The sequence below is a fragment of the Lepidochelys kempii genome, chromosome 4 (genome assembly GCF_965140265.1).
Source record: "Lepidochelys kempii isolate rLepKem1 chromosome 4, rLepKem1.hap2, whole genome shotgun sequence".
In the NCBI taxonomy this organism is placed as follows: domain Eukaryota; kingdom Metazoa; phylum Chordata; order Testudines; family Cheloniidae; genus Lepidochelys; species Lepidochelys kempii.
In genome coordinates, this window is record NC_133259.1 from 33842790 (window position 1) to 33905807 (window position 63018).

Genomic DNA, 63018 nt, shown 5'->3' on the forward strand with positions numbered 1-63018 from the left:
TGATCGTCTAGTCTGACCTCCTGCACAACGCAGGCCAAAGAATCTCATCCACCTACTCCTGTAATAAACCCCTAACCTATGTCTGAGCTACTGAAGTCCTCAAATCATGGTTTAAGGACTTCAAGGTGTAGAGAATCCTCCAGCAAATGACCTGAGCCCCACGCTGCAGAGGAAGGTGAAAAACCCCCAAGGCCTCTGCCAATCTGCCCTGGAGGAAAATTCCTTCCCGACCCCAAATATGGCGATCAGCTAAACCCTGAGCATGTGAGCAAGACTCACCAGCCAGACACCCAGGAAAGAATTCTCTGTAGTAACTCAGATCCCACCCCATCTAACATCCCATCACAGGCCATTGGGCATATATATCGCTAATAGTCAAAGATCCCATAATACCATCGCCTCCATAAACTTATCAAGCTTAGTCTTGAAGCTAGATATGTCTTTTGACCCCACTGCTCCCCTTGGAAGGCTGTTCCAGAACTTCACTCCTCTGATGGTTAGAAACCTTGTCTAATTTCAAGTCTAAACTTCCTGATGGCCAGTTTATAACCATTTGTTCTTGTGTCCACATTGGTACTGATCTTAAATAATTCTTCTCCCTCCATGGTATTTATCCCTCTGATATATTTATAGAGAGCAATCATATCTCCCTCAGCCTTCTTTTGGTTAGGCTAAACTATCCAAGCTCTTTGAGTCTCCTTTCATAAGACAGGATTTCCATTCCTCGGATCATCCTAGTAGCCCTTCGCTGTACCTGTTCCAGTTTGAATTCATCTTTCTTAAACAAGGGAGACCAGAACTGCACACAGTATTCCAGATGAGGTCTCACCAGTGCCTTGATTCATGGTACTAACACCTCCTTATCTCTACTGGAAATACCTCACCTGATGCATCCCAAGACCGCATTAGCTTTTTTCACGGCCATATCACATTGGCGGCTCATAGGCATCCTGTGATCAACCAATACTCCGAGGTCCTTCTCCTCTGTTACTTCCAAGTGATGCGTTCCCAGTTTATAACAAAAAATCAATAGGACTACTCATGTGAAAATGGTTGCGGGTCCTGGTGTCATGAGATAGTAGTTTTGCATGTGTTGAAACCTGAAGCCAGGAAAAATTTGATATTTTGTTGAGTGTCTTTGAACCCGGAACTTTAAGAGAAACATAGATGGCCCAAACCCTGCAAGGTTTTAAGGAAAGATCTAAAGGAGGATAACATAGTGACTTTGCAGTTTTTTTACTTGGCGCTCTTCCCAGACATAAAGGGGTGAGAGGGGAGAAAGCACAAAGGATTTTGGGGGAACGTTGAACTAATGCATAATAAAAGCTGGTATCACTGTCAGAGTGGAGGCAGGTGTCATGTTTAAGGTATGAGTGGTAAGGTAGGATTAGGGGAGAAGAATGTTAAAAGTGAAAGCAAATGAAATATTTGCATTGGGAGAAAGCAAAGTCAAACTTTTCTAAAAATTCTTAGATGATGCATGAGCCAGAAAGGAATACCACTCACACTCCCAGAGCTTGTGGTTCTGTGGAGCTAAGCAGACCAGCATAAAAATATAATAGTAAATATTTGTTTGTTCTCAAAGTGGCTTGGGTGACACTAGATACGCACATGGTTTACCTTCTTCTGCCTTAGAAGAGTTTAAATTGGGAGGTTGACATCAGCAGAGTGTAAAGCTGAAGTAAGTGAGCAGAGAAATAGGCCTGGTGGCAGCTGGTCTGTTTGAGTTAAGAAACTGCTATTTTAACAGTCACTTTTCCTGTGTAGAACTGGGATTTTAAATTAGTTTTAAAATGCTTAAATTTACATGTTTTGCATAGTTTTGTCTGATGTTAAAGTGAATTTTAATGCTTGTAAGAGGTGTAGTGGTTGACATGTCTTGTGCTGCTGGAAACTAAAGTTCTGTTTCACCCTTGAACAGGTCCAGCACAGGCAACAGCAGAAAGAGCTACCCTGCCCCTATGCCTCAGACCTATTCAGAAGGCATTCTCCAAAGTTGAGGAAGGAGTTTAACTCCATGTTCAGTGCCTCTTTTGCTGTTACCTCCAACAGGAGTGTCCATGGTAGTGATTTGTAGATAGAAATGCCTGTCCATACGAAACTGCACTGAGATCACCCAGCACATTTCACACAGATCATCACACAGCCATCATGTAATTCTGTGCTGGATAGGTTCTTAGTACTGTGCTTAAAATTATAGCAGCTGAGTACCTTTCAGTAATTAACCTACCTGGGGCTGATTTACACTGGTGGAAAAAAGGTTCTAAGTTTCATGTTAGAGTCTGCCTGTCTCCAATTTTGCCTTATCTCTGTTGACTTGCATCAGTGATGCGGCACACAGCAGTGAAAGGATTGATCTAGCACAGAATAACCCATTTAAACTCCCAACACTTGACCACCTGAAATGTGCTGAAAGGGGCATGGTTTTCATTGGTCCTTTTCAAGAGCCTAAAACTGCCATTCCCTAGATGCAACATTTAGAGGTAGAGCACTTACCGAACCCAGGCAAATGGTTTTTGTTGAAAATTGCAGCATTAATTTCAGGTTTTTGCTGAAAATTGTTAGTGGCATGACTCAAAAGGCCCACACTGAATATTGATTTTGAGTCTTGTAGGAGGACTCTGCATACGAGAAAAGAAAGTCTAACAAATGTAGTTCTCTTTCTACAGAATGGATGAATGTACACTGTGAAGTTAAGGCTTTACATACGTATAACCGGCATAGAAAGCTGCATTACACCACCCAATGTTTTACTATTAAGAAGAACTACTGCTGGGTACCCTTTAGTTCAAGTCAGCAGTATCCACATGGGGCAGTTATAGGTTTCTGTGCTCTCTGCCGTTCGCATCCTGATCATCCGCACTATGGTGCAGTGTAGATGTAGCCTCAGATTGTGGCAGAAAATGTAATCAAATAAGCCTTCCTACACAAGAGTACAACTGTGTGGTAATCTGCACTAAGCACTGGAATCTGCCAGTCTACATATTGTAAACAGAGACACTGGGCTAGAGCTGATTAATCCGGTTGGTCAGACTGGGTAATTTCTAACAATATGACAGCATATTGTTAAATGTGCCATTCACATTTCTGTTATGAAATTTTGTTTTGAGTACATAGGGCAAAGAGAGACAATAGGAGCTTCTAAAAGAGCTAATCCCAGCTGAATAACTGAGGACAGAATAACTTGGAAAAATATAAAAATGAAGGAAAAACAGGAAAGGAACTGAAGTGTGCATATAATACTATGTTTAAGGACCTGTCTACACTTAAAATGCTGCAACTGTGCCACTGTAGCACTTCAGTGAAGACATTACCTAAGATGACAGGAGGTAATCCACCTTTCCAAGAGGCAGTAGCTAGGTTGATGGGCACATTTTCCTGTTGATCTAGTGCTGTCTACACCAGGGTGTTGGTTGGTTTAACTGCATCACTCAGGAGTGTAGATTTTTCACATCCCTGAGCAATGTAGTTATACTGACCTAATTTCCTAGTGTATACCAGGCCTTAAATGGGCTTCAGCATGACTGCACTAGCTTTTCCAAATGTAAAGAACATCTGGACCCTACTGCAAAATATATTTGGAAACAATTCTGCATAGCAATGACTTTGATATTATGAATTTTTCTTCTGTTAAGAAAAAACTGGTTTTTGTTTTACACCTTGTCTGGTTTTGCTGCTATTTGCCTAAGGTAGGTGCTAGTTCTCCATTTGTAACATCAGCCCCAGTATAGCCAAGGGCATGATTCTGCACCACTAGAGTCATTCAGAGTAGCATCAGGCCCCAAATGCAATGTCACACTTTTGGAATAAGTAGTAGTAGATGAATTTAAGAGGCACTATTTTTTCATGCTAGGGTCCTACTGGATATTGTCATCCCCAAGTGTTCAGAAATCATTAGACACCAAAAATCATGAGACTTTTAAAAAAGAAGTGTTCCTTTTATCTGCCATCTGGTTTCTGAACCATTTGGGTGCAGTTCAGTCGTGTTTTCAAGCTTTGCTCCACAGCCCAGATGACTAGAAACTTTTTTGGTTTTGTTTGTTTGTTTTACGTGAGAATCTTGGCTTTCATTTAATGATTGGATTCTGTGTACTGAGGATGTGAGAAATATATCAAATGTCACCAGACTCTCAATTAAAAAAATCACAAGAATTGGCAACACAAAGACCAGACATGACCCTAAGTCATAAAGTTTGGATACAGACCCAGACTTTCCCAAAGTTTGGAAGTATTTAGGGGTGGTGCTTTGATTTGAACTTATCTGTAATGAAGAACAGGAAAAGAAAAATAAAGAAAATTCAATACCAGTGTAAGGGCAGAACTGGTTCACTGTAGCAGTGGAGCTCAAATTTTCCAGGTTCTGTATCTAAATCAAATGGGAACATGTGTATTCCAAAAAGAATAAGGCAAAACAGATGCAGTTATCCACCATCTACTCTATTCCTTCTCCCCCCAGTCAGACTTCTACCCTTCAGCAGTACAATCATCCACACAGTTCCCCTCTGACCTTCCTTCTTGGAAGACCCAAAACACATTGCAGTTCAGTTCCTCTTCTCCCAGTCATAGCTCTCTACATGGCAGATCTTGGCAGCAGCTCTAGCAGCAAACATCAGGGCTAGATAAGCACTGTGACCTGAAGGGGAATGGGAAAGATTATTGTGCTAAATGAGGACTTTTTGCCCCCACTGAATTCTTTAGGCTGTTTGGTGAAGCCTCTGGGGGTCTGGCAGAGAAATAGATTTGCAAGCCGGCCTCCTTCTGGTGCAATTTTGCAAAGCTACTCTAAGAGCTTGTGTACATAAGGAAATTGATTGGAGTAGGTATTGCAGAATAAGATACCCAGCAATAGCTATTCTGAAATAGCTCTCTCTGTGCACAATACTCTGGAACAAAAGTGATTGTATTCCAGAATAATTACTCTGCTTTGGAAGTGCACTAATTATTCTTATTTTTATTCGAGAATAGGGTGTCCACGCAGGAAGCTATTCTGAAATAGTTTATTCCACAAAAGCTATTTTTATTAATTTCCCCATGTAGACCAGTCCTAATCTAGTGTATCCACCCCAGGTTTTGAGAAAGGAGGACATGTGCACCACATACCATACATTAGCGATTTATTTAAAGAGGAAGTATGATCTATTGGTTAGAAAACAGAACAGTTTTTCAGCTGGGCCTATCAGACTAACATGGCTGGCATAGGGGGCTGCAACCCAGAGATGCAGTCTAGGAGTAGTTGTACTGCATGATTACACCTAGAGCAGGGGTGGGCAATAATTTTCACAGGGAGGCCGCTCCACGTATTTTGGTAAGTCGTCATGGGCCGCACATTTCTACTATATTAATGGAGGAGGTGCAGGGTCTGGGAGGGAGTTTGGGTGCAGGAGGGAGCTCCGTGCTGGTGCAGAGTGTTGGGGTGCGGGAGAGGGTGAGGGCTCTGGGAGGGAGTTTGGTGCAGGAGGGGGCTCTGGGCTGGGGCAAGGGATTGCGGTGCAGGTGAGGGGTTCAGGGTCTGGGAGGGAGTTTGTATGCAGGAGGGGGTTCTGACCTGGGACAGGGGGTTGGGATGCAGTAGTTGGTGCAAGGTGCAGGCTGTGGCCAGGAGGCACTTACTACAGGGGGCTCCCAGCCAGCACCTCAGCAGGGCTCGAGCAGGCTGCCTGTCAGCCGTGGCCCCACATCGCTCCCGGAAGCGGCTGCGGCTGGCTGCTGCTGGCACTTCTTTGTGTGCCCCTTGGGGGGAGGGGAGAGTGGGTCTCCGTGCGCGGCCTGTGCCCGCAAGCACCACCCCCACAGCTCCCATTGGCTGGAAACCGGAGCTGCCTCCCCCCCCCCCCACCAGGGGCATGCAGAGACATGCCAGCAGCAGCCGGCCACTTCTAGGAGCAGCCTGAGCGCCCCGCTGCGCCACTGGACTTTTAACGGCCCAGAGGTCGCCAGGGGGCAGCCAAAGAGCCTGGCAGGCCAGACAGAAACATTAGACAGGCTAGATTTTTCCCACCCCTGACCTAGAGTGATCTGCCAGAAGCCAGGCCTCCAGAGGGACTAAAAGGGGTCTAATGCATGGGTCATTCAGTAACCGTGACATTAGGGGTATGTCTACACTACAAGCACTGCAGCTGCATCACTGTAGTGTAGGCATTTAATCCATCAATGGAAGGGTTTTTTCCATTGCTGTAGTAACTCCACCCCCTCAAGAGGTGGTAGTGGAATTCTTCCATTGTCCTACCTGCATCTACAGCGGGGATTATGTTGAGCATTACTGTGTCGCACAGGGCATGAAATGTCCCTTCCCTTTTCTTTCCAATTAGCTTATCCCTCTTAAGTAACCCTAACCCCCAACCGCCCCCCCCCCAAAAAAATTGAGGAACTAACGTGATGTTTGCTGCCATCACACTGTTCATTCTGCTTGTGTGCTTTATCCTTCCTGTATCTTCTGTCTGTCTTTTCTCTAGATTGCAAGCTCTTACTTCTATATTTGGCACTGGTATGACTGCTGCTGGAATACTGTGAAGAAGAAGCGAGAGACAAAAAAGCATCCTTTAAAAAGTGAAAGTTAAATCCCAGTGAGGAAAATAGAAAGGAACATAAACTCGGGCAAATGAAGTGAAAACATATAATAAAGAAGACCAAAAATTAGTTTGAAGAACAGCTAGCCAAAGACTCAAAGTCATAGCAAATATTTTTTTTAAGTACATCAGAAGCAGGAAGCCTCCTAAACAACCAGTGGGCCCACTGGACGATTGAGATGCTAAAGGAGCACTTAAGGACGAGAAGGCCATTGTGGAGCAACTAAATGAATTCTTTGCATCTGTCTTCGTGGCTGAGGACGTGAGAGAAATTCCCAAACCCGAGCCATTCTTTTTAGGTGACAGATATGAGGAACTGTCCCAGATTGAGGTGACGTTAGAGGAGGTTTTGGAACAAATTGATAAATTAAACAGTAATAAGTCACTAGAACCAGATGGTATTCACCCAAGAGTTCTGAAGGAACTCAAATGTGAAATTGCAGAACTACCAGCTGTAATTTGTAATAATTTAAATCAGCTATCCTCCACTTATTTGGTACAGAAACTAATGTGGGGCCAATTTTAACAAGGGCTCCAGAGGTGATCCCGGTAACTACAGGCCAATAAGCCTGACTAGAGTACCGGGCAAACTGGTTGAAACTATAGTAAAGAACAAGACACTTAGATGAACATAAGTTGTTGGGAAAGAGGCAAAATGTTTTTTGTAAAGGGAAATCATGCCTCACTAATCTACTAGAATTCTTTGAGGGGGTCAACAAGCATGTGGACAAGAGGGATCCAGTGAATATAGTGTATTTAGATTTTCAGAAAATCTTTGACAAGGTGTCTCACCAAAGGCTCTTAAACAAAGTAAACTGTCATGGGATAAGAGAGAAGGCCCTTTCATGGATTGGTAACTGATTAAAAGTTAGGAAACAGAGGGTAGGAATAAATGGTCAGTTTTCAGAAGGGAGAGAGGTAAATAGTGGTGTCCCCCAAGGGTCTGTACTGGGACCAGTCCTATTCAACATATTAATAAATGATCTGGGAAAAGGGGTAAACAGTGAGGTGGCAAAATTTGCACGATACAAAACTATTCAAGATAGTTAAGTCCCAAGCAGACTGCAAAGAGCTACAAAAAGGATCTCACAAACTTGGGTGACTGGACAACAAAATGGCAGATGAAATTCAATGTTGATAAATGCAAAGTAATGCACATTGGAAAACATAATCTCAACTATACATATAAAATGATGGGTCTAAATTAGCTGTTACCACTCAAGAAAGAGATCTCGGAGTCATTGTGGATAGTTCTCTGAAAACATCTACTCAACGTGCAGTGGCAGTTAAAAACGCAAACAGAATGTTGGGAATCATTAAGAAAGGGATAGATAATAAGATCGAAAAATATCATATTGCCTCTATATAAATCCATGGTACGCCCACATCTTGAATACCGCATCAGATGTGGTCGTCCTATTTCAAAAAAGGTATATTGGAATTGGAAAAGGTTCAGAAAAGGGCAACAAAAATGATGAGGGGTATGGAACGGCTTCCATATGAGGAAAGATTAATGAGACTGGGACTTTTCACCTTGGAAAAGAAATGACTAAGGGGAGATATGATAGAGGTCTATAAAATCATGACTGATGTGGAGAAAGTAAATAAGGAAGTGTTATTTTCTCCTTCTCATAACACAAGAACTAGGGCCCACCAAATTAAATTAATAGGCAGCAGGTTTAAAGCAAACAAAAGGAAGTATTTTTCACACAATGCACAGTCAATCTGTGGAACTCCTTGCCAGAGGATGTTGTGAATGCCAAGACTATAACAGGGTTCAAAAAAGAACTAGATAAGTTCATGGAGGATAAATCCATCAATGGCTATTAGCCAGGATGGGCAGGGATGGTGTCCCTAGCCTCTGTTTGCCTAAAGTTGGGAATGGGCAACAGGGGATGGATCTCTTGATGAGTACCTGTTCTGTTCATTCCCCTGGGGCACCTGGCGTTGACCACTATTGGAAGACAGGTTACTGGCCTAGATGGACCTTTGGTCTGACCCAGTATGGATTGGATGCTTTTCTAAAAGATTTGCTCTCCAAATTACTTTGGGGGAATTCTATGGCCTGTGTTATATAGGAGGTCAGACTAGATGATCATAATGGTCCCTTCTGGCCTTGGAAACTACAAATCTATGAACCAAATTTATTTTTAAAATGATTATGATTTGACAAATACAACTTTTCTATGTAAACAAGACCTCAATTTAGGTCTAAGGTGTTAAAACCATATGCAGTAATACCTGCTATTTATAATATACAACACAAAATGCTACACACAGTATGTACCTGTTCTACGTAATCTATAAATTTATGTGCAACAAAAGTTGTGCACTAATAAATTTCTATTACCATCACATACATGATCCATACTGTCTGAACTGTGGTTCCTTTAGGAACTATGACCTCGTATTTCTGCTTGTGTTTTATAATCTATTGTGTTTGAAGTTAAACTTTCTTTGTATTGACTGTATTAAAACAAATAACAGAATTCACTTTGTATCAATTACATAAAAAGTTGTTTACGTACTCATGTACTACAAAGTAAAATTGTGTGGGAAAAGAAATCAACAATGAACAGTCATGGCATATGACAAATAACTCTACTTGCTGCTTAGTTGAGTTCCTTGCAATAGAGCACAGATCATATTTTAACTCAGAAATTGTTTAGTGAATCACCTATTCTCCTGTTCAAAACTGTGCAGACTTATTGCGCGGAGGCCTGTAACTCTAAATTGGCCCCAGTTAACAGAAGTCCAATTCACCCTGTTATATAAAATTGTTCATAAAAGTCTGCACCAAATAGACTGGCACAAACTGGATTTATTACATGATTAAAAGAACTATGGTAAGTGGTCTACAAGACTCCTGGGAAAGTCGTGGGCTGGCATGACAATGAGCTGAAAGATTGTAGAAATTGGAGGAAGGGGACTGGTGGACTGGAGGAAGCAAGATTCATCATAATGGCTGGCAGCCCCTCTGTCTGCTGGGATCCACAATGACACTGTTGGGCCTTCATCATACTGATCCTGGAAGATGTCCTGACCAGACAGGGACAGAAAGTGGGAACCAGATGGTATCACCACTTTCATTTGTTTCTCCTTTTTCTTGTCACTCTCCTTTTACCTTCTATCTAAGGGTATGTCTACATTTTGAATTGGAGGTGTAATTCCCATCTTGAGGAGACATACCTGTGCTAGCTCTAGGAGGGGCTAGCCACTCCAACTATAATCCCAGCCAAAATGCTGAATACATCCCTGGGTGCACCCTCTGCTGCTGTGCTATATTTTTACAATGCTAGTTCCACCAGAGTTAGTGCAGGTATGCCTCCTCAGACTGGAAAGTACACCCTCAGCTCAAAGTGTAGATGTACCTTAAGAGTCTGGCTTAGCCACAAAGACAACTCCACCTTTTCAAACAATGCTGTGAGCCTGTGAGTAGAAAGACAGCTAAAATCAGAAGCTGCATTTTCTCTTGTGGGGAGAGGTGTAAGAGAAAACAGGACTGGACTCCAACAACAACTGTTTCGGACCATCTAAATAATAGGTAATACCATTTAAAAGACTGTCAGAGTTTTCTCTGTATAAAAGACTATGTACAGCTAAAAGGAAAGGGAATAAGGAACATTGTTAAAGACGAAAGCTTTATTCAATACTTTACATTTCAAACCTTGTAACTGATTTTTGTTTTTCTCTGTCTAATCAAAAGTTTAAAATATTAATGGTGCTTGTTACAATGGAAGTTGCCATCAATACCTTGACATACAAGCCTGGATCATATATAACTGTTTAATGTTGTAAAGTGAGGAAGGGTTTCATTAAAATATTATCCTTTGCTGGTCCGTAGACACTGACGCCCACTTGTCTAAACGACAGATCATCTCCTTTCTCATTCACCATCATTGTTGCAACTCCCTATAGCCAAGGCCAGATTTCCAATTAGGCATAGTAGGCACATGCCTGGGGCACCTAAAAGTTAAAAGTCGGTTAGAAGTTTCATTTTTTACTGAAAACAGGAAGGTCAATTGTAGGTGAGAAGGGGTGTGTCCTGAAGATGCTGTGCCTAGGGTGCGTAAACTGTAAATCTGGCCCTGCCTACAGCCATTGCTTAGATTATAGAAGGTGATAGGAACATTTTTAATATAGTTTTGGCTTTTACTGGGATTTAGAAGCTAGAAATAAGGAGTAGCATGTTGCACTATATAACCATTCAGCTCTCCAGCATATGATCTGATGGCCACCGCCAGCAGTGCTGTGGACTACAGTTTGGAAACTCTAGGGTAGAGCATTACAACTGTGACAAGAAAAATAAAGAAGTCCCAGTGTGTCCAGTGGGGCATTCAGACGACAATATATTAAATTCTGACTGCGTCAGGGCCTCATTCTCCCGGACAGTAGGATATGAATAGCTTCCCCTGAAGTCAGTAGGAGTTAGCTAGATCCTGCAGGGAAGGGCTCTAGCGCTTTGTCTTTAATTCTGTGTTCCGACTGGCAGGGCTGGAATATGAAAATTCAGCCTCTCTTCACACACACACGCCTCCAAAGAAACGCCCACTCAGCCCCAGCCAGCTCCCTCTCCTCAGCTAGACGCACACCCAGGCGGGGTCCTCCCGCCTGCCCCCAGACACATGCCGCCTCAGGCACCCCGCCAGCCCCACGGGTCCCAGCCACACGCCCTTCCCCACCCCGCTCTCTCACACATGCTGGCGCCCGCCCCCGCCCCCCAGACCCCGTGACAGCACAGACCCGCCCTGCCAGGCGGCGGCCGCGGCGGGCATTGTGCGGCTGAGCGGCGCGCTCCGGGCTCGACCCTCCGCCCGTAGCGCGTCCCGGGCAGAGGCGGCGGCGGCGGCGGCGCTGCGGGCAAGGCTGCCCCGGGGAGCAGAGGGCGCTGGTGTCGGAGGGGAATGGCCTCCATGGCGGGGCTGCTGCCGCCCGGAGACTGCGGGTGCGAAGGGGACGCGGAAGCAGCAGGAGCCCGGCACAGACACTGGCAGCCAGAGGAGCGGGTCAGTTTCACCTTCCCCGCCTGGGGCACAGGGCAGGGCAGCCGCGCCCCAGAGCCACAGGCACCAGCTGCTGACAGAGAAGGCAGCCGCTAGCCTCTTCCCCCAGCGCCTGGGGGGAGGGGGGGTTGTAACCAGGGGGCTGTACCCGGAGCGGCGCCATGTGTGTGAGGGGGTTGTACCCCCTGCCTAACCCTGGTGCAGGTTGGTGTCTCTCCCCCCTGCTCCCCGAGCAGCAAGTGGAGCACAGGGCGCGGACAGACCCAGCGGGGCCACCCCATGCCGTGCTGGAGCGGGCAGGGGGCGCGGCCCCGCCCGGCCCAGGGGCACGGGGCGATGCGGCCTTCGCGCCGCCTCCTGCCCACGGTGAAGGGGGTGGGCATAGCAGGGAAGCGGAGCCCCGGGGGGCGAAGCGGGGAGCGGCTGTGCCTTGAGACCTTTCCACCGGGGCGGCTGCTCGGTGCAGGGCCGGCGAACTGGTGGGTGTGTTGGGTGCTACGATGTAGTGTAGGATACCGCTCCGCGTAGTAACGTGCTACCGGTAGCACTTATTGATACGTGTAGATTGTAAGAAATCCTATTGTACGAAATTGCTACCTGATTACTACGCAGAGCAGTATCCTACACTACACCGGGCAGCCAGGGAAGCGTAGAGCTTGGAGCGAGGGTGGCTGAGGTACCGGTGAGTGTGCTGGACCTCAGTGTGCGAGTCACCTGGCAGCCTGGTGCTTTGGTCACCTGGTCTGGAAAAGGGAGAGGATGGGTGATCTTTCTGATGAGCTGAGGCTAGTTATTCAAGGGGTTTCAAGATTTTGGTATCTCCCCTGCAAATTTATAAATTATATCAGATTCATCGTTTTTTATCTCCCTATCTCAAAAAGATCTTCAGTCACTCCATCTTAAGCAGGAAAACTGCAAACAAGATTTAATGGTATCCAGCTTTAGAGTATGAATCCTTAAAAAATAGTACAGCTTTTGTATTGTGTGTAAGCCATCAAAATCAATTTTCTGTGGTTCCTGCAGCTGTGCACACAACTTCCTCAGTTAGCAATTTCGGTTCGTGACTGGTCTGAACTGCAAGAGAAAATTGAGGAGCGACCAAATACATTAAAGACTCAAAAAGACATTACAATAATGCAAAGTGCATGGGAGGCAGTAAGAAAATTAGGTGATCTACTTGAAATTTATTCTTTAGATTGAGGCAAAAGATGATTATGAAACCACTTAAAGCAAACTTCCTATAACAACTCAAATTGTATATTATAGGACTGCAGATTTTAATCATGTCAACAACATCCTTTTATAAAATGCAGTTACATAGTACAGTAACATTTGTTATGCCCTCTAATAATATAACTACTTATGTGGTGAGGTGGCATTGTTTCCCCCATCCCCTTAATAAGAGAAATCAGATTTGGTAAGGAGGAATGTTTAGAATAATTATTGATATCTTCACAATGGTTCCAGTCCTGCATCAGGCTCTGCTAGTACATACGCACCTGAATGTAGTGTTCTATGCTAATAGAATGGAGGCAATAATGACTTTAGATGTAGGTCCTGACAACAAAAAAGCTTTAAAACAAGTGTTGCACTTCACATCAATATTTGGTTGAGCTGCCGCAATTAATTAAAAGGACTTTTTAAAATGGCAGTATTGTAGCCATGTTCTCTCAGGATGTTAGAGAGACAAGGTGGGTGAGGTAATATCTTTTATTGGACCAACTTCTGTTGGTGAGACACACTTTCAATCTTACACAGAACTCCTCAGGTCTGGGAAACCTATTTAAAGCGTCATTACTAACAAGGTGGAACAGATTATAGGTGGAATAAATGGTAACTACTCACCTACCTTGTCTCTCTGATAACAATGGGGTTTATGAAAACTGAATAATTATAAGAATTTAACTAATTACTTAGTTTGTTTACACAGGTTATGCATTTAACATCACTTAGGGAAATTCTGTATTTCACTCAACTAGCCAATGAAAACAGACTGGTTAATTTCATTTTTGTTTAGAGTTACTTTCACAGTGGGTAATCACTAGTGCCCTACCGATTCAAGGTCCATTTTGTTCAATTTCGTGACCTGGAGGTTTTCAAATCAGTCAGTTACACGTTTTCAGATGTTTACATCTGACATTTCACAGTATTGGTAACTGTGGTGGCCCCGACCCAAAAGGTGGTCGGGGGAGGGTCACAAGGCTATTGTAAGGGGGTCATAGGATTGCCACCCTTACTTCTGCGCTGCTGCTGGCAGAGGTGCTGCCTTCAGGGCTGGGCAGCCAGAGAGGAAGGCTGCTGGCCGGGTGCCCAGCTCTAAAGCCAGTGCCACCAAAAGCAGCAGCGCAGAAGTGAGGGTAACAGAGTATGGGGGGTGGATTACCACATGTCTGGTTTTCCCAACAATCTCCTGCCCAAGGTAGGGGCTGACAGCTGGAGCCAGAGGCTCTCCACGAGGGGGCAGGGGTGACAGCTTGACCGTCCTGCAGCCACAGGTGGGTCTGACCCACTCTGAGAGCGGCCCCTGCTGGAGAAGAGGAAGCCTTGTTTCTCCCCATCCCTGGCCAGGACTAGTAGCTGGAACTCTGAGCAGGGTAGGAGCCGCCGGCTGGGCTCCAGATGTCACAGGGAAGATCAGATTTCACTGTCCGTGATGTGTTTTTCACGGCTTTGAATTTGGTAGGACCCTAATAATCACATTTTACATCGTGGCAAAATGTTTGGGTTGCAAGCTCTGCAGATGATTCAAGCAAAGAACAGTGTTCATTACGCATTTACAATATTATGAATATATTTGTATTTACATAAGAGTGGCCCTACTGGGTCAGACCAAAGGTCCATCTAGCCTAGTATCTTGTCTTCCGACAGTGGCCAGTGCCAGGTGCCCCAGAGGGAATGAACGAACAGGTAATCATCAAGTAATCCATCCCCTGTCGCTCATTCCCAGCTTCTGGGAAACGGAGTCTAGGGACACCATTTCTGTCCATCCTGGCTAATATCCGTTGATGGACCTGTCCTCCATGAATGTATCTAGTTCTTTTTTGAACCCTGTTATGGTCTTGGCCTTTACAACATCCTCTGGCAAGGAGTTTCACAGGTTGACTGTGTGTTGTGTTAAGAAACACTTCCTTTTATTTGTTTTAAACCTGCTGCCTGTTAATTTAATTTGGTGGTCCCTAGTTCTTGTGTTATGAGAAGGAGAAAATAACACTTCCTTATTTACAGGTTTCAGAGTAACAGCCGTGTTAGTCTGTATTCGCAAAAAGAAAAGGAGTACTTGTGGCACCTTAGAGACTAACCAATTTATTAGAGCATAAGCTTTCGTGAGCTACAGCTCACGTGAGCTGTAGCTCACGAAAGCTTATGCTCTAATAAATTGGTTAGTCTCTAAGGTGCCACAAGTACTCCTTTTCTTTTTACTTCCTTATTTACTTTCTCCACATCAGTAATGATTTTATAGACCTCTATCATATTTCCCCTGAGTCGTTTCTTTTCCAAGGTGAAACGTCCCTATCTTATTACTCTCTCCTCATATGGAAGCCGTTCCATACCCCTAATAATTTTTGTTGCCCTTTTCTGAACCTTTTCCAATTCCAATATATCTTTTTTGAGATGGGGCGATCACATCTGCACACCATACTCAGGATGTACTGTGGATTTATATAGAGGCAAAATGATATTTTCTGTCCTATTGTCTATCCCTCTCTTAATTATTCCCAGCATTCTGTTTGCTTTTTTGACTGCCGCTGCACATTGATTGGATGTTTTCAGAGAACTATCCACAATGACTCGAAGATCTCTTTCTTGAGTGGTAACAGCTAATTTAGACCCCATCATTGTATATGTATAGTTGGGAGTATGCTTTCCAATGTGTATTACTTTGCATTTATCAACATTAAATTTCATCTGCCATTTTGTTGCCCAGTCACCCAGTTTTGAGAGATCCTTTTGTAGCTATTTGCAGTCTGTCTGGGTCTTAACTGTCTTAAGTAATTTTGTATCATGTGCAAATTTTGCCACCTCACTGTTTACCCCTTCTTCCGGATCATTTATGAATATGTTGAATATGACTGGTCCCTGTACAGACCCCTAGAAGACACCACTATTTACCTCTCTCTGTTTCCTATATTTTAACCAGTTACCAATCCATGAGAGCACCTTCCCTCTTATCCCATGGCAGCTTACTTTGCGTAAGAGCCTTTGGTGAGGAACATTGTGAAAGGCTTTCTGAAAATCTAAATATATCCACTGGATCCCCTTGGTCTACATGTTTGTTGACCCCCTCAGAGAATTCTAGTAGATTGGTGAGGTATGATTTCCGTTTATTAAAACCATGTTGACTCTTCCTCAACAAATTATGTTCATCTGTATGTCTGACAATATTGTTCTTTATTATAGTTTCAACCAGTTTGCCCGGTACCGATGTCAGGCTTACAGGCCTGTAATTGCCGGGATCACCTCTGGAGCACTTTTTAAAAATTGGCCTCACATTAGCTTTCCTCCAGTCATCTGGTACAAAAGCTGATTTAAATGATAGGTTACAGACTACAGTTAATAGTTCTGCAATTTCACATTTAAGTTCGTTCAGAACTCTTGGGGGAATACCATCTGGTTCTGGTGACTTATTGTTGTTTAATTTATCAATTTGTTCTGAAATGTCCTCTAATGACACCTCAGTCTGGGACAGTTCCTCAGATCTGTCACCTAAAAAGAATGGCTTAGGTTTGGGAATCTCCCTCACATCCTCAGCCGTGAAGACCAATGCGAAGAATTCATTTAGTTTCTCCGCAATGGCCTTATCGTCCTTGAGTGCTCCTGTAGCACCTTGATTGTCCAGTGGTCCTACTGGTTGTTTAGCAGGCTTCCTGCTTTTGATGTACTTAAAAAAAAATGCTATTACTTTTTGAGTCTTTGGCTAGCTGTTCCTCAAATTCTTTTTTGGCCTTCCTAATTGTATTTTTACACTTCATTTGCCAGTGTTTATGGTTCTTTCTATTTTCCTCACTAGGATTTAACTTCCACTTTTTAAAGGATGCCTTTTTTCCTCTCACTGCTTCTTTTACTTTGTTGTTTAGCCAGTTGGTTTGCTCTTTTTTTAGTTCTCTTACTATGGTTTTTAAATTGAGGTATACATTTAAATTGAGCCTCTATTATGGTGTCTTTAAAAAGTTTCCACGCAGCTGCAGAAATTTCAGTTTTGTCACTGAACCCTTTAATTTCTGTTTAACTAACCTCCTCATTTTTGTGTAGTTCCTGTTTCTGAAATTGCATGCTACAGTGTTGGGCCGCTGTGGTTTTTTTCCTGCCACAGGGATTTGATGTTGTGTAAAATATTTCTGCATAATCAAAATTTTGAATTTAAACTATTTGATATTTCCCTTTGTAATTGCTTTAACAATTTCTCTGTTGAAATATAAAACAACCAATAATTCATCCATGTTAGCATACAAAGCTACTTCAAACCAAGATACAATCAATATTGCTTTTTGTTGATTTTTATGAAATTTCACAAAATGGAGTGGTGAGTGCACTCAATCATGATTCGTCCTTTTCATCGGAAGAAGAAGCTTGCTTGATACTTATAGAATGTGTTCTTTTCTTTTAATCGTAACTTTAGAGACAAGTAGGAATATAGCACAACTTTGTTGAATTAAACTGACATCAGTGCACCTATCTTTTAAAAATGTTGATCAGTTAGAGGGGCCAATGCTTCCTTCCCATTCTCCTGTAAAAGAGATACAATCAAAACTATGGGTGGAACTGGTGTGTGGTAGGGAGGTATACAACAGAAAGAGTAGTGGGTCCATTGCACACTTCCTCCTCCTACCCTGTAGCCTGTGGGAGGTCCTTATACAGGATACCATAGAATAGGGACAGGAAATAGAAGGAACAGACAGTGGTTGCTATACATATTATGCTTCCCTGGTACAAGAAACAAACTGCCTCTGAAGTTAATGCTGCAGGTTCCAACATTAACAATTCCAGTGAGGAAGGAACTTCTTGCAGACTAGCAAAATAAACCACAGTGACAGAGCCAGTGGTAGGAGCAATGCTACCAGGAGATAGCAGAATCCCTTGCGAGAGCACTCAGGGAGATCATGTCCACATGTTTTATCAGGTGCCCATGGCATTTCATCATGGAACCTGAGCCTAAATGATTATGGCCATGCCCTTTCTACCTGTGCAAAGCTGCCATCCTGGAGCCACTAGAAGGAGAGTGTGATGACGACAAGCACATTTGTCTGTTTAAAGCATCTCTGTCCCTCTTTTTTTATGCAGTGAGGATGATCTTCATGAAGGGACAGGAATCTTGTTAAAATGTATAGGCAGACGGGGGAGTTTTAATTGCCAGCTAAGAGAAAATACACCTTCATATTTTTTAGAAATATTTCATTCGCTCTAGAGCATGTTTTCTCATGTGTTCAAGTGCTGAACAATGAGCAAATAACAAAGCAGATGCAGCATTACAAAACGCAACAAAATCAAGGGCATCAGAGAGTTTTCAGTAAAATAATAGGAGGAAAAAACTTTAACAACTTAAATGTTAATAAGCCAAAGAGTCAGCAATACAAATAACTATTTCATATTTTTGCAAATGAGCTAAAAATTTTCTTTGTTCAGAAGAGCCCAGCTGATTTTAAAGTGGGGTGGGCAAACTTTTTGGCCCGAGGGCCCCATCTGGGTAATAGAAATTGTATGGCGGGTCATGAATGCTCACACTACACTGTAGTGTAATGCCCCACGCTACAAGAAGGATGTGGATAAATTGGAGAGAGTCCAGCGAAGGGCAACAAAAATGATTAGGGGTCTGGAACACATGAGTTATGAGGAGAGGCTGAGGGAACTGGGATTGTTTAGTCTGCAGAAGAGAAGAATGAGGGGGGATTTGATAGCTGCTTTCAACTACCTGAGAGGTAGTTCCAGAGAGGATGGTTCTAGACTATTCTCAGTGGTGGAAGAGGACAGGACAAGGAGTAATGGTCTCAAGTTGCAGTGGGGAAGGTTTAGGTTGGATATTAGGAAAAACTTTTCCACTAGGAGGGTGGTGAAACACTGGAATGCGTTGCCTAGGGAGGTGGTGGAATCTCCTTCCTTAGAAGTTTTTAAGGTCAGGCTTGACAAAGCCCTCGCTGGGATGATTTAATTGGGTATGGGTCCTGCTTTTAAGCAGGGGGTTGGACTAGATGACCTCCTGAGGTCCCTTCCAACCCTGATATTCTATGATTCTATGAAATTGGGGTTGGGGTGTGAGAGGGGGTGAGGGCTCCAGCAGGGGGTGTGGGCTCTGGGGTGGGGCCAGAAATGAGGAGTTCAGGGTACAGGAGGAGCTCCAGGCTGGGGCAGGCGGGGGTGAGGACTCCAGTTGGGGTGCGGGGGCTGGGGATGAGGAGCTTTGGATGTAGGAGTGTGCTCTGGGCTGGGACCGAGGGGCTCGGAGGGCGGGAAAGGGATCAGGGCAAGGGCTTGGGACACGGGATGGATAGGGGCTCTGGCTGGGGATGAAGGCTCTGGGGATGAGGAGTTTGGGGTGTAGGAGGGTGTTCTGGGCTGGGACCTAGGGGTTCAGAGGGCAGGAGGAGAATGGGCAGGGGGTTGAGGCACAGGGGGGTGGCTCGGAAGCGTGGCTTGGGGTGCAGGCTCCAGGCACCACTTACCTCAAGCAGCTCCCGGAAGCAGCAGCATGTCCCCCTCCCTCCGGCTCCTATGCAGAGGTATGGCCAGGCAGCTCCGCTGCATGCTGCCCCATCTGCAGGCACCACCCCTGCAGCTCCCATTGGCCGTGGGAGCTGTGGGGCAGCGTGCGGAGCAGAGCACCCTGGCTGCCCATACGCATAGAAGCCGGAGGAGGGACATGCCGCTGCTTCTAGGAGCCACGCGGAGCGGCCCCCGACCCTGTGCCTAGTTGTGGAATATTTCATCAGGGAATATCTGCCCAGAATGCTTAGTTATTCTGAAAAAGCACAGAGCTGTGTGGACACAGTGACACAAGGGAAGTAGCTTAACCTAGAATAAACAAGGCAGGATGAACCCACTCTTTTACTATAGCTTTCTGCTTGTTATAGTGGAGAAACATGAAAAATCTTTCCCATGTAGATGAGGGCTAAATGTCATATTATGTTCTGTATGTATTGTATAAGAGAAAAGATGAGGATAGCAAACAAACTTTGTATTGTTAACTAGCATAGAACTATAAATGCCTGTTACTGATAAAAGTGTTACAGATAGGCAGGCACCATGTTGGTTTATCAAAACTGAAACTAAAACCTACATTAAGAGCTGTAGATTCTAAACGTCTTTTATCATCAAACCAGAAAAATACTGCTTTGTAAAAGGGGGGAAAAAGTGTGTCATGCAGATTGTACCAAAAGCTCTTTATGTCTCCGCTCAGAGAAGTCCACATTTAAAGTCTTCCTTCACTAAGGGTATGTCTATACTACCCGCCGAATTGGCAGGCAGCGATCGACTCCCGAGCACTCTCCTGTCTACACCAGTACTCCACCAGCACGAGAGGCGCGGGTGACAGGGGAGCGTCAGAAATTGACTCACTGCAGTGAAGACGCTGCGGTGAGTAGATCTAAGTATGTCGACTTCAGCTACGTTATTCACATAGCTGAAGTTATGTAACTTAGATCAATGGCAAAATTCCCATTGACGTCACTGAGACCAGGATTTTCACCCCTGGTTAAGTGTAGTGAGGTGTAAGTGGCTTCTCCTTTAGCTCAGCCACATGATCACAATCCTGCATTTCCTCAGCCATCCAGACAGATAAGCCAAAAATCTGACTTCCTCCCAAACATGGTATGTGGTGTAGATGCAAGAATTAATGTATGGCATTTTTGCACATAGAGTAGTTAATTGATCCAGGCACACACCTGTACCAAATGTAGCGTGTCATTTTTTAACAGTATTTTATTTCCAAAAGCATGTTTCTTCTTGGTGTTTTCCTTGGAGAACTTTTTTTATTTATTTTTTTTTGAGGCAGAGAGATTTCAGATTATAAACTCAGTTATTATTTGTTCAGCCTGTTTAGGTTTTGAAGCTCTGAAATTTTTAAAGAAGATTTCAACGAGCTATGCTACAAGTATTTTTCCAGTATGGAAAAAACAGAGGTTAAGTCAAAGAGGATAATTTCAGTGACTACAGATGTGGCCTTTACGTTTTGCCTTTGCGTGATTAGCAGCACTGGCAACTTCTGCCTTGCAGGATATTTTATAGTTCTCTGATGTTTTAAGTTCACTCTTATCTTGCTGTCTCCAACTCACATTAACTTGACAGAGGCCAGTGTTGTGTCAGCCCACTCTTAGACGTTTCATCATTCGCAGAACTGTAGGATCAATGGACACTAATAGTTTTCCTTTCTCTACCAGAGCCAATGACCACATCATTTAAATCATAAACTACCAGAGGATCAGCGAGTTTTCAAAAGCAAATTTCTACCATTAAGAATAGAAATTGTGGTGCCTCAAGTACTGTTTCTGGTTTATTCCAGACCCAGTTAAATATAAAACCTAATGGTCTCTCTATTTCTCATCTGCAGTATATGGGTTTATCTCTATGCCCAATTAATACTGTGTCTGGTCGGACATCTTTTAAAAGTTTTGACTGGAACATTTCCAATACACATTTTAAAGTTGTTTTTGGTTAAAGGGTCTATGGCTGAAATCCTTCAAAGGGGTCTTTCAGTCAACAGAGGACCTTGATTTCTTGGCAATTATGCACATAGAATTACAGCACTAGAAAATTGGTGAAAATGGTATGTCCTCATACATATTTTTCCACTAATTGAATGCTACTTAATTTTACAGAATTCCTACCAAAATTCTAGTGTCCTGATTACTTATTCTTAAAATGGGATTCAGCAGTGGCAGGGAAAAGGGGGAATTCACCTCACCTATTCACTAGAATTTATACAACATTACATATTGGAAACTGCACACAGTAGGTTATAGCCCAGTCTTGCTCTAAATTACATCAGTGTAACTGTAATAGTAGAAAATTGTACAAGTATATCTGATGGCAGAACTTGGCCTTTATATATTAAACAGTTTTCCAGACAGTAGTCCAGTATAGTTTTTTCCTTCTCTGAAATGTTTTTTTAATAACACTTTTTTTGGGGGAGGGGGTCTCAAGTGCTTAAAGGGTGTTTAAATCTGGAGGGTTGTTTTGGACATACAGTATTTCAATTTACTACAGAAAAAAATGGGTAGCAGTAATTTATTATAAAAATATATAAACACCTAAGTGTGGGATGATATGTACATTTCAGTAGATTCCCAAGCATGCAGAGGGACATCTGCAAACGGAGTGGAGGCTTCATCTGTGACTGTAATGGTCTCAAATAAGTTTGTGCTATCACTATGAATGTCTTGGCTCCCTACTGAAGAGGCTGCCATGTATACAGTAATACAGTGCTCTGTAGCTTCCTCAACAAGGTTTCAGTGATTGTAGCCACATGTTGTTTACTGCAGTAAGTTGTTTTTTTTCCCCCTCACAACTGAATAGCGTGTTAAGTATTAACATGTTCTGTTCACTTTTGTAGTAAACTTCTCCAGATTATAGCTTTTTCCATACACTTAAGAAGTTGTCTGTTGTTCCTTTATAATTTGAATTTGAGAATAGATCAGTGCCAGGATACATATGTGCTAAATTGTAATTCTTTCCTTTAGCTTAGAGTGCTGCTGTGTAAAGTTGACTTGATTTTAGAAGGGGACATCGCTAAAAGAAAAACAAAATCCTGAGGTTATTAGATGCCTCAAGCATATCTGGACATGTTTAAATACAAGAAAAGGCTTTATAAAGAAAGGACCAGCGCAAAAGGGGCTGAAATCAAATATATATTTAAAATAATATGGATGGGATAAATTTCTAATGATAGCAATAGAGGCATCTTAGTATAGTTTGACAGAGAAGGAAGATGGATCTAAAAGAAACATGGAGCACAACTTCTAAAATGATTTTCCTTCTTGCTGTCTTAAAATTTCCTGTGTTTTGTTTTTGCCCTATTTTAATGTTTTATTTGATGCAACATGATGATAAATCATAGGGTGGGGTGGGCAGGTCTAGCTTTGTGTTTTCATAAAATATTATTTTGATCTAAGTTCCTTATAGTATACTCTTTCACAAAGATCTGAATGCGCAGGAATTCAGACTTGTGGATAGTGTTCACTTGGTTGCTGTGCTCAGATTTCAGTTGCCATAACAACTTGAGGCAGTACTCTTAGATTTCTTTTTTCCTATGGTTTGCATCATCGTATTTGAACTTTAGTTGCCATTTCAGCTGAATACAACTTTTGCATAGCAGTTGCTTTTCTTTTCATTGTTTGTCAGTTTATTCCTTATCTCTTTGGTCAGTCTTACAAGCTTATTCTTGTTTGTTCTTGTTTCTCCTTCTATAAAAACAAGTCACTTATTGCTACTCAGACTTTATTTCTGGTTGTTCAGGCCTTTGTATCTTATTTCTTTTGAATTATATGTAAATTAAAAGCACAAATACTAAACTCTCGGTGCCTGTAACAAATTTTAAAGCACAATCTATAAAACAATCAGCAAACTTTGCAGCTAATCCAGCCTAGCAAAACAAGGCTAACAAAAAGGATATTTTAAAACATAAAATAGCTCACGCCCAAATACTACTAACCTAGATTCATCTCCCCTTGGCTAAAAGGCAGAGGACATAGATGAAATTTGCAGAATTCTCTAACATCAGCAAATTCTGGTTGTTTCAGACCAAGGGAAGTGAATTCCAAAGCTGAAAATCCCTAGAGTTAAGAGACCATGATCATGCTATGCGCAGAGGCAAATTATTAGGTATTTTAGGACTACTTAGGTCCCTGTCCTGAAAATAGATCCACACACAGAGAGGCCAAGAATTTGAATCAACATGGACTACATTCTTGCTCTTAAAGAGTGTTCTTTCCAGGTTAGGGCTGAAGTACATTTGTGGATGATGTATGGAAAGTTACACTACTCTTGTCAGGGTTGTACCTGTTACATGGATAGATAATTTCAATATCCAAGGCAGGCAACACATTAATACAAAATGTATTTAAAACTTCTGCTGGCATTTTGAAGCTTATTGCTGCTGATGATGATCTTGTTGGCATGTGTTATCAAATGTGGCATCGACAGGGAGGTAGTATGACTACGATATGATGGTTTTCATAGTGTGCTCAAGTAAGTCTCTCATTTTTACAAAAATATATTCATTTTCAAAATATGAAAGATGTTTATATACTTTTACTGTGATGAATACTGGACCCAGATATCGTTCTGTGTTAATACCACAACATGTGCTTTGTTGAAATTCCCTGTTTAAATTTAGAAAAGAAATCTTTAATGGATACTATTTCCAGAAATACTGGTGGTCTTGGCAATTTTCCTATACAGGAAATCTTTGCTCATTGTTTGTTCTATCATCTGCAAGCACTGTTTAACTGTTCCTCATTTGCTTTCCATCTATTAGCCTTTTAATTTATATGCAGAAGAATAAATGTTCTAGGGTAGTGAACCTGGTCATTTTGCCCAAAGCAGTTTAGATATTTACTGTTTTTCTGCCCAGTATTCTATTGCCTGAATATCAAAATCTATATTGTCACTTAGACCTGCACAGTCAAAGACACTAATCATCAGTTTTTGAGGCTGCAGGCTGCATTCTGCCATCAATCTGCATGTTAAACTTCAGTGAAAGTCAGTGGGAGTTGTGCATGTGAATTCTTTGTAGGGTATGTTCCTGTGGCTGGGGAACAGCAAGATTGGTTTTATAAAGTATTTTGAGTGAATAGGATGCCAAACTTTCATAAAAGCTAACATTTGATGAAAGGTTACTACATTTCCTGTATGATGCTCCGTTCTAACTTAATGATAGAAGAGGGAGGAAAATAGGAAAAGCAAAAATATCCTTGCTGGTTAACTCTTAGCCAAATCCTGTTGTGTTTAACCAAGTAAAATAATAAGTAGTAGTAGTAGTAATAATATTTTATTATTTTGATGTTGTTATTATTCAAAGTTATGTTTGGAAACAGGTTGAAATCCTGACCTTCCCCACAGCAGTGGAAAGCTTAAGAAACAGCAGAATTGCTCTGGTTTGAGAACATACATCATTAGTAAGCCGAGTGCCCATGCATGGCAACCTTGTATGCCACGGAGCAGAATTCAGTGGAGGTAGTCTTCAGGAATGCAGGCAGAGGCTATATGTAGGTAGCCCAAGCGATTGTCAAAGGGGTAACTGTAGCAAATGGGATCACAATCTAGCCAAACCACCATCTTGACCTATCTAGCAGATCACTCTGAGTGCCTGGAAAGTTGAGTATTCTACTCTTCCATTTGTTGTATTAGCAGCTACATATCCAGCAAACATCCGTTACATTTGTGCTCAGGATTCTGTTTCCCAGCCTTGATTGTTGTGTTGCTCTGAATACGTAGCCTGGTTACCTAATTTGGGTCCTTCCATGGGAGGTGAAGGTGCTCATGATTGATTCCTTCATGAATATCCCTGACATCAGCTTTCGTAATCTGTTTTCTCATATTTTTGGTCAGATTTACACTTAAGAACTTCATTTTACCTTGTATTTTCTAGAGACCCTGCTTTGTCACATCTTTAGAGCTTCCTGTGTTTAATGTTTTATCATTCAAAAAATTCTGTTGAGTATTTTTCAGCAAATAACTATAAAGCTAAAAAGTCAAGTTTCATAGCATTTTTTTTTTACATTAAAGTATGCTTGCCATCAGCCATACACACTGCTTCTTGATGTGAAAATAACCCTTAGTGAGATAAAATTAGTAGCTGGGTTATGTTAAGGCTAGAAACTGCAGGAAAAATTTGTGGCCTTGCTTGGTTTGGGTTTTTTTAATTTTTATTTTGCCATTTATTGGTGGTAACCTTTTTTTTCTTGTGCCTATTAGACATTTATTATTAAATGTCAATTCAGATTTAAATCCAAAGCTTTTTTTTTTCACATTTAAGGTGAATGTGGTGATAATCTTAAGTGCGCTATTCTTTCCATTATTTCTTTCTTTTGGTAACTTTGTGCATGTGACTTGTCCTCGTTTATGGCTTGTGCTATGTCTTGACAGTTGAATCAGCTGTTCTGGAGATAGTGCTTCTTGTCTGTAATCTGACAAGAGCTTTTGTTTCTGGTGGAAATAAGGATAGCTCAATGGTTTGAGCATTGGCCTGCTAAACCCAGGGTTGTGAGTTCAGTCCTTGAGGGGGCCATTTAGGGATCTGGGGCAGAAATTGGGGATTGGTCCTGCTTTGAGCAGGGGGTTGAACTAGATGACCTCCTGAAGTCCCTTCCAACCCTGATATTCTATGATTCTAATGTTTATCCCATTACTTACTGGCAGCTCCCCACCCTGCCCCTTTTTTTAAACTCCCTTTCTCTTCCCTCCTCCACAACCCCTAGTTCTAAGTTTTGCATTTCCTCCGTAACCTTAAAAATACAGTGGTTTTAAATTGGCAAAAGTTTATGGGAATCTTACATTTTCTCACACCACTATGTTTTTAGACATTCCCCCACTGAGGGAATTCACAGTTCTGCTACTGCTCCTTCAGACGGTGCTGATGTTGTACTAACAAGAAGAGAAAAGTGAAACTGATAGCATTCTAGTCAGTTCAACTCTTCTGCTCTTGTGGGACAATCACTCTGTGAGATTTTTTTTTCTTTTTAAATAACCCATCTTTCTGAAATCTGAGCACACAAAAGTGCACTTAAAATCTCTTAAAGCATGAAAAATCTTGGGATATTTTTGTTTTGATTTGTTTTGAAATACTCCAATAACTAAAAAATGGCTGAGTTGGGTTTTATTTCACAGACTTTAAGGCCACAAAGGACTATTATAATCACCTAGTCTGGCTTGCGGAACACAGGCCATTGAATTTCACCCAGTAATTCCTGCACCAAGCTCAATAACTTATGGTTTTTCCCCATACAAAAAGTCATTTTTAAACGAAGAACAGACATGGTAGAGGTTGGACCAAATCGTGTTTCTTCAGAAACTTACACGTCTGAAAACAAGGACTTTTACTAAAACTGTAATACCAACCATAATCATTGCTGCAATGCTCTGATTAAGTTAGTTATCTTAATTCATCTGATTTCTCTTCTGTTCATTGTTGACGCCCTCTAGCAAACTTGATTTGTAGATAACAGAAAGTGAAAAATGAAAGCCCCTCTATATTAACGTACTACACCCTGCAATGTGCAGTAGAAAGAACTAACTTCTTGAGCTTGAAAAGTTATATATTTCCTATATGTCCAATTCTGCCATCCTTATTTATGAGTTCGTGCATTACTTTGCAAGTAGTACCATTGAAACTCCATGTGACTTAACATTATAGGCTGCACCTATAATAACTTCAGTAGCAACAGAGGTCACGCAGCACCTTACAGAATTGGGTCTTGGAAAAGAGATATTTGCAAACAACGTTGTTAGCCTTAGATTTATACAGTAATCTGTTTTAAATTATTTAGAAGTAAAAGTTCAAAGCTAAATTTCCTTAATCTTGTTTTAATGTTGCTTGAATCATATTATTTCATTGTGGGATTTTTATACCTAAGTTTTATTTGGGAGTTTATCATGTTTTAATGTGCCATAATGGGATCTAATGTATAATATTGACTTTTTAAGTGGCTAAAATGATGATTATCATTGGGTCCCTATTCAGGAGTAAATGGTGGCGAGAGAGACCATTTTAGTTAGAAACAGTGCATTGCCTACTAACAGTATGTAAACCACAAAGTTGTCATGTGGTTTCCTGAAAATAGACAACAGGCAGTCTTGTAAGTCTGTGAATGGCATGGCCAACCTGCCACAAGTAAAATGTAGTGAGACTTCAAATTATTTTTTATACTGAGCGGATACAAAAATGTATGGACATCCTAGCTTGAAAAGCAAGCACATTTGTGACACCAAGGTTAAGTGTTCCAATTTAATCATTGTACGATCATCACCTACCTGTACTAGTCTTTATGTAAAGCAATTTCAGAATAGCTAATTAGATAAGGGAGATTTTCAAAAGTTCCTTAGTGATTTAGCAGCAAATGACCTATTGTAAATCAGTGGGATTTGTGCTAAACCCCTTCAAAGCAGTTTACATCAAAGTGCACAAGGGAACTTTTAGTATTTGGTGGCAGGGTCTACATGGACACTTAGTGCATGGCAACCTCATGTGGTGTAGATTTACACTTCAGCTTGCCATGAACTAATAGTTCGTTTAGACAAGCCCACAGCCTCTTAAGTGCCTACATCACTTTTGAAAGTGGGACTTAAGCTCCTAAACCATATAGGTGCTTTGGAAAACTTTATGCAGGCTGTTTTAATACAGTTGATCGCTGCCACCACATTAGATTAATAGCTGTAGAGAGCACAAAGCGAAAGGTTATACTAATTCTTCAGAAGCGTTTGACAGATCTTACCTGGATTACTGGGTATGCCAATATAAGAAAATTTCCTAAAATATTTTAACAGCATGTTTTTATAGTGGTGTTCTGTTCCCTAGAGATAAGCAACTGCAAAAATAAATCATAGACTGAGCTGATGGTGATGTCTATAGTTAAGATCCTGTTTTAAAACTTGACACAGAAATATACAGGTTTTAGGAGAAAATGTGTTATCTACTGGTGAAAATGTAATTGTGAAGCTCAGTTACTAGCAATAAATCGGTTTTTTAGGTGATTAAATGCTGAAGCAAGGTGAGTATATTCTCCCACCATGAATATTGTTTCTACAATAAAAGACAAAAGATGGTTCAATAAACTGCAATGTACAACTTGGTTTTCTTAGTTGGTTCTCTGTTGGTGCTTTCTCTGACTTTCCATTGACATTACTTTGGGGATTGGATTCAGGTCAGTAAAGCTCTAATCCTCGAAAGACTCACGCATATTCTTAACTTTATGTATCCTGAATAGTTGCACTGAAGTTAAGCACTGAAGTTAGTATCTGGGTATTCAGGCAAAAGAGGTAGTGAAGGATGCAGATCCAATGATGGATATCCTCAGCCCCTCTGGACCAGCACATATTTTGCTCTACCCCTCATAAAGGCCATTGCTGACACCACAAAAACCTTGTGGCAGATCCCGGCTTCATTGCCCCCTATGCCTACGCGAAATGAAAGATGTTTCTTTGTGCCGTCCAGGTGCTATGAGCACTTGTATACCCATCCTCCCCAGATTCCTTGGTCGTGGACGCTGCTAACCAACATTAGCACCAGGGCTATTAAGGTCCCTCACCAAAGAATTGGGAGGCAAAACTACTCGACCTTTTTTGGTAGAAACGTCTACTCCACTGGCGGCTTGCAGCTCCGCATTTCTAATCAGCAGGCCATTGTGAGCAGGTACTGCTACAATACATGCGGGGCAATGGCAAAGTTTGCAGAGCTGCTGCTGCTGCAGGACTCCCTTGCTGAATTCTCAGCCCTTGTGGAGGAGGGCAAGCTCATTTCCCGAGCTTCATTGCAGACCGCTCTGGATGGGGCTGATGCAGCCACTCGGGTTATGTCTACCGGGATTGCCATGAAAAGGCGCTCCTGGCTCTAGGTATCAGGTCTGCCAAACGAGGTCCAGCAAACCATTCAGGAGCTACCCTGTGAGGGTGTGACTCTCTTTTCAAAAAGATGGATGAAAGACTACATAGCCTAAAAGACTCAAGAGACACCTTCAAATCGCTGGGCCTCGACACCCACACCACGCAGTGGAGGCATTTTAGGCTGCAACCTCCTCCACGGTTTTACCAACCGCAGAACCGGCAGGACAGCTCAAGAAGGAGAAACAAGAGCAGCAGGAAGAGGCCGCACACATATTCGGGCCAGGGCTCTGGCTCATCTGAACCTTCAGCTGGCCAGAAGCAGGCCTTTTGAAGGTGCAAATGAGGACGGCACACCAGAACTTGGACTGGATCCAAACCACCTTACCTTCTCGTCCCTACTATCCCCTTTCTACGCTGCGTGGACCCGTATCACATGAGACCGCTGGGTGCTCCACACGGTAGAAAGGGGATACTCCCTCCAATTCTCTGCCCTCCCACCCCCCTTTCCCATCCCTCTTCAGGGACCCTTCTCATGAGCAACTTCTCATACAGGAGGTGCATTCGCTCCTATCGCTAGGAGAAGTGGAAGAGGTTCCTCAGGGGCTGAAGGGAAAGGGCGTCTATTCCCAGTATTTCCTAATACCAAAAAGCGGGCTCAGGCCCATCCGAGAGTTCAACAAGTTCATGAGGAAACTGAAGTTCCGCCTGGTCTCTTTGGCCTCCATCATCCTTCCTTGGATCCAGGGGACTGGTATGCCGCCCTTGACTTGAAGGACATGTACTTTCATATAGCAATTCCACTGTCCCACAGAAGGTATATCAGATTTGTGGTGAGCTACAAACACTACCCAGTTCACAGTCCTTCCGTTCGGCCTGTCAGCGGCGGCTTGTGTGTTTACCAAGTGCATAGCAGTCATGGCCACATTCCTACGCAGACGCCAGGTACAGGTGTTCCCGTACCTCAATGACTGGCCGATCAAGGGCCACTCCAGGGCTCAAGTGGAGGCACAAGTCGACTTCATAAGAATGACGTTTGATGAACTGGGCCTTATCCTGAACATGGGGAAATTGACTCTGGCCCCTGTTCAGTGGAAAGAGTTCATGGGGCGGTGTTGGACTTGACACACACCAGGGCATACCTCCTGGAAGCGAGGTTCTTGGGCTCTGGGTGACATCATTCGAAGTGTCAGGCAGTTTCCCACCACCACAGCAAGGAATTGCCTGAAACTTCTAGGACACATTGCCTCTTGTACCTATGTGTTGCAACATGCCAGACTCAGACTCTGGCCTCTCCAATCGTGGCTAGCCTCAGTGTATTGGCCGGCTCAGGACAGTTTGGACAGGGTCATGCCTCTGCCTTGCCTGGTCCTCGATTCCCTCCTGTGGGTTGAGCCACCACTGGTAGTGTATGCAGGGGTCCCTTCACTTGTCCTCAGCTATCCCTCTGGCTAGTGTCGAACACGTCAGCCTTGGGCTGGGGAGCACATCTGGGAGACCTCAGGACACAGGGCCTCTAGTCTCAAGTGGAACTCACTCTCCACATCAATATCGGAGAGCTGAGAGCGGTACATCTGCCATGCCAGACTTTCCAAGCCCACTTGACAGGGAGATGATAGACAACACCATGGCAATGTTCTATATCAACAAACAGGTGCACGCTCCTCTCCCCTGTGCCAGGAAGCCCTCACGCTGTGGGACTTTTGTGTAGCTCATTCGATACATCTGCAAGCATCGTACCTCCTAGGAGTATAGAATGAGTTGGTGGACTGTCTCAGCAGGTCTTTTCACAGCCACGAGTGGTCCCTACGCCCAGGTGTCACGAACTCCATCTTCCAATGTTGCGGATTTCCCCAGATGGACCTGTTCGCCTCGCCACGCAACGCAACAGGAAGTGCCAACAGTTTTGCTCCTTCCTGAATCACAGCCCGGGCACCATCACAGACACATTTCTCCTCCTCCCCTGGGGAGGCCGTCTCTTATATGCATTCCTGCCCATCCCTCTCATTCACAAGGTGCTCCTCAAGATATGGAGGGAAGAGGCTTCAGTGATATTGATAGCTCCAGCCTGTCCCCACCAACACTGGTACACAAATCTCCTGGAAATGTCCGTGGAAGCCTCAGTTACCTTGCCGCTCCTCCTGGATTTGATAACTCAGGATCACGGCCGTCTCCAGCACCCAAACCTCGAGTTGTTGCACCTCACAGCGTGGAAGCTCCATGGTTGAGCCCCACGGAGTTCTCCTGCTCAGACCCAGTTAAACAGTCATCCTTGGTGGTAGGAAACCCTCCACCAGGGCTACCTACCTTGCCAAGTGGAAGAGATTCTCAATCTGGTTGGCACAGCATCACCCATCCCCGACACTCACCTCTATTCCACTCATACTAGACTCCTTTCTCCATCTCAAGTAGCAGGGGCTGTCCATGTCGTCAGTAAGGGTTCACTTGTCCCCCATCTCTGCCTTCCATCCAAGCTAAGAGGGCCGGTCGGTGTTTGCCAACCCTATGGTCAGCCGTTTTCTGAAAGGTCTTGGCAGGCTATATCCGCACGTTCGGCAACCAACCCCAACCCGGGACCTCAATCTGGTCCTTTCCAAATTGATGGGTACGCCCTTTGAACCGCTGGCGACGTATTCCCTGCTTTACCTGTCATTTAAGATGGCATTTCTGGTGGCGATAACCTCAGCCAGGAGGGTGTCTGAGCTCAAGGCCTTAACATGAGAGCCTCCTTACACCGTGTTCTATAAGGACAAGGTTCAGCTCAAGCCACATCCAGCTTTTTCCCAAAGGTGGTCTCCCAGTTTCACATCAACCAGGACATCTTCCTCCCACTGTTTTATCCTAAGCCACACTTGAATGCAGAGAGCAGAGGCTTCATTCATTGGATGTCCGCAGAAATGTAACCTTTTACATTGAAAAAACGTTTAGGAAGTACATTCAACTGTTTGTGGCTGTGGCAGACGGGATGAAAGATCTTCCAGTCTTCTCCCAACAGATTTCCTCGTGGATCACATCCTGCATCCTTGAATGCTATAACCTGGCAGAGTTGCCTGCCCCTCTGCTCGCAGCGCACTCCACTAGGGTGCAAGCTTCTTTAGCCGCATTCCCAGCGCAAGTCCCAACCCAGAAAATATACAGTGCAGCGACGTGTTCCTCCATACATACTTTCACCGCGCATTATATGATTACCCAGCAGGCCAAAGACGATGTGGCCTTCGGTGGAGCAGTGCTCCAGTTAGTGGACAGCTCCGACTTTCTTGTAACTGTTCTTCAAGATGTGGTGTTCATGTCATTCCAGTACCCACCCACCTACCCCTCTGTCGGAGTAGCTGGCAAGAAGGAACTGAGGGGCTGGCAGGTCGGTCGGGCCCGGACCAACCCGACGGGGAAAAGTCTTCCGGCTGCCATGCACACACACACACCTGGTTGGAATGGACATGAACAACACATCTCGAAGAATGGCAGTTACGAGAAGATGAGTAACCATTTTTTTTCTCTCTTTTGAAAACATTGTTATATTATGGCAGCACTCACAAAGGCCCGGCCTGATTCAGCAAGGTTTAAGACATGCCTAACTTTAACCGTGTGAATAGTCTCATGGAAATCAATCGTGAATAAGGGTCTAAAACAGTGACAGATAATGCTAAGTGTTTGAAAGTTCATTTTTGAACAAAGATCATATACACTCACTAACACTGCAGTCCTACAAACACTGACAATTTACGTAACTTTATGCTGCTTAGTATTCTAGTTAAATTCAATGGGACTACTTATGAATAAATTTAAGCTTTATTTAGTAATATTTCTTTAGCAGTCTGAAGTATCATAACCAATTGTTGGAGTTTTATATTAACAGTACTCCCACTGTAGCTCCACTGGTAAAGAAAGTACTTGGCAAGAATATGGAATGATTATGCAGCATTAGTGAAGAAAAATGTGCCATCTATATTTTATGGCTGGTAATCTGTTTTCAGTTTCACTTGTTTTTTGATACTCTGCTGAAGCAAAATTGCTCATCTCAAAAGTCTTGGAAGCACATTTTCAAATTCTAATTTTAACTCAGATCTGTACAGAGACTAGTTTAGAAATATGTTGAATTACTGAGGAGAGCCCTACATTATTTCTCTTTATTAGATTTTTTCGGTCCAAGGAAAAGATTACTAACATGCTATCTGCTTTAGCAGCTTTCCCCTAGATGAAGAATCTCATTTTTGAAAGTTACTTTATAATCTGCCACAGATATTACAGTATCAGAAAAATGGGTGACATTTATTCTGCCATATTAAACATGCCGTACAATGAAGGCTTTTGTTCTAGTTTTAATGTGCTTCAGTATCTATTTTACCTCAGAGATTCAGGAATACAAGATTGTTTGTTTGTATCAGTGCTTAAGAAGTGGGGAATGAAGTAAATGCCTTCATTTAAAAAACATTTCTAGAAGAGACTTTTAAATTTTGTAATATAGGCTATTACAGAATAATAGGATATTGTATTTATTCATTGTTCTGATGTAATAAAATGTATGTGATTTTGCTGGCTTCAACCTTTCAGAGTAAAGTAATACGAGAGAGGCAAGGACTACAGGCTTTCCCACCAATGGCCTGGGACTAATTCATGTCACATGTATAAGACAAAAGTAAAACTCTAGGCGGTCCTGAACTAAGTTTGATATGTGCGTCTCCATCAAAAATCTGACAGTACTCTGTAGTGTTAATCTATGTTATGGGGAAGAATTCAAATCCATAAATTCAGGGGTGAACTATTATTTAATGTTTTCAGTTGTTTCCTCCAGGCTATCAAAATTTGTTCAGTCCTCCTTGTGGAGATTGAAGATAGTTCAGAACTGTTGGCCTGATGAGGTGATGGTTCACTTAAGGGTCTTGCTGAAGGTTTTGCCTTTGTCCAAAAGGCCAACTGAGCATGGTGTAGCCTGGATCTTGGCTGCTACCCTCCCGTAGTGCAAGTATCAGGGAAGTCATTGCATTGCTTGTGGCATTGAACAAACCCCATGGGATGTGGCCCTGTCAAGGTTCCTCCCCCACTCTGAACTCTAGGGTACAGATGTGGGGACCTGCATGAAAAACCTCCTAAGCTTATCTTTACCAGCTTAGGTCAAAACTTCCCCAAGGTACAAAATATTACACCCGTTATCCTTGGACTGGCCGCTACCACCACCAAACTAATACTGGTTACTGGGGAAGAGCTGTTTGGACGCGTCCTTCCCCCCAAAATACTTCCCAAAACCTTGCACCCCACTTCCTGGACAAGATTTGGTAAAAAGCCTCACCAATTTGCCTAGGTGACTACAGACCCAGACCCTTGGATCTTAAGAACAATGAACAATCCTCCCAACACTTGCACCCCCCCTTTCCTGGGAAATGTTGGATAAAAAGCCTCACCAATTTGCATAGGTGACCACAGACCCAAACCCTTGGATCTGAGAACAATGAAAAAGCATTCAGTGTTTTACAAGAAGACTTTTAATAAAAAATAGAAGTAAATAGAAATAAAGAAATCCCCCCTGTAAGATCAGGATGGTAGATATCTTACAGGGTAATTAGATTCAAAAACATAGAGAACCCCTCTAGGCAAAACCTTAAGTTACAAAAAAGATACACAGACAGAAATAGTTATTCTATTCAGCACAATTCTTTTCTCAGCCATTTAAAGAAATCATAATCTAACACATACCTAGCTAGATTACTTACTAAAAGTTCTAAGACTCCATTCCTGGTCTATCCCTGGCAGAAACCAGCATACAGACAGACACAGACCCTTTGTTTCTCTCCCTCCTCCCAGCTTTTGAAAGTATCTTGTCTCCTCATTGGTCATTTTGGTCAGGTGCCAGCGAGGTTACCTTTAGCTTCTTAACCCTTTACAGGTGAGAGGAGCTTTCCCCTGGCCAGGAGGGATTTCAAAGGGGTTTACCCTTCCCTTTATATTTATGACAGGCCCTATCCCATTTTGCGCTGGCCAGCTGTCCAAGACCAGTGTTGGGACAGAAGATGCTGTTTCTCCAGGAAGGAGTAGGAGTTACTCCTACAGGCACTCCCAGAAGTATTCTGTCTGCATCAGCATTGCACATGGAAAGTATCTCCAGCCACGTGTGCGGTGTCTTTCCATGCGTGCTCACTGTGATCCTTGGAGCTGCAATATAGCCCTTAAGTGCAAGTGCTTTACACTAATGGGAATTCAGCGTTTTAAAATTATAGGTTATCAGATTCTGTAATGGGGACCAGATCCCACTATCAGTTACCCAGGTAGTCTCCATGAGGCAGCCAATTACTATCTGCTGTACCCACAGGAAATAGGTGGACTTCTACCCTTAGATATAATTGAAGCTGTGGTTAGAAATTAGCTTTTGAATATAAATCCAGACTTGACACAGTACTCCCTCTTCCATAAACTTTGCTTTATGATGAACACTTAATAACTATAATTAGGGTTTACATCCAGCCTGTTGGAAATATTGATTTGTTGACGGAAATATTGATGCGGAGCTTCGTCTACACTGTGATAGCTACTAATGGAAGCATCAGAAAAGGCATGTGCCTGAGCTACTTTATCATCTTGAAAGTGTGCTTATTGAACATGAAATTCACCCCTCTTCACTCAATTCCCAAGTATTTAGGTTTTGCACAATGAATTCCATAGAGCTGCCCCAGCTCTGCAGCCGCTGTTCCAACCCATGTGATAGAATAGTGACTTCTGCCCCTCTATGGCTCTTGTACAATGGTGTTTGTACCACTGGATTTGCATACGTGAAGATCTGCATAAGTGAAGATCCAGTTGCCCCCCTCCAATCTGTCCCATTTGGAGCTAGTGTGGAGCCCCCTTTAATGGTGCAAAGGTTCCCTGGTACCACTGCTTCACCTGTGATTTTCCTCAACCCCTACTGCAGCCTACCGCTACCTCTGGAAATAGTGGGAGGTTTCCACAACTTCTTGCACCATGTATTCACACTAGTATGAATTTCAGCTTTCCCTGTTGCTAGCCTAGCCCATTGTCTTCCCTGGCCATCTTTCAATAATAAAAATCCCTTCAGTTTCTTTGTCTTGTGCAAAATACCTAAAGGTTTGTAGTCTGCTAGTAGAGGTTATTCATGCAGGTTCAGTGGTTCTAAAGTCTTACTGGAAATGACTTTTTCAATGAATCCACTGTATTCACTGTTGACTATGTTAAAATACGTGACTCATATCAGGTATTGAATTTAATGAGTTCCTTTTTACATCTACTTTTTGGTATATTTTATTTGACTTTTTTTTCCTAATTCTTGAAAGTAGAAACAGCTGAGATGTTTGTAAATTGTAAGACACAGACAATAATAACAGTATCGTATATAGAAAAGGAGTACTTGTGGCACCTTAGAGGCTAACAAATTTATTTGAGCATAAGCTTTTGTGAGCTACAGCTGAATGCATCCGATGAAGTGAGCTGTAGCTCACGAAAGCTTATGCTCAAATAAATTTATTAACCTCTAAGGTGCCACAAGTACTCCTTTTCTTTTTGTGAATACAGACTAACACAGCTGCTACTCTGAAAAGTATCGTATACATATTCTATATGTCCAAACTATTTCCTGCTTTTGTTTTCTGTCTACAGATCCAGCAAGAACAAAGAAACCACGCTGTAGAGCCTGTTATAGATGACTATAAAAAGATGGGGACTCTCTTTGGTGAACTAAACAAAAGCCTTATCAGCATAGGCTTCACAAGGATGTATTTTGGAGAACGGATTGTGGAACCTGTAATAGTCATATTCTTCTGGGTTATGCTTTGGTTCCTTGGCTTACAAGCTCTTGGACTAGTTGCTGTTTTGTGCCTTGTCATTATATACGTGCAACAGTAGAGTATGGTGAATGGCCTGCTGGATAACATATTACAACCATGTCACCTTTCAGTGGATTTATGTGTTTAAGCAAACAGTGGCATATTAAAGGCTGCAATTTTCCAAATCATGCTACACATTACATTTGTGAGACTAAAATTTACATACTCATTTTAAAGGAAGTCATCAGTCCTAGCACATATCCAAAGGGAATGAAAAGGATATGCTCTCAATAATGGTACTGTCCAAAGTAACTTACTCTTTCGAAGGCCTTGTCTACACAGTACGTTAGTACACAGCAAGCCAGGGTGTGAATCTACTGTCAAATACTAACTTGGTGTGGACAAGCCCTGAGTGAGGGTATGTGAGCCACTGCACCCTTGAGGGCTCAGTCCTAGGTTGTCTTTTTATTAAATGTGGTATAAAAACACCTCCATCCAAATGGGGTCAGCCTCTCTTCTATGGTGTGGCTGATATTTTGAAATGACAGGTTCTTGTGTAATGGAAATTCCTCTCTGTTTTGAAGAGTACAAATAACCATGAGTTTTATGTTCTGTTATTTTTACATTGTTCTCCTGTAAGCTTTTTGAAAGCTGGACCCTGAAATCTGTTAACTAAATAAAAATGTGTTCTTCCACTGGCTTGTGCGTGTGTGCACACACATTAGTTACTGTAATGCCAGGCCTACATTAGAAAAGGTTTGTCAGTCTAGCTATACTGACATAGCTATCCCAGCTTATACTGGCAAAAAAGCACTGTTGCCAGTATAACTGTATCTACCCTAAGGCTTTTGCCAATATATAATTATGAGAGAAGAATCACACCCCTAACTGACTCTGCTGTGCTGGCAAAGTTTCTAGCGTAGACTAGGCCTAGGTCTACTCGTGTGCTTGGCTTTGGCCATTAATGCCTTTTTTAAATATCAGAACAGTTCTCTTAAAAGAAATAATTTGGGGACTTTTCAAATAAATATAAATCCCCACCCCTGCAACTACTATTCCAGCTAATGTGCTTGAATACTGACCACAGTCCCTCTACACCTCATGCACAGGAGGGTTGAATTACTAGTATTAAATGTGAATCTATCAACTTTGATGGTGATTCTGGTTTACTGCAGTCTAGGCCCAGTCCTAACTTAGATGCAAGTTTTGCTTGTACAAGCACAGCAGACCCAGGCCCTATTGTAAGATATAAGCAATTACACAAGTAAGATAAGTATAGATAGATTTCAGCTGCAGTCTTACTCAGGAATTTTTGGTGTTTGATTTGGAAATATACCATCTAGAGATGCATGTTGTAAGCTGAAATATCAGAGAATAAGATATAATATTGTATAGAGTTTTAAAATAAATCTGTAAAATCCACTTTGGTAATGTAGGATCCAATCCTGAGAAGTGCTGAGCAGAGGAAAGGCCAGAGAAAATCTTCACTTAATAGGCTAAAAATTTAGCACCTCTCAAAACATTGTATTTATTTTAAATACAGAATTGACCCTATCCATATGCATTTTATCATTATTACATTTGTTTAAATAAAGCAGTTTACAATTTAAGATATAAGCTTTTGAAATGCTACTTTACTTTACTTTTGTTTTTGCAAACATTTTTGGATTGACGGACCTTAACCATGTGTAGTTTTAGTTATTTACAAACTATGGGCTTCATCTAAAGACCATTGAACACAATGAAAACAATCTCTATTGCCCTGATCCTTTAGTTAATTGGGTCCTTAGGAATATTGGAGTCCATGGCCTGCACACCTTGATCCAGTTGCAGGACCTGTGGAGCCATTCCTTGTAAACTTTTACAACCATTGAAACCAATTACTGTTTGTGGTTTTAAGCACTAAGGCCCCGATCCTGCAACATTTCATGTATATGTTTACCTCTGTAAGTAGCCCCACTGCATTAATGAGACTGTTTGCATGTGAGAAGTTAAGCTCAGCTGTAAGTGTGTGTTGACTGGGCCCAGGTTAAAGAATATATCAGTCTGTACATGAGTAAAATAAGTATACTGATGACATAGGAATACTGTACATCATAAAATATTCTCATATATACTTTACTCAAACATTGCTGGAAATCTGGATTTCCAAAAGCTAAGTATGAATACAATTTGAATGTAATGGAAGGAGCTCTGGACCCACAAGTGCCTAAGGATAAACATTTAAAAATCCTTTAAAAAATAATATATACATAGTATGTTTGTGTATTGTTTATATATAGTTGTGGTTTTGTGTGTGTATCTATATATGTATATATGGGCTGTATTACAAAATTTGCTTATTTTTTACATGTCATGTCTTTTTCCTCCTATACAAGTTATTGTTCAGAGCATTTCATCTGAACCCTTTTGCCTTGTAGGGAAAAGGTCAATGTCTTGTAGGATATTCCCTGTTGCTGAGACTGTGTGTGCACAGACTGTGTGTTGTGATGCAGAATACACTAATTTCTTGAAGTGAAAGGAAATCTTCCATTGTTTTGGAATTTAAGGAATAGCTGGCCAAAACTGGGGCTGCTTGATCACAGGCACAGAAATGAAGTAGGGAAGACAGTATAGTTATCTGCATATAATTTGTTGTCTATGCATAGTAATGATCACAAACAATATGCATATAATCATCCCAGTAGCTCTCCTTCCCACGCGTCATGTAACACACATTCATAAAAAGGTGGTTCTTTCCTTTTGAACTAAAATCAAGTATAGTGTCAGCTATGTCTGTCCTCTTTTGAAGGATACTATATTCTGCCCTACAGGTCTTTCATATCTGCATTTTATGACCCTTTTAAAAAAAAAATAAGCTCCCTCTATTATTGAAACTTAACGTGGAATAGATGGAGATGGACAAATCTATCATTTGGACGCCTCTCTCCCTCCCTTTTCCTCTTTAAACCCCCCCTTCCCCCCGCTTTCTGTAATGTCCCCTACTTCATTACTTATAGTCTGTATTGTATACAGGATTGTCCGCCTTTAATATCTATATGTTACAGCATTTCCCTTCCCTGTTTTTCTTTGTTTTGGTTGGTTCTTTTTTTTTATTTTTGAGGATGAACTGGGGAAGACATTCCATTATATTGAAAATGGCTTTAAATGAGCAACGTAACTGAACAAAGATGTATATCAAAAGAAAATATGTTGTAAAATTGTGTCAAATATTGTGAGAAAATGTATGAGTAGCCTTTGTATTGCTTCTTCCACCCACCCCCAAAGTACAGTTTGAAGTCATTGGAAGTTTTGGATATGCAAAGAGTGCAGAATAGAGTCCCTAATTCAGAAATAAAGGGAGAATGTAAATTTTGTTTGGATACAAGGGGTATAGTCTCATGCTGAAAATCATTAAAATTAATACAGGCGACTCAGTCTCTCTCTCCAGTTCTAATTACATATCTATGTATGTTTGTATACAGTGATTGTATAAAAGAATTACATCACCCAAATTCTTATTAAATAATGAACTGTGTAATCCTTATTGGTCTTTGGGGCAGATAATAAGAACTGTGTCTCCAAAAGAGTCTTCAGATGCTTAAATGTTTGAATTACTATGTACAGGGAGGAAACTGCACATACAGCAAAGCTGATGGAACCTCATTTGTACTGCAAATTGACATATTGTAACTGTCCATAAGGGGGAAAATGTGGTTTCCTGGAGATATTTGTGTGACATAAGTCTTATTGAAAGAACTTTGTTACTCTTTCTAATAAAATGTATTCTGTCCTCACATGAATTTATTGTTTTTCCCCTCTGTGGTGTTCTGTCTTACATTTGGAAGCGGCTAACTGATTAATAAAATATATCTGATATGTCTTGATGATCCACTGATTTCAACTGAATTTAAAATTACTGTAAATCAGCTATGGAAAGGTCCACAGATGCTCATCAGTGGACTATAGCAGCTGTTGGTAACTGCATACAGCATCACATAACTAAAAGTTAAAATGTCAAAGAATATAAACTGTCTCATTCCAAAAATCTGTGTAATCTCGTTTCAGCTTCAGTGGCTGGAGGGTTTTCTGGTTAAGGGTGCAACCTGTGGAGGAACTAGATTTGGTCAGTAGCATGAGAGAGACTTTATAAGCCCATAATTTGTAGACCTCTAAATAGTCATCTTTGTTTAACACTCGTGAATGATACACAGCCCAAGATATACCAAAGTGTATCCACATCAAACTCTTCTTTCTCATTCATCAACCCAGAAGTTGTTTCATTTCAGGCCATTCCAAAAAATGCACGTGTCTACCAGTGGTTCTCAACCAGGGGGTATGCATACCCTATGGGTACACAGATCTTACAGGGGGTACAGCAACTCACCCTAGATGTTTACCTACTTTACAGTAGGCTACATAAAAAGCACTAGTGAAGTCAGTACAAACTAAAATTTCATACAATAACTTGTTTATACTGCTCTATATACTATACACTGAAATGTAAGTGCAATATTTACACTCCAAGTGATTTATAATTATATGGTTAAAATGAGTCAGCAATTTTTCAGTAATAGTGGGCTGTGACACTTTTGTATTCCTTTGTCTGACTTTGTAAGCAAGTAGTTTTTAAGCGAGGTGAAACTTGGGGGATACACAAGACAAATCAGATTCCTGAAAGGGGTATAGTAGTCTGGAAAGGTTAACAACACTGGTTTATACCACACAAAAAGCCAGAACTGGTAAGGCAACATAGGGATTGATCTGCTTTAGAACAATTGTGTAGAAGGCCTTGGGGCCCAGTTCTGCAAATTTATGTGAATAGTCTTACTTGAAGTATGAGACCGCTCGCATGAGTAATAGGTTGCAGGATCAGGCCCATGGTCATTATTTATTTTCCAGTAAAATTCCTTGCAATGTGGGATGCTACCGATTTCCCAAGCATCTTGGTTAACTTCTCTGTATAAGTATTTTTAGTCCTATGTACTTGTGCCTTTAAGAGTAATTTAGTTTTTGTTTTATATTCTATAGCTTATCTATTCAATGTGTACCTAAATTCTATTCTTAGAAAACTCTAACTTTCTTATAATGGGGACAGAATAGTTTCAAAAGGGAAGCTTACAAATACTCTAATCGGTCTGGTTATTTCTAATGCACTTTTATACTTGGTGTCTATTGTAAGGTAATAAAGGTGGAAGAGGTTCATGTTTCACCACAACACACTGAAAATCTAACCCTTCCTTTCCGTCCCAATGGTGAAAACACTTGTTCACACCCTGCTAATTTCCCATCTTGATTATTGCAACTTCTCTTTTATCTGGCCTCCTTGACTCCCCTTTGGACAGTCACTCCAGAGTTATGTTCCGCACTCACCTATCAGGCTGCATCACCAGCTCCCTCTTGCCTGCCACACCAGTTTTAAACTTCCTATTTCCTTGCACAACTTTGCCTCGGCCTACCTCTTGGATCTCATTTGTTAGCTCCTTTGCTCCGTCAACAAAGACAGCCTGATCACCGCCGCCTTTCCTTCGCCTGTTCCTAGCTTTGTCTTTTCTCCATGCTACTTCATGTGCCTAGAACAACCTGATGAAAGTTCCACAGACACTAATTTTACTGTTTCAGTTGTCTGCTCTGCTCTAGCTTTATACCAGAGATGCATATGGAAGAGAGGACTTCTTACAAAAAGAACTGAAGTCCTCATTTCTTAGTGTGTTCGTCTTGTCTGTGTCTGCCTTATAGGGTGCAAACTCCATGGAGCAGCAACTGTATTCGTTTGTGTCTTGGATGACCCTGATTACATGTTTGCTGCTTAGCAAATTAATGCTGTCAGGTGCAGTGTTTAAAAATGTTTTGTCAAGTGCTTGCAAAACATTTTCTCAGAGTGAATAAAGTGAAGAAACTGGAAGAATAGAGTCATCTGTCCAAGGGAAAGTTATTTTAAAAGGTTAAAATGTTATGGGTCAATGGGAGAGAATACCTTTCTGATGAGGCAGTTGCTGACCTATGTCCAGCTGCAGATGAATTAGCTTCCTTCCAATCCACCAGCTACCAAAGCTAATGGGGAGAAAGGACCATCTCTCCCTACAAGGCCCAAGGAATCAGTGAGGTCTGTTTTAGCAAGATGCTGATGGCAGCTTGGAGTGGAAGGGCATAAAAGAGGGGGGATTGCCTCTCCACTGGCCAGGAATTGGTCCAATGGCATTAAAGGGAAATAGAGGGAGAATTAATACAGGACTGAATGCAGGATCTAGGATTTGTTGTATCCATTCATCTTGTATTTTGCTTTCTATCCTGGGTGTGAGAACAACCCGGTGGTTTTGTTGCTTGTCTTTGCTTCCCAGTTTGTGCCCACAACAAGCACTATTTGCAAGCAATTTGTGTGTCTGCCTTTCTAACCTGCCTTGCTGTGTCCTCTGTCAAGGTATTTTAAATATACCCCTTACTGTGTATCTATTTTAAAGCATTAACAGTGATTGATCTAATCTCCCAAACCCCATTTTTAGGAGCTGGAGGTATCATTTGTTTTGTGCAGTAGGAGCCGAGTTCATCACTGAGAAACTGCTCTTGGCTTCCCAGCAAGGGAGGGAACTGATTATTTCAGTATGCCTGTAGCAGTTTGGGTTTCATAGAGGACTTCTGAGAGTACTATGGAGAAGAGCCTGTTGGATCCATACGAGTATACCAGGATAGGAGGTGGACATCAGCCTTCTTCCTCCCTTCATTTACAAAGACTACCTGCTTGGGATAATTATTTCTGCTTTTTAGTAAACCTCTATTCTTTTTCTCACAAAAAAAACAGCTTGTCTCAAAACAACACAGCCATGCCTCCCTCTGTGCTTGCAACAAAGGAAATGTTAGGAACCAAAGTCCCATTTTCAAAAGAGACAGGCAGTCAGGAATCTTGGGGCTCAGCTACAATAATATTTAATTTGTGGCAAGCGGAGGTGTGGATCTAACCTACCCTAGCCTGCCATGGTCCAACAGTCCATTCTGGTGGCTCACACTGACAGTTTGTTAGTGCATGAACTGTTAATATGTGCCAGCAGGGTCCACACAGACAGACTGTGGGAAGCTAATGTGAGGTAGATTCATGCCTCAGTTTGCCACAAACTAAATGTTTATGTAGATAAGCCCTTTGTCTTACTGACTTTCTATGAGACTCAAGTGCCCAAGTTACTTTTGAAAATGGAACTTTAAACTCCTAAATAACTTGTTTTTGAAAATTTTATCAGAGTGAAGCTAAATCCACTGATTCATATCTCTTTAAAAATCTGTATAATCGTGTTCTTTTAGGATCAATACTTCCCCCTCCAAATTACTGGTTCTCGAAGAGTGAGAAAATCTAGACAGTGTTTAAGGAACACTGGTGCAGGTTACAGTAAAGCGTTCTGGCATATCTATATTAATGCTGTCTTGCTAATGTCACACACTAAAACGAGTTCTCCAGCATTTCCTTTACAGTCACTTTGTGTATTCATGCATCTTGTAAAAGGCCTTGCTAGAGCTGACATCAGCCAAGTATCTGCTTTCTTCAGGCATTTTAGCCCTTTAAGCTCAGGACTGTATGTCCCTCCTCCCTAGCTGATCTTACTTTGTCTGTAGATAGCTGAGCTCCAGAAAATGGCCCTGCTTTTCCCTAAAGAGAGTAGAAATACAGTTTAGCAAACTGCATCCTTTTCCTGGTCTTAATAGGATTAGTAAAAGCATATGATGATGATAAAATTTTTCAGTAAGAATAAACCTTTCTCTGCCCTAAAGCTTGAATTTATTTCAATAAATATCTTCTACAATTGCACTGTTGCTGGAAAAAAGATTTAACAGCTTGATTCTATTACCTAACTCTGATTTCTAGCCCTCTAATTACTTATGCTAAGTGGTGCTGTTTAGTGTCACCCAACATAATTAAATAATATTCTAAGTTTGTACTCTGTTAATCATGATTCCTAGTTTCTCAATTGCCAGCAGCAATCAGAAAGGTAAAAAAGAAACTATTTGGCTCTGTTGTGTTTTCAGTGAAGCATTACCTAAGGCCTCATGCTTGATTGATTCTTATTGCAGCTATTCAAAAAACAAACACAAGTTATTGCTAACTGACTCCTTTGTTAACTTAACCTTTAAATCACTCCCTTATTTTTCCTATCTTGTGCAGTAGCCATCACCATTCAGTCCACTTTACACTTGTAACATCTACTGTCTTGGGGAATTCAGTTCCCATACAGGGGCTGCATTTGTCATGGTTATAGAACAGTTGAATAAGGCAGTGGAGGCAGGATTGTATCATAATTTAAGTATTCCTCAACTGTGCTTCAGCATTGGACTTTATCATTGTTCTGTCCTGTCTACAATGCAAGCCTTAGCCAGGTTTTTACCTGTCTTAAATGAATTCTGTGTTATAAGCATGTGGCTATTAATGTAAATAGGACCTTAAAACAGTAAGAACTTATTTGTGTATTGATTGCCATCTACAGTTTCCCATAGGACTGAGCAATGAACCATAATGGCAATTTTTGCAGGAATCAGCAACAAATAAGCTAAAAAATACTTTCAGGTGAAAAAACAGGGAGTACTTGTGGCACCTTAGAGACTAACAAATTTATTTGGGCATAAGCTTTCATGGGTAAAACCCACTTCATCAGATGCATGGAGTGGAAAATACAGTAGGCAGGTATACACAGTACATGGAAAAGATGGGAGTTGCCTTACCAAGTTGAGGGTCAGTGCTAATGAGACAATTCAATTAAAGTGGAAGTGGGCTATTCTCAACAGTAGAATACCAAGGGAGGAAAAATCACTTTTGTAATCAGGATCACCCATTTCAAACAGTTGACAAGAAGGTGTGAGTAACAGCAGGGGGAAATTAGTATGGGGAAATTAATTTTTATAGTGACCCACCAACTCCCAGTCTTTATTCAGGCCTAATTTGATGGTGTCCAGTTTGCAAATTAATTCCAGTTCTGCAGTTTCTCGTTGGAGTCTGTAATCCTTCACTAATCATTACACTCTGCTGCTCTATTCTTAAATTACTTTCAGGAAACTTAATTGTCTGTTATTAGATCCTTCATTTAGATGTCAAAGTTGGTAATATTGTATCTTTAGTGTTAAATAAGGTTGCCCTTGTCTCACATACAGGCAGGATGATACTTTCTCTGAAAGCTTCTTTAATGCCTCCTTATCCCATTTCCCACTATTCTCTGGGAATACAGACTGTGGAGGAAAATCACTTCAGCTCTCCTTCAATAGAATTCAATCACTTACACCACCGGCTTCTGGTAGTGCTCATTACGTTCTCCTGTGTAAGAGCCCCAGCTGTCTCATGGGGAAACTCAGAAAGCATTCCACTTAGAATCAGGTCTGTGTATGTATAGTAGTATACTCTGTATATTTTATGTGCTTTATTACTACTATTTAAAAACTAATTTTTGAAAACATTAATAGTTGTTTGAGTTCATCCCCTGCTGCTTATTTTCTATATAAAGTCATAGGACCACATTCATCCCTTGTGGAACTCCCCAGAGGCCTATAGAGTTTTCTACCGATAATAAATTTGGCTCATAGTGCCTGATCCTGTAGCTGCTACTCAGACAAAATTCCCAGGGCCAAATTCAATCCTTAGTGGAAACAACATAATTCTATCTATAGCCTTTATTGGAGCTGCTGATAGTTAAACAGATGAAATTCAATGTTGATAAATGCAAAGTAATGCACGTTAGAAAACATAATCCCAACTATACACACAAAATGTTGGGGTGTAAATTGGCTGTTACCCCTCAGAAAAGAGATCTTGGAGTCATTGTGGATAGTTCTCTGAAAATATCCATTCAATGTGCAATGGCAGTCAAAAAAATGAACAGAATGTTGGGAATCATTAAGAAAGGGATGGCTAAAAAGAGAAAAAATATCATATTGCCTCTATGTAAATCCATGGTACGCCCACATCTTGAATACTGCGTCAGATGTGGTCGCCCCATCTCAGAAAAGATATATTGGAATTGGAAAAGGTTCAGAAAAGGGCAACAAAAATTATTAGAGGTACGGAATGGCTTCCATATGAGGAGAGATTAATAAGACTGGGACTTTTCACCTTGGAAAAGAGATGACGGGGGGGATAGGATAGAGGTCTATAAAAGCATGACTGGTGTGGAGAAAGTAAATAAGGAAGTGTTGTTTACTCCTTCCCATAACACAATAACTAGGGGTCACCAAACGAAATTAATAGGCAGCAGGTTTCAAACAAAAGAAGTATTTTTTCACACCATGCACTGTCAACCTGTGGAACTCCTTGCCAGAGGATGTTGTGAAGGCCAAGTCTATAACATGGTTCAAAAAAGAACTAGATAAGTTCATGGATGATAGGTCCATCAATGGCTATTAGCCAGATGGGCAGGGATGGTGTCCCTAGCCCTCTATTTGCCAGAAGCTGGGAATGGATCACTTGATGATTACCTGTTCTGTTCATTCCCTCTGGGGCACCTGGCATTGGCCACTGTCAGAAGACAGGATACTGGGCTAGATGCACCTTTAGTCTGATCCAGTGTGGCCGTTCTTATGTTAACCCTAATTGAATGTGGCCTTCTCCTTGAGTAAGAATTTAGCCTGATTAAGAACTGGAAAGTTAGGTCCAGGACTCTGTTTCTTAATTTTATAACCCTCTCTGCAGCAACCAGTTGTGCAGTCACATACACAGCCGTATGACTTTAGACTGCCACAGGAGCTGATAAGAAACCAGGCTCCTAATGACTAATGCTTTACAAATTTTTCCATTAAGTATTGGCATTCAGTGTCGGAAATTTCCACTCTCTCCTCACTTGACACAGCTTGTGCTTTCATTACCATATTCCTAGTATTTTGTGTTCAGAGAAGAGAAGTTTGAGAAGTGCTGATGTTTGCGCTCTGAGTAATGTGCATCTGGTTCCAAAGCAGCCCTGGATGCATGGGCATTCTAGGGTGGGCAGAGTAGAAGCTGGGCATGGGTGGACCAGAGGAAGGAAGGGGTGTGGCTGGGACAGGCTTACATCCTGGCTATTACGTCCTGCAAAGACCCGTGGTGGGTAATTGGGTCAGGGAGCAAGTTAGAGCTGTTCTCAGGGTTGCCTTAGTCTGTGCCAAAGGCCACACCAGCCTGCAGCCTCCATGACCTTGAATAGGAGGCACAAACTGCACTCCTGTCCCTTTGCTGGGGCCTAAACAGGAATGATTGTGGCTTTAGATTGGGTGTTACTGGGACTATAAAACTTCTGGCTGGTGATTTGGGATAAGTCCTTTGCCAACTGCATATTTTCATGGATTAAAATAGAATGGAAGCTGACCTTTATGTAAAAACTTTTTCCTTTAAAGCTTTTTAAAGGACTTTTGAAGGCTTTGAAAACATTTTAGTTTTTCATATAAGGGAGTTACATTTAAAGTTTAAATTTTAAATGGTTCTTTTAAAACAAAACACAGGGAATCCTAAAATAATCCTACAGCCCCAATAAAATCCTGAAGTTTCCATACATCTGAAATTTGTCTGCAGAGCCTCTAAAGCTACACAGCTACAGGCTCCTACCTCTTACAAAATGACAGAAGAGAAGGCCAAATAATTGCATTTATAGGGTTCCCAAGTCTGTGTCCATCCCAGGTGTCCCAAACATAGTCTCTATACCCAGTTCATGGCAAACAGGCTCATTGGATTGATGCTGCACCTGCCTTGACAATTTTTAAATGGGCCTTGTGATGCAAAGATGATATTTCATTGCTGGACTCTGAAAAGCATCTCACCTTAGAGAGAAAAGATGGGGTGCATTAGGCTGAAGAGGTACATGAATACACACAAAGAGAATGGAAGGAAGATGGTGTCTCCCTATGCTGGGAGCCCCACGCCAACCCTCACTCAACAGTTTTACACCCCATTTTGAGCTCTGCAAGTTCCTGCAGAGGTCTGTTATTAGTATTAGTCATGTACAGCCTGGGCTAATTCAGCTCACTGCACAGTCTTCTGAGGCCTGAGTGCCCCAGAGGGCCACATAGAATTTATTCTGAACCGGTTTCAGTTTTGAAATCGTCCCCCAAAAAAATTTTTTTAATTGCTGAGTTGTTCTAAGGTAATTTGAAATATCATATTTGATCTCTTCTGTCATTAGATTTGTTTTTATGCATCTATTCATATATACTTTTGAGTGTCTTTTATATTCATTTTTAGTACTTATACAGCAACTTCTATTTTAAATATATGATCTTGGAATATGTGTGAATTAATTACTTGAATACCAAATTATCCCCCAAAACATTTGAAATATCAGATGGAATAGAAATTATGATTTTCACTTATCTTTATTTAGCGATTACTCTCCTAGCTTGACTCAACATCCACGTCTCCTCAGTTGGAGACTGTGTGAGGTGCAGCACAGGTTTCAGTGTCCTGTGATGTCATGTTTTTTGTCCTTTAAAGACTGCCAAAGTCAACCCACAAGAAGAGGAAAGCCAAGACCTGATACTCCTAATGTAAAAAAAACCAAAATAATCTTGAATAGTAAAAAATTAAGCTTTAAAGTTCTCTGTTGTCATAAAGAAGCAGTAAGTAGCACAACTCTGTTTTTTCATTATGACTTTGCAGTTCTCCTTGAAGATACTGTGTAAAGATCTGGATGAAGTTTTAGTAATAACTTCACTGACTCAGATGTAGAATGTCAGGTAGCTAAGTGAAGAATTCAAGGCCTACCATTTTAAAGAGTGCAAAAACCATTTCACTGTTGTGGTTGTAATCTCAACCTGAGGAAGGACATGAGCAGTGGAAATGTCTTTGATTTTTTGCCCTCTCTGACTTCTGTAAAAAGCCTTCATCTGTGTTTTTTGGTCTTCTCCATTCTGATATTGTTGTGTATATGCTTAAGTGCTCTGGGGCTTATTGCAGCCTCATAAAACAAAAATCAAGTTACCATATGTTCTGTTTCTTCAGGAAGAAAAATGTAAATGAAAAACTTTATAGCTTATGTAGCAGCTAAAAATGACTGCAATGGTACCTTGGAGTCACTGGGCTCACTGATGATATGGAACGGTTGTGAGGCATGGCATGGAAACTATATAACAGTCAAAGATTGTTTCATAAACCCTATGACTTTCTGGCCAAACATAGGTACTCACACAGGTTGTGTTCCACTCCCAACTTTCACTGAGAGCATTGCTGGCTACAGTCCCATGATGCCATTGGCTCCACTAATGATAAAGGTATGTACATGACTCCTCCAGTCGGGTTCACATGGCACATAGGTCTGATCAGAGAAGAATTAACTCATGTTTCTAATCCTGTAACATATGCTGGAATTTGAAGGCAACATGTTCCACAAAACTGCTGTTCCCCCACTGCTCTCACCATCCATACCTCTTGTAGTTGACATATTACCCAAGATAATGTACAGTTGCCAGGCTTGTTGGTGCTTCCCAGTGGGGATATAATCACATTTGCCCTCTGTGTGCCCTGCTTCCTTTCGCCAGGTGATTTCAGCCCAATTTTCCTATGTTCATTGCATAAGCATAAGGGTTGACAGTGTAAATACAAATAACTAAGCTTAAATAGCAAAATAAAACTGACCATAGCAGGAAATAATACTCTAGTGGCTGGTCTCCATTGTGCACATTAAGGACTGGAATTGGAGCCATAGTTCAGTTTCCTGATGATGTCATGTTGTGGCTTTTGAACATCGCTGTATATATTTAGTCCCTTGAAACTATCAGGGCAAGAGTTCCTGCTATTAGCACAACTGTAAACTGCATTAGCACATCCCCCTGGAAAAATCAAAACTGCTGGCTAAGGGTTAATAATGTTTCAAGAGTAGTCTGCTCTCTGCCATGCATCCTGATCATTATCTTTGTATACTTATTCCTTCTTCAATAACTTTATCAGCTGAGGTGTGCAAAATTCTAGCTCTACAATTGACAGATTTATAATATAGCTATGGCTGCTGTGATTAGAAAATGAATTGTAATATTTTTATCATGGACACAAAACTTTGGTGCAGTGCTCCCCCTTCCCCCCCCAAAAAAAGGCTCACTTGCTGATTTTTGTTTCCATGGACTCCCCAACTGACTTAAATAAATCAAGACCACGGTGTTATTGGAAATGTTGACACATTAGCTCTCAATTCTGAATGTCTCCTACTTGCTCACCAAGGCTTAAAATGCAATACCATTTGTGTGAAATAGCTTGTAAAGTTCATGTAGGATCTTACTTCTTGCCTCCTATGTGTTGAAAATAATATGTCTGCTTTTGCATCTGTGCATCACATTTCCTAGTTTTTCATTCAAAATGCTTCGCCCCAGTTGTAAATTTGGGCCTGCACACAGCTCCTTTAATACATCTTCTCATCCCAAAGCATCTTTACAGACACAGGGAGAAGTACAGCACCACCGTTCGTTCCTGTCCATGGCTTATTCCTCCATTAAGCCCAGCCTGATCATGTCCCTACAGATGATGTCCTGATAATTAGTCAGTAGTCAGCCTCTAGGTCTGACTGACCTTGGTTGCATTTGCATTACTTTCTTTGGCATCCTATCATTCTATTTGTCTTCTACAGTGTCCCCACCTCATAATATTTTCCATTGCAGTCAATCCCATATCCTGACTTCACATCATACTCTCTTTCTAACCTCTTTTTAAAAAATCATTCCACTTTACACCCGCTATCATCCAAAGAACTCTCCTCTCTACTGCCTCTAGCCTTCTGATGTTTCATTTAATATAACTGCTTCCAAACCATTGAGTAATATCGTTAGTACACAGGTTTGATAACTTTTCGTTTTGGAACCAAACAATTTTTTATCAGTCCATAATTTCATTAATTTCTGTGCAGCACTTGTAGCTAAAACCCATCTTATTTAAACCTCATACTTGATGGAATCACCAGCACTGCTCAGTCTTCCTTGATGCAAATAAGATTTTACTTGTTCTGTGATGTCACCTCTGCTGCATTTCAACATTTATTTATTATCCCTTTTCCAAGATGCAAACCCTTTTGTTTTCTTGTCATTTAGTGTAAGTCCAAGTTGACTACACTCATTTTCCAAGGGACCAATGAGCAACATAATAAATTCAAACATGTCTGCCAGTTTTCAGATGTCAGATGCATAAGCTAAAGAGCTTAACTCTAGATCACCCAACGTCACACCCTCCAATTTGTCTACCATTCTTAATGTCCAGTTTAAGCACATGATGAAAACCCGCCTTGTTTTACACCAAACTTTGACTTGAACCAATTGCTTAATTTTCTACCAGTTGTTATGGCACCACAGGAGCGGGGAATGGGAGAAGGTTAAGAACTGCTGTGAGGTGCACTGTCTGATTATTGGCATACTGTGTGTCCTCACAAAGATGTGCACATAGTTACATGAATTCACCAGGTGGTCAACCAAAAACCAGACTGACCATATTATTAGCAGTAAGAGGCATCGAAGGTCACTGTTGGATGTTAGAGTCTATAGGAGTGCCGAGTGTGACAGCAATCATGAGCTACTAATGGGAAAGATTAACTAAAAAGTCCAAGAAAAAGACAGGTGCAACTGGAGCCAGATTTGATCGTCATAAGTTAAAGGCTATCTCTCTGAGGGAGGTATATAAGAATGATGCTTCGAGGGTGTTTCGGTGCATTAATTTGCAATGATAAAGAAATCTCACCACTGACTGGATTGGTACTGTTCAAGGAAACAATACAAAATATAATGGAGGAAGTTATTAGAAGGCATAAGCAAACAAGGAAAAGCTAGACAAGTAATTAAACAAGAACATTACAGGAAAAGTGTAAACAATCCAAGACTGCTGGAAAGATTGAAGAAATGAAAGTGTTGCATAAAGCAATGAAGAAATCACAAAGATTGCACAAGCAAAAGGTTTGGAAAGAAGTTCAAGAGCTAGAGGAAGGGTCAAGAAAAAAAATTAAAACAATGTACCAGAAAGTTCTATGGAAACACAGTCAGACCAGCAATACAAGCAGTAAGAGAGACTACCAGAGAACTGACAACAAATACCAAAGAGGTGCTGGAAGTAGCATTTTGACCAAGTGATGAACCCTGCCATTCTCCAGATGCAAGCAGTCTAGACACGCTAGATGAACAGTGCAAGGCAAAGTTGTTATCACCACTGAACCACCATCAGAAAAAGAAATAGAAAGAGCAGTGAAGCACTTAAAAATGGGAAAGCTACAGGAAGAGACAATATAACAGCTGAGCTGCTAAAATGTGGTGGGACAAGCTCTGTCAAAGCATTAAAGAAAAATATATAAGGTATGAGAGCAGGAGGAGGTACCAGATGACTAACTAAAGGCAATAGTTGTACCAATCCTAAAGAGAGGAGATCCTGTCGATCCAAATAATTGTAGCAGTTTAAGCTTATTATCAGTACCAGGAAAAAATCATTATGAAAGTAATTGTCAACAGATTAAGGCAAGTTTTAGAGGAAATGGTAGGCAAGGAGTACTATGGCTTCAGACAAGGACAAAGTTGCATTGATCGGATATTTGCTCTTTGACAAGTGATGGGGAGAAAAGTCAGAATCATAGGACTGGAAGGGACCTTGAAGGGTCATTTAGTTCAGTCCCCAGCACTCATGGCAGGACTAAGTATTATCCTGACCGTCCCTGACAGATATTTGTCTAATCTCTTAAAAATCTCCAATGATGAAGATTCCACAACCTCCCTAGGCAATTTATTCCAGTGCTTAACCACCTGTCTTCCCCATCTTCCATGACTTTTTGAAGATAATCACTAATGGCCCAAATATGTCCTCAGTCAACTCTTTGAGTATTCAAGGGTATATTTCATCCGCATCTGGTAACTTGAAGACATCTAACTTGTCTAAGTAATTTTTAACTTGTTCTTTCCCTATTTTGATCTCTGATCCTACCTCATTTTCACTGGCATTCACTATGTTCGATATCCAATCGCTAAGTTCAGTAGAAACTTTGCTTTTTGGTGAAAACTGAAACAAAAAAGTCATTTAGCACTTCTGCCATTTCCACATTTTCTATTATTGTTTCCCCTCTTCCCCCACATTGAGTGAAGGACCTACCCTGTCCTTGGTCTTCCTCTTGCTTCTAATGTAGTTGTAGAAAGTTTTTTTTTTACTCTTTATGTCTCTAGCTAGTTTAATCTCATTTTGTGCCTCGGTCTTTCCAGTTTTGCCCCTACATGCTTATATTATTTGTTTGTATTCATCCTGTGTAATTTGACCTAGTTTCCACTTTTTATAGGGCTCTTTTTTGAGTTTCAGATCATTGAAGAACTCCTGGTTAAGCCAGTGTGGTCTCTTGCCATGCTTCCTAACTTTCCTAAGCAGTGGGATAGTTTGCTCTTGTGCCCTTAATAATGTTTCTTTGAAAAACTGCCAGCTCTCTTGAACTGTTTTTCCTCTTAGACTTGCTTCCCATGGAATCTTATCTACCAACTCCATGAGTTTGCTAAAGTCTGCCTTCTTGAAATCCATTATCTTTATTGTGCTTTTTCCCTCCTACCATTCCTTAGAATCATGAACTCTACCATTTCATGATCATTTTCATCCAAGCTGCTTGCCACTTTCAAATTTTCAACCAGTTCCTCCCTATTTGTCAAAATCAAATCTAGAACAGCCTCTTCCCTAATAGCTTTCTCTATCTTCTAAAATTAAAAAATAATGGTCTCCAATACAATCCAAGAACTTGTTGGATAATCTGTACCCTGCTGTGTTATTTTTCCCAACAGATGTCTGGGTAGTTGAAGTCCCCCATTCCCCACAAGTCCTGTGCTTTGGATGATTTTGTTAGTTGTTTAAAAAAAGCTTCATCCACCTCTTCTTCCTGGTTAGAAGGTCTGTAGTAGACCCCTACCATGATATCACCCTCGGTTTTTACCCCTTCATCCTTACCCAGAGACTTTCAACAAGTCTGTCTCCCATTTCCATCTCAACCTCAGTCTAAATGTATACATTTTTATATATATGGCAATACCTCTTCCCCTTTTCCCCCTGCCTGTCCTTCCTGAGCAAGCTGTACCACTCTCTACCAATATTCCAGTCATGTATATTATCCCACATAGTCTCTTTGATGCCAGTTATGTTGTAGTTGTATTTATTAACTTGCATTTCTCGTTCTTCCTGTTTATTCCCCATACTTCTTGCATTAGCATACAGACATCTAAGATACTGATTTGATTTCCCCCCATGTTCTTTCTTATCTCTCCCTCATCCCTACTATAATGGCCCATGCTCCCCCCAGATTCTGATGAGAATTAAATGATGGGGAGTAAAGATATCTGCTGTTTTCACTGACTTCACGAGGGCATCTGATTCAGCCTGGAAGGAAGCATTATGGAAAGTAGTAAAATTATATGGAGTTCCAGATAGGGTAACTGTATTTATAAAAGTTGTGTCCAAAAACTTCTTTAATACATGAGCAATGCAAACTCTTTCTTGAAAGGTGACTTGCAAATGTAAAACTAAAACACATACCAAGATTACGAATATGTGTTGAATGGTACTAATGATCAGGAGGAGAGGGGCATTCTGCAATGATAGCTGATGACACCTGAAAGCAAGTAAGCAAAACTGACCTTGAAACTGTGCTTAGAGCCAGGTTAGAGCAAGGGAGGAAAATCAACACTGTGTGACCTAAAATAGGATTGGCAAGGCCTGCTAGGTCTATCCTACCTGCCTGAAGAGGCTTCACTGCCATTCAGCATGTAATTAAACTTAATACTTAATTTGTGTGTGTTTAAATCCTATGTCCAGTCTTACAACAGAGCACCAGCTCTTTATTTTGAGCTGTGCCACAATATATGCTAGTTGGGGATATATTGGCCAACCACATCATTCTTCTGGAGTCTCTGTACATTAGCAAAAAGAAAAGGAGTACTTGTGGCACCTTAGAGACTAACAACTTTATTTGAGCATAAGCTTTCATGAGCTACAGCTCACTTCATCGGATGAATGCATCCAATGAAGTGAGCTGTAGCTCACGAAAGCTTATGCTCAAATAAATTTGTTAGTCTCTAAGGTGCCACAAGTACTCCTTTTCTTTTTGCGAATACAGACTAACACGGCTGCTACTCTGAAATCTGTACATTAGGTAAATCCATGCTTTCTCCAAAAATACACATTTTTGCAAAATGTTTTTAATACTATGTGCACTGTACCATACAAAAATATGGCTATACCATCCTGACTTATAGAAGTCAGCTGTATACTTCATAGAAGGGTTCCATGGTTGGTTGGTATGAAGTCACCTGTATAGTCTGTACTGGGACACTCCTTAGAATGAGAAGGAATAATATGCAACAGGACTGAGCATTGCAGGATGTTGAGACCTCCAAAAACTCTAGGTACAATTTAAATTAATTATGTGATGAGTAGCCCACTTTTGAATAGAGAGGGTCAGATCTGCAGCTGGTGTACGTCCACTGAATTCCATGCTGACTGCTAATAATAGGCTTTTGATATTCATATTGAGAAGTCCCCTTTGTCATTTTGTTTTGTTTTTTAAACTCTGTTTCCCACAATTTTCACTCCAAGATCCTCCCTTCAGCACTTCCTGGAAGTTTCAGTTATTTATATTTATCCCTCAAGGTTCATATTTTACCTCTTGAACAGAGTTAGAGTTAATTGACATAAGCCCAGACTTTTATTTTGGGATTTAATAGGAGGTTTTTATGCTAATTTCACTTTTATGAAGATCACATGTTTGAGACTTCCCAGATGTGCTTCATAAGTGCTTATTCTAGTTTCATATTGCAAAATATATCCACCTAGGGCCAAATTCTGTGCTGACTTCCAGCCTGTACATCATACATTGAACTCATTGGAATTTGCAATGTAAATTAGTGCAGAATTTGGCCCTCGGTGTCTGCTAGTTTATTGTCCTAACTATACTTGGTGTCCTCTTCTAATTGTTAAATCATTGCTACACTCTCTGTTCTGCTAAGAGGTTATCCAACCTCATTCTGCACTCTCATTTTGGCTGGTTTAACTAGCAGATTCATTGCCTATCTGTTATGGTTTGTAATTCTCTTATAATACTGTTCTCTATCTATTTCCCAATATCTGACTTCTCCAGCTTGGAGGCACATAAAGAAGGAGCTATAATACTTTCTACTGAGCAATCTAATTGATTTGATCTATAAGAGTGTGATTCAAGTATAAGGAGGATTAGAGTCATAAGCATTAGATCCTTCAAGTCAAGTTCTTGCTAAATTCTGTTTGTCTGCTTCAGTTTCCTCAGTCAATTGTATATTACAGTCATGTATTTCAAGTATCCTGGATTTCAGACATTCAAATATTTGTGAACATAAAAACTAATAAATGTTTGGACAATAACGCAAATAAAAGGAGTACTTGTGGCACCTTAGAGACTAACCAATTTATTTGAGCATAAGCTTTTGTGAGCTACAGCTCACTTCATCGGATGCATACTGTGGAAAATGTAGAAGATCTTTTTATATACACACAAAGCATGAAAAAATACCTCCTCCCACCCCACTCTCCTCCTACCAGCAGGAGAGTGGGGTGGGAGGAGGTATTTTTTCATGCTTTGTGTGTATATAAAAAGATCTTCTACATTTTCCACAGTATGCATCCGATGAAGTGAGCTGTAGCTCACAAAAGCTTATGCTCAAATAAATTGGTTAGTCTCTAAGGTGCCACAAGTACTCCTTTTCTTTTTGCGAATACAGACTAACACGGCTGTTACTCTGAAACCTTAATAACGCAAATAAGTTACCCTTTTAGTTTAACAAAGCAATTGGTTAATATCTACTGATTCTTCCTTTTTTTTTCTTTTTTTCTTTTTTTTTGTATAAACTTTAGTGACTGATAAGTGTTAGAGGAACCTTAATACAATTCAGAGTCTTTCACTTCTAATTTACCAATTCAAATCTGATCCAAGTAATTTGGGAACCAGATATGTTACCATCTGATGTCTTATTGCAGGACTATCATCTATATGAATGAACTGGATGGGCCCAAGTCCAGTTCTTAATGAGCAGACGTGTATCTAACAAAATAACCATCACAATTGGCGTTATTTGACATGCTTGTCAGCAGTGTGAGCAAAGAAGAGCAGGATTAGAAGGACATGGAACCTGAACTATATATCCTTCCTCTTTCTTATTAATAATTATTTATATTACAGTAGTGCTTAGCAGACCCGGGATTGGGACCCCATCATGCTAGACACTGTAAAAACACATAGTAAGAAACAGTCCCTTCCATGAAGAGCTCATAATCTAAGAAGCTGAGAAAGGCAAAAGGTAGAAGAAAAGAAGTATTATTATTCTCTTTTGTTCCAGCAGGAGCTAAGCCACAGAGCGATTAAGTAACTTGCCCAGCATCACACAGGGAGTCTGTGGGAGAGGTGAGCATTTTTAACCCCAGTTGCCTGCATCCCAGTCCAGTGCCTTTAACTACATGACCATTTTCCCGTCAAATAATAGTGCCCCATGCTTATGCTTTTCTGCAGGTTCACACTTTAGGAGTAGGTTTTAAGAATTCGAAGAATCTGTTTAAAAAGAAAAGGAGTACTTGTGGCACCTTAGAGACTAACCAATTTATTTGAGCATCCAATGAAGTGAGCTGTAGCTCACGAAAGCTTATGCTCAAATAAATTTGTTAGTCTCTAAGGTGCCACAAGTACTCCTTTTCTTTTTGCGAATACAGACGAACACGGCTGCTACTCTGAAATCTGTTTAAAAAGTTAATTCTGAACAGTATTGAATTATTAGGCTCAGACCTAATAATACTAATTAACTTTACCACTGAATGTGATAGGTCATACATGTTCCAGGAATATTCAGCTAGAAAGCACCTGCGGAGCAGCTGCTGAATGTGCCAGAGATAACCTAAATATTCCATTGTTTTCAACAGAATACTGATGAGGGGATAGGAGCACAGCAGGGAGGAGGATGTTAGTAAGTTACACATCATTAGCTCAGTGTAATTAAGTACAAAGTAGTGGGGCTTGCATTCCATCCGTTTCAGTTTTAAAGAGGAAGTTCAGTTCTTTAAGTGGAACATCAGTGCACTTTAGCATATTCCTGTTTCTGCTGAAGCGGGGCATCAAAAAGAGTAGGGATATTTTGAAATGACATTTGAAGAGCTTCACCTTGTATATTGTGATATTCCCTTGCTCTGCCTTTATATGAATAGGCAGAGTATTGAAATGTATATCCACCCTGCTCTCTGATATAGGTCAACTCCATTATATTTTACAATGTTCATACTTTATCATTATATTCATTTTAAACTCTCTTGCTAATCAGCTCTTCATCTCATCTTAAATTCAGCTGAAAATGTATCTTTGCCTGTACCTTTTTAATTCCTCTCTCCCTCAACTGGCACACATCTCTGTAATGATATTTTATGCCATTAAACATTCATTTGTATTGAATTGGCTCTATTTATATCACTGCCCTACTGGATGGAATTGGATCTGTTTGGTTGTATGTCACAGGCCCCATACTGCTAATGCATTATTATTTGGCTCAAATGGCAGGAGGGTATGATTTTTGGAGCAGGAAATTCTAATCTCCCTTTTTTTACTTCTAATCCTGATGTTACTGTCAAGTTCTGAATGGCCAAGATGTCAAGACAATGATAGCGATGGAGTCATCACAGGCCATGAAGTTGTCACAGTATGACTGATGCTATACAAAATAGAGTTGCACTGTTGCATGATTGTAAACTGAATGCTTCTGTTCTGACATACTACAAGAGATTAACTCTCCAGTTTTCTGAGGACTGGTTACAATTTATAAATGCCTTTCAGTTTTGACTTACTACTAAAATTCTCTCCAGAGGATTAGTCTATGCTATGGTAAAGTGCTAATTCCACAGAAAATATCATCATGAAGGTAAATTCCAACAATCCCTTCTGAAATCTACCATACAATTCTCTTGAGTCATGCTGATGTCTCATCTTTTCTAATTCATTCTCCATCTCCTCTTCTCTTCCACCCTTCTCATTTTTGTATGCAATCACTGTAATATACCATCAAGGCTGACTCATATATCTAGGAAAAAAGCATCAGGGACCAGTTGTCATTATTTATTATATTCCTCCCACCTTCTACTGCTCATCATTATGGTAGCAAGTTCTTTTCCTAGAGTTCTGTCTCTGGTCAGCGGTGTTGACAGAGCTAACTTGGCAACCAGTTAATCCTTCTTAAGAAACACTGGCTTCTTAAGAGAACAACCATTCAAATGAATGAAATGCTAGAGCATATGTTAACTGGCAGACCATATACCCAGCCTGATTTGAAAAGCCCATTTTGTGGATGTACTTGGCATGTCCTGCAGCACTGAAAAGGTTAATTCCTGGCAGAAAATAATATCAGGTGCTGCTTTTGGTGTTGGGCATCAGAAAAAATATGATAGGTACTGTCCTGCTAAAAAAAACCTTATCTGTGTCTTGTGGGCTCACAGGCACTCTGTGGATCTTTCAAACAATTGTTCTCAGTTCTAAGAAGGTACTTCCCATTCGGTAGCAGCCATGTAATGCCTGATTAGATTACTTCCTGTCAACCCTCCTTCCCTGGTGCTGAGTCACTCTGCCCTGCTTTACTGCCATACAGAATGGCAAAGTGGCTCATGGTAATGATATTGGGAGGGAGGCTGAGCATTGTGTGCTCTTTGCATGCTAATATGGGGCTGTGTTACTGAGCAATAATCGGGCAATGGAGCAGTGAGGCCTTGAGACCTCCAAAATGTGGGTCACGATGAGATGTTGACCTTCAGAAATAGATATGATATTTTCCCCACTTTCTCTGTTTCTGTATCCCATCAACATTATATCCCTATAAGCAGGGTCAGATTAATGCAGGGGCTTTAGGGGCTGCAGCCCAGGGCCTTGGGCTAAGGGGGGCCCTGCAGGCCCATGGGCCAGATGCGGCCCACTGCTTCTTTTCATCCAGCCCATGGCAAGTCTCTGGCCCATCGCCCGGACACCAGTCCCTGAGCCTCGGCACCCACCCCCCGGGGCTGTAGCTGTGAACGCCGGCTTGCCGATATGCCCCTGTGGCCCTTGGGTGAGGAGCATTCAGTGAATCTCTGCGCACTGCGCTGGCTCCACAGCTCCCCATTGGCCGGGTACCGCGGCCAATGGGAGCTGCGGGGGCAGCACCTGCAGGCATAGGCAGCATGCACAGCACAGAGCGGCCTGGCCCCTCTGCCCAGGGACCGGACAAGCCGGCCACTTCGGGGAGCAGGGCAGCGTGGAGCCGGAGCAGGCAGGGATCCTGCTTTAGCTCTGCAGCACCACCAACCAGAAGCTGCCCGAGGTAAGCACCTCTCGGCTAGAGCCTGAACCCTCTCCTGCACCCCAACCCTCTACCCCAGCCCAGAGCCCCCTCCTGCATCCAAACACCCTCCCAGACCCCACACCCTCACCTGCACCCCAACCCTCTGTCCCAGCCCTGAGCCCCATCCTGCACCCAAACTCCCACGCAGAGCCTGCGCCCCAAACCTTCTGCTGCACCCCAACCCTCTGTCCCATCTCTGGCCCCACCCCAGAGCCCACCCCCCCAGCTGGAGCTGCACCCCCTCCCACACCCCAATCCCCTAACCCAGCCCTGAGCCCACTCCCCCACTCCAAACCCCCAGGAGCCCCACAAAATCTAATAGTCCCAGGCCCACAGGAGAGTTAATTCGGCTCTGCCTGTAAGTATAAAGTTACTAGTATGAGTGACTATGAAAATAAGATTAGTATGGGAGTGACTATGCTGATTCTTCTGCAGACCCTAGCAGAAGTGAATGGGGCTTCAGCAGCTTTGTTCTGCTCTCTCTCAGAGATCTTAGTAGGTAGTTGTGGGCAACTGCTCCTCTTCCTGAAGAGTTCTCAAGTGTTGGGTGCCACAAGATGCCATTCTGTCACTCCTCCTGTTTGACATGTATGGAACTGTTAGGAGGGTTAGTGCAGAGTCATGTCATACAGTGTGGTCAATAAGCTGAGGACACATGCTGGTATATCTCCATTTTGACCAACTTCAGTGATGTGATTCAGCATCTCAGCTGCTATCTGGTTGAGGTAGAGGCATAGACAGAGAGCAAGCTGGCTGAAGCTTAAACCCAGACAAGACTGAGATGAAGATGGGTTGGTGAAAGTAACCAGAGGAGATGGTGGAGGTAATAATTCCCTTTCTTTTAGGGAGTATGTTTGCCACTAATTAGAAGTGTTCACAATGTAGGAGGTGATATACAGTTACCATCCGATGATCATCTTACTGGAGTAACCCAGTTACCGCTATACCATCTATGGTGGTTAGGAGATTGCAATTGTTCCTTTTGGATGCAGACATTGCCACTGTTATTCTTAAATTTGTTAACACAAGATTAGACTATGGAAAAGTGGCCTGTGTAGGCCTCCATCATAAAATCATTTAGAGACTGAAGCTGGTGCAGAATACAGCAGTTTGCTTATTCAGTGGGGCTTTTTTGCTGAAGTTTGAGACACCAGTGCTCAGGGACACGCACTGGCTTCTTATTGGCCTTCAGGTGGAGTTTAACATGTTGGTTATGACCTAGAAAGCCCTAAATGGCCTGGGACAGCCTACCTGAGGGACCACTTCTCTCCCCATGCCATAATGCCAAAGGTATGGCCAGCAGTACCATTCAAGCTGGATCCCCTTCATTATAAAAGAAGGGGTGGCTGGGAGGGCTCTAGGACTCTAGAACTCAGTCTGATAATCTGAAATTGGTGACCTTCTAGGCATGCTGGAAAAAATACCACACATTGTTTGATAAGGACTTTGGAGAATGCTGAGAGGGATGATAAAGGGCCTACAAGAATTTTTCAGTGGCTAGTTGGCTGAGCTTTTGCTGATCATTTCAATGCTGTTGAGATTTAAATTTTGATGTTAGTGACTAGAGCCTTGGATAGACAGCTTTTTAGTTAGTTTAAAATCTAAATAAATATGCTAATAGCTTTAAGCCTCTAAGCATTCACAGTGTGAGCTAGATGTTTCCAGACTGAGCAGAGAGAGACTGGTCTGACTGCTACTGCGGTTAAATTGTTGTGCCTCCTTTCCTGACATGCATGATTCTTGAATTACTAAACATCACACCATCCACTTTTGTCCTATCCTCCTTTGTATTCTCATATGCCCCCTCATGCTTTTTGTTTTCTGTCCCTTCTTTCTCTACCCTCAAGCACAGTAGGAAAGCGTTGATATGAAACTCTCATACAGCCAGGTTCACAC

The 63018-nt window shown here is 41.6% G+C and overlaps 1 protein-coding gene across 1 annotated transcript; it reads left to right on the forward strand.

Annotated features, from left to right (window-relative positions):
• The first annotated feature begins 11376 nt into the window (after positions 1-11376).
• Positions 11377-39561, forward strand: FAM241A (family with sequence similarity 241 member A). Its single transcript, XM_073340904.1, has 2 exons — positions 11377-11572; positions 36695-39561. Exons 1-2 carry the CDS (start codon positions 11471-11473, stop codon positions 36938-36940), a joined length of 348 nt encoding a protein of 115 aa, XP_073197005.1. The 5' UTR covers positions 11377-11470; the 3' UTR covers positions 36941-39561.
• The last annotated feature ends 23457 nt before the right edge of the window (positions 39562-63018 follow it).

What these genes read in the sequence shown, in the direction of transcription:
- FAM241A (XM_073340904.1), top strand. Translation starts at nt 11,471, where the DNA reads ATGGCCTCCATGGCGGGGCTGCTGCCGCCCGGAGACTGCGGGTGCGAA. An exon ending in ACTGGCAGCCAGAGGAGCGG is followed by an intron (nt 11,573 to 36,694) that starts GTCAGTTTCACC and finishes TTCTGTCTACAG; the next exon opens with ATCCAGCAAGAACAAAGAAA.